This window comes from Corvus hawaiiensis, chromosome 2, assembly GCF_020740725.1.
Source record: "Corvus hawaiiensis isolate bCorHaw1 chromosome 2, bCorHaw1.pri.cur, whole genome shotgun sequence".
NCBI classification, from domain to species: Eukaryota; Metazoa; Chordata; class Aves; order Passeriformes; family Corvidae; genus Corvus; species Corvus hawaiiensis.
This window is the reverse complement of record NC_063214.1, coordinates 56,196,717-56,268,805: the sequence shown is the minus strand read 5'-3', so window position 1 is coordinate 56,268,805 and position 72,089 is coordinate 56,196,717.

Here is a 72,089-nt window from a genome sequence, read left to right as displayed (position 1 = left end):
AAACTAATCATCTGTCCAGGCATTCTCTTGAGGCTGGCTATAGGTTTTAGCCGACATTCAACACTTAGGAAGAGGAGCGTGCTTCCCACAGATGATGGGGCCTTCACATTAAATTAAGGTCTAACCCAAGCTCTGCTCAACTAAGATCCTACAAATTTGTCCTCCGCACTGCGAGGATAGATAGAAACAAAGATGACTTAGAGAAGTTTGTTTAGTCTGTGAAGAGAAGACTATAGGAACCATTTTCAAATATATAACAGGCTATCACCAAAAATAAAGGAGTAAATAATGTTTCCTATCCAATGGGAGAACAGCAAATGGGCCTATATTGCAGCTGTGGAGAAATAGATATAAAGGGGAAAAAATCAAAATGCTATCACAATATTGGAAGCACAAAAATAGATTACCAAAGGAGGGAGTTCCTATCATGGCTTTAAAAGTACAGTAGATAAATTTATGTCAGAAATGACACAGGCATGTTCCTTGGGGCTGGGACTGCAACACATTTCAGCATGTCTTCCAAATCAGCTTTCTACAAGTCTACAAATAACTAAAAATAAGCAATAAATAGTCTGGAAAATAAGCTCCCTTACCACATTTCACACCTGAATCACGCAAAGACAATGGAACATTTTTAAAGACAGTGAAAAATTTTTCTTAGTGAGGTGTGCATAGAGAGTTCCCACAGCACCTAATTCAGTCGTATGTCCAACGTGTAAACAATGTTACTGTGAATTTAAAATTAGAAAGTAAACTTGTGGACCAAATCCTCTGCTTGTACAAATTGGCCTGGTTCCAGTTACACTCATGGACTCATATTGGGTTTTATTTACTGTACCAGGGTCTGGCTGTTTGACTCAGAGTCTCCCCTTGACTTCCCTGGACTTTGCATCAAGTCCTTGAGCAAGACTGACTCTTAACTCATAACATGCCGGATCCACACAGGCAAGTCAAAGTGCTTCAAGATGGCTTGAACTGTGGGAGCATTCATGGCTGTGTCTAATTAAGCAAATACAGGGAGCAAAAAAAAATGGGCAAGAGCAGTTAAATCCAGGAAGAGGTCAACCCCATTGGTAATTAGCAGGACAATGGATCAAAGAACTCTACTTAGCACAGGAAATATTGAGCACCTTGTCTTTATAGCTGAATCTGATAAAACTTGGGTTATACATTTTCTACTAAATGAACCAGAGGCAGCTACAAACAGGAGGCTATTGTTTAACCTCTGTGGGAATTTCAGTTGGGTTATTGCATGCTTGATGGGCTACAGAAGAGCAGCCCTTATGCCACATACTGATGTAGGTCTAATGATCTCTTATCTTCACATCCATGGTGGTTACTCCAAAAGCAAAGAAAATGAAAGTCTTTCAAATAGCTTTTCCTCTAAAAACTTCTGCCTCTGTTTTTTTTGTGTGTTTAGTGGATTTTTTTGTGTTGTCTTTCTCTTCATCTTACAAATAAATATACCCAGTGCTTTATTTTAACAGGTTTCTTGTTCCAAAGGAGTAATTCACTGGTTTTATATTACATCCTTCAAAAACTTAATCAGAAAACTCTGTTAGACAGAAAAGGTCAGAAGTAAAAGTGAAAAGAGGAAAGATCTTCAGAACCATTGTTACATTAATCCCTAAAAATTACCTTTTAGCAAATACTGCACTACTCCAGACCTGTCCCTACACTGCAATTTCAGTTCTTTCCAACAGCTTAATTAAAGGAATAACACACATGTTGTACCTGCTGGAGTCACTCTGAACTATGTTACCCTTTGAATTTATGCATTGAAGTAATAAAGAGAGAACAAAATGACAACCAAACACCTAGTGCTCAAAAAAGAAAAAATCCTTTTTCTTTGCAGATAGCTACAACATTATGTATTCCTCACTGCTGACTGCAGATGAAAAAGTCTGCTTTTTGATTTCTCTTTGGAGATGCTGCTAGATTAATCTTTACTGGTGGCTGAAACATAAACTCTCCACACTTGTTTCAGAGTCAAAGGACAGGGATAGTTCTTTCCTGGGTAAGTGCAAATACCTGGCATTATGCTCCTCCTCTGACCTTTTCTGAGATGAGATTATCTCTGTCCTGAGAATATAAAGGATAATGTTTTCTTTTTCTTTGTAGACATAAACAGCCTTTCATTATTGTCACCAATGTGTTTCTGGGATCAGAAGCCATCTGAAGGGGATCAGTCACATTCAGAACAGAAATTGCCTCCATAATTATCAAATTCACTATAGAAGATCTGATTTTCCCTTGCTGCTCCCACCTTCTTACAGGACATGTACCACCACTGAAAGCTGCCTTCCTGGGTTTATGGTATACTGTGTTCTGGACACTTAAAAAAGGTATAGAGATCCAATCTCATTCTCTGATTACTTCATAGAGTGTTTCCATTGCCTCAAAAGAAGTTGGACCTGCCTTAGCAGAGTCAGAGCAAAGGTAGTGCTGCAGCAGTGCTCTAACCATAGGTGACGTATTCACAAGCCCTTGGACTGCCCTTAAGTTCTGATTTTTTACTGTGAAATAACAATTTCCTTTATTTCATGGGCATTAAAGTGGAGTGCTGCATAGTTTCTAATCAACAATTACAAAAAAGGGAAGGGAGAAAAGGAAGGATCAGAAAAGTCAATTACCAGCAAAAGCCTCCATGGCAACTAAACTTACTATGTCTTTTCTTTTTAAGCCTCCTTGTACATGCCATAAGCACAAAGCTTCCAGGCCTCCCTTCAGTTCATTGGTACCAAGTGGATTAGGCTGGCAGAGGCTGTGCTGGTTTAATCCCCTTTAATGCCTTGCACCTTCAGTCTGATGAGCAGCCAGACCCTTTTGCTCCAGCTCCATACTGAGCTCATCAGCAATAATGGCTTATCATTACCATCTGCAATAGGAAACTGCTTTTCCCTGTGCTCCAAGGACTTCAAGCCCCTTAAAACAGCTGAATAAAAATACAAGCTTTTGCTGAAGTTTTCTTCCTTCTTACAGCTGCAAGTTGCCTAGTGAAGGGTAGTAGCATTTATGCACATTGCCCCTGAAAAGTGTAAATGAAAACTTGGCAGTAAAAGGCCAATTCCCATCAAGCCCGTGAAGAATACTTTTCACACCACAGAGAGATGGCATTCATTCACATCTGAAGTGTATCCGACCGGAATACAACACCAAGTAGTATTTCACAAGCTTTTCTATACTCAGGGTAGAATGGGCTAGATCATACTTGTGTTCTTGGAAGTAGCAGGAGAGAAAGGGTGTATTCAGGCTAGGAAGGGTGGGGGCCCTTGGGCTCACCCACAGAACGTGACCTGGCCATACATCGCGAAAGATGTCATGGGACTTTTTATTCCTATTACTGAGACAGAAGCAGAAATGGGAAATCACAGGAAGGGCAGAAGAAATACTGGTAAATCTGGACACCCATCCTCTGCCCAGAGAGGCAGAGAGTGTGGAAGTGTAACACTAAGCCTGTTCTGGGGAAAGGGACAAACTCAGTTTACTAGACAGCTGGACTCCTGCAAACCACCATTTCTAAAGCAGTTCAGTGTATAATCTGTCTGTTCTTCTGTGTGCCTTGGTATGTATTGGTGTGTTGGAGGGCAACATTCACTGCAATGTGTGGTAACCATCCTCACTCCTGCCAACCACCCAGTCTTCCATGTTCAGCTAACTCTGTGTTTTGGTATAGGGACTGATGCCCCAAGAGAACATTTCATACTCCATAGATGGCAGCAACTGTAAAATAATTTCCACATATAAAGCAGCAGGACCCCCTTTTGCCAAGCCTATGGTTGTTCTCCTACTATTATTATCAGCTGTGGTGGGAAAGGCATGAAAGCAAAAGTGCAAAACAGACAGAGGTATCCAAGTGAAACCTGGCTGTATAGAATAGGAATGTGATGATTTTGGCTTCTTGGTTTAAGTTGTCCTATTATTAATGTTTAGCGAAGCTGTCTCTAACAAGATCCATACAAAAGAACTATGGATAACTTAAATCCTGTGGATGGCTCAGAAGACAAAAAGAAATATTTGTACATTTCATGAAAAGGACTGACTTAAACAGATGAACCCTTCCTCAAGTAATTTTAAGACATTCGAATGTCTTAATTCCTTTGTCGTTATTTTTCATTGTCACTTGTGTAACATCAGCCTTTTCACAGGCAGCTATGAAAAGAAAGTTTACTAAGGTCCCATTATGCTATGAAAGTATATTTCCTTGAGGTTTTTTGTCAGAAATCATATATATATTATATCATATTTTATATTAGTCATAAAAGGAAATCAATAGATTTTTGTATTAACATAAGAGAGACTGAGAACCTCTCCAATATGCGTAAAATTTAGCAAGCCAAAGTCGTGTTTGCTTTTGCAACATTAGCTTCACCACTCTGATGGAGAGAGTTAGAGCACCATGTTTTTAGCAGCGTTGGCATGAGAGGGATATCGAGCAGATGAATATAAGGACTGGCTTTTGTACTTGCTTTAAAAGTCACTTGCTGTTTTTAAAAATCCTCAAGAAGACCTTGAGAGCAAGCATAACACTCATGCCTAAGATTCACCTGCTGGATATTTCTGTACTGCTGGCAGTGAGTTACATCCAGGTAATTCTTTGCTATCAGAAATATTACCATGTGGTTTATATGTCCCATAAACTCTTTGTTACATTATTTATTGATGAAGTCAAATATAACCCAAAAGATATTTCTTGCCTTTATTTCTTGTAGATCACATCTCCAAAACTGGTATGAAGTGGCAGAAATATCATAGCATAACAATGTAGTGAATCAGTTGTATTATTTTACAGTATGCAGCAGAGGAGAAGAAAGCTCCACTATTATAGAACATGGATTTTTTTTTCTGTTTTACATGATAAAGAGTCCAGATAAATACCAGAGATAAATCAGTGACAAAAAATGTGTGCCAGTAACTGGTTTTCTGGATGCCCAAGGGCTGCCAGCTTTTCCTGGGTGATCCCTGCTTGTGTGTGCTGTACTTGGCTAACAGCACTAATCTCAGCTGCTTCTGAAAGCTGTGTGGAAGAAGAAGCCTGGCAGGGTACAAGAGGGAGGCAGTGGACACGAGGCTCTTTCGAAGTGAGAAAATATTAGAAGTGCCATGCTGGGCTTTGGGTGGGTCAATTCAGCAGCTGTCCTGCATAACAGCTGGGTTCATGCCAGAGCATTTTGTATGGCCCTGTGCCTTCACTGACTGTAGGGGACAGAGCCATAGTAAACTTGGCTTCACATGAGCTGACAAGGTGACAGCTGACAGTGGAAATTATGCTGGTAACAGAACAGCCCCATTGAGTTACTGGGCTGTTGTCATTAAGACATCATTTTCTTAGTTCTACATGCTTCTCAGCATGTAGTTTAAGTAGTTCCACAAATATTTGGGGTTAGGAGTCAGTTCAACCAACTGTTGCTTTTAAGAAATCAGTTGTCTAGGCTAAAGCATGCTTGTGTTTCCTTTTAAATCACTAGTTTTACTGATTATAAGTACAGTGTATAGAGTACACCTGGTTTGGTTTGGTTTAGTTTGGTTTTTAAATGACCTGCTATTAAGAAAAAAATGAATTAATCTCAAGAGGAACTTACCTATTTACTAGATGAAAAGCCAAGGAGAACATATAAATTCACCCTGGAGTAGTGACTGCTCAGCTGAATCTCTGTCCAGGCTGTACTGATGATAACCACTATGTCTCCTGTACCTATAAGAGGAGTGTGGAAACATTAACCTCTGCAGACACTTAACATATCCTATTCCAGATTCCTCCTCCATATCCTATGACAGAGGCTGTCACTTTCAGATGGTCAAAGTCATCCACGTGAATCCCATCTCAGACACTTGTATGGCACTAATAAAAACATATGAAGAAAAGCACCAAGTCTCTATCTCCTCATGCGAGTTCATTGACTTGGGTGAGGCTACTCTGATTCACTCGAGTGGAACCCATGAATTTTTAAGTTGTGCTGTCACTGTGTGTTTGGGAGTGAGGGACGCTTGTCTGGTCACCGGATGGTGTCCTTACTTCTCAGAATGAGAAATGGCAAGGCCAGTCAAGTTCCCCCAGCCTCTAATAAATTTCCCTCATGGCGACTCAGTGTCTTCTATAACACGGCCTAAGTAAACATCCAGCAGAAAAGAAATCCTATTAGCTTCAAACAACTGTGGATGAGATTCCCAGTTTGTGTGTGTGACCTATGGCAAACCAAAGTGTTTGTTGCCTCAGCAACTCAGATAAGTTTCTAAGAGAGGGCCAAAGGAGTATGTCTGTCTGAAGGACAAATTATCTTGCATCAGCTTTACTTTTCCGGATGAAAAATTCCTGACCTACAGGACCTTTGGCCATAAAACAACAAGAAGGACATTAAACATGAAATGGATTTCTTTCGGTCTTTATTGAAATGTGATGGCTTTGTTAATAAATCTCTTCTTTGAATGGGAGCTAAAACAAGGTGTGTGGTCTGTAATTATCATGATTAGCCAGTTTCCAATCTTCCACAAAGCTCAGGGTTTATCTGTGTGGGCATTTTTGTGAATAGTTTGAAGGAAAAACTCAGCAGTGTAGGGTATGGCTGTAACTACATTATTTTCAGCTCTGTCTTTGGGCATTTGACTCTCAGCCTGTGTAGCATAATTCCCAACACTTTCCTCAGCTCAGAGTGGAAATAAAATTGTGTTATGTCTTCTTTGCAAATCACACACTTCTCTGCTTCCTGGTTTGTTTCCCAAGAAAAACTCTACTAGCGCAGGAGAAGATATGTTCTTATTGGGAAAAAAGTTATCATTTGAAGTCAATGTAAACTCCCTAAAATTGCTAAGAGCTAAAATAAATGTGTATTTTATGTCTCTAAACTGGTTTAGGATGTTTGGCAGAATTGGATTTTCTTTAGGATTGTATTGATTGTATTAATGTGTTTCCATACATTTATGGGTTCCCGAAGATCTGAGCAGTCAGATCATGTGAATGAGACACAGAGCTCCTTCTTCCTGAGGAGTAGGCAAGCACGGTTGTGGGTCAGAAAACACAGGGCACATTTCTTCATTTGAATAGATATAGCAGCAAATAAAGATAAAATAGGTCAGTTGGAGAGTTGCTGTGAAACAAGATGTGACCAGAGGAAGACACAGATCTCTCACAAAGGCCTTCCAGTCAGACTCATTCTGCACACGTGGTCGCCCTTGGGGGCTGTGGCTGGGTGCTGTTTTGAGAAGCAGGAGGCCCTTAACTGGTGGGATCCTTTGGACACGGGGCTAAGCAATGCCTCAGAGCTGCTGGCTCCAGGACAGCACGGAACAGCCGTTCCCCTTCTCCGTACGCACCCTGTCAGGCAGGGCTGTGGGTAAGCCAGGTGACTTGCCACAGAGCCGCTGCTGCAGCCTGGGGCACCAGGCAGTGTGGGGGCTTTCAGCTAATGCACAAACAGAAGGGATGGCCAGGCTGTGGGGGAGGTGGAAACGGGAATTAATTGTGAATCTCGAGCTCAGTGTGCATGCATGAATGCTCAGACCTGAATGACTTCCACAACTGCACTTCAGAACTTGTCAAGTGAGAAAGAGGAGACTTTTCCTCCCCGTTTTTCAATATACTTTAATGTTTTTATTATCATCTGACAACTCAGTTACAGTTTGCCATTGAAAAGCTTTGCATTGCATTCATTACAGAGAGCTGGCACGTAAATGTAATAATTATCCTTATTCAGTAAAATACCTACATTCCACAGAATCACAGACAAGTCACAAACAAAACCTATCAGTAGTTTTAATCACATAATTCATGTAGCTGGGCTTTACAGATAAATCTCCTGAAAAAATTCTTCTGCAAGGAAAGAGCATGTTTAAAGTGGAGAGAATAAATGAGAAGACATGTGTTGAAGCAGGCTTTCTCATTAATTACTTTATTGCTACATTTTTTACATGATTTTTCCTCAAATAAAATATTTCAGAAAGTGTTTCATAAAAGGAAGTGTTTCAGGGAAAAAGGACAGTTAAGAAATGTTACTTTTCCAGCGCCCACAGAGAAAGCAAGAAAAATCTCCCTGGCTCCAGAAAACCATTTGCACAACTTTTCCTTTGTCCAACCAAGTGCTACTTTTGGTAAAATTTTATATTTGTTTATGACTTCACACAGAAACAGAGGTGAGGAAGGTGACAATCACTCTTGATTAGGTCTATTTCAGACACTTCATGTAAAGATTAAATTTTAGAGAAATGGGTTTTCTGCTCCCCAAACTTCTATTTATTAGGATATGTTTTGAACAGAGCTCTCTGAACTGTGTTAAATACTATTTGAAAAAAAAAGAAAAGAAGCTCCTAACTACATAGGATGTGCACTGAGCTATGGGATGTGGAATGGCATATGGGACCATGCTTGTAGAGACAGCAGTAAGGAACTCTATATATAAGGTGTTAACTACGTGTCTTACATACTGGCTGGTCATTACTGGTGGAACTTGAGGAAACTAAATGTAATACTTTTACATAAAGGTAAAAACCTCCCAGAAAACCACTGTATTTTCACACAGGTCCTGCCCGCATCCTCTTCTACCTCCCTCAAGCAGACACAGTAGAAAACAGAAATTGAGACAGAGAAAAAAATACAGATTCCTGGGAATTTATGGAAAACCTGTTGGCTTAAGGCAATTGTAGGTTTATGGACCTTGGCTTAAAGCCTCATTGATGATGGGGTGTGAAGAGAGAGAGAACATTTCATTTGTATGCCAGACTTCCTAGGCAGGATTTGAGGGTAGGACAAAGGCACTGCTTTCTCTCAAAGCTGACAATTGGGTCAGTGTGGCTGTATTCTTTAGCTATTCAACATTTGTTCTCCCTTCCCTTTTCTTCCCTTTCACCTTTCCATTTGAGACATGACCAAGAGTGTCCATGCTTTAAGGCTAAAAATATTATCAGTTTCCATGTGCTGATACTCCCCAAGGTCTGTTCCCTAATGCCATGGTTTTCAGCAGAGCATAGAACCCAGGGCTCAGCCTCCTATGTACATGGGAGTTCTAGAAACCAAAGCGCAACAATGCCTTAGGTTGCCTAAATTATCTATGAATCAGACACAGAGAGACAAATTCATAAGGTTGATGATATGTGGATACTTGGATATGATGATAGTGGAACTTGTGCCAATCCAGACACTTTTGCAACACCAAACTAGATTCTGACCTCCACCATTTTGTAGTGGCTGTGCAATTAATTAGCAGGCTGAGCGTAACCCTACCCTGTACTGGCAACTCTGAGCAGTAAAAAAGGCTTCAAGGAGACCCTCAAATGAAAAGTAAAGGTAATACTCAACAGCTTTTTATTAAAACATTTAAAATTTGTATTATCTTTTTACTGTTTATGAGGCCTTTAGGGTATTCTCTCTCACACTGTTGAAATTTATCACCTTTTTTTTTTTTTACTTGGCTGTTGGATTGTAAAATGAAAGGTTCTAAAACAATAAAATCACTGGCTTGTGTTATATAATTGGAGAAATTCAGAGAAGCAGGAACCAATCTGTATGAATGCATGTAAAATATTCCTAGTTGACACACAAGCCTTGCCTCCATTCATCAGCTAATTCAGCTTTCCTTTTTCTGTTCTTCTAGTTAATTTAAACCTGTCACAGTTTTAGAGCACGGAGAGCAAAGGGAAGGCAAACTGGTGGCACATTTGTCAGATCTGGTATACATGCCAGAAGAGGACATTTCATGCGACATGAAAGGTTCTGCCACCTTTGGTTTAAAGACTCATCCAAGCCTTCTGGTGCCACTCAGTGACAACTACCACCTTGTAATAGTGGAAGCTAAAGCAAAAATTAATGGAACATGAAGGTACAACAGGATTATTCTTTCAAACTAAGAACCATGTTCTGAGCTAATTACAGTTAACACACAGTGGAAAGGAGAAAACCAGAATTATATAGAATTTCCTTCCTGATATACTCCATTTTGTCTACACTCAATCTGCAGTTTTTAATTCTGGTAGAGTAACAGAATAAGGTAACAGAATAAAATTCACATGGTCTCTTTCATCAGGTACCAAAAGTTCATTCTTGTAAGAAAGCATAGGCCCAAGTGTATCCATATTGCTCTCCCTTTTTCCCATGCATACAGTTAGGAAGGAACTGTGTCTCCTCTGTCTCAGTGTCTCAAACAGCCAAGCAATAGAGAACTCCATTGCCCTGTGGCAAAGCCTGTGGCCACTAAAAAGATGGGTGACAGACGAGCTTCGTAGGCAGAGATTTTTATGCCATAGCATAAATGTAAATAATGCATGTAAAACACAGCATCAGCTAACATTTTCTGGGATGTCTGAAGAAGGAAGCTGCTGAGAAGGAATTAAAATTATTAGTGTGCAACAAAATGTGCATTTATTACACCAATGTACCAGTTCAAAACTTCATATAATTGATTTTATTTTCCAGTCAAAAATTGTTCAATTTACACTTTAATAATAATTTCTGGAATTTAATGTTATCATAATTTTGTAATTTTTTTTATACCTTGGCAACTTTTTAGGGGAAACTAGATTTAACTCATGGTGGTTTAGGATTTTTCCAGATCGTTTACAATTTTTCTCCATTTTGTAAACACTACAGAAAAAATTATTTTTAGATACTAGAACTGACTATGTAAATTCTGTAAGGCTTTTGTTTTTATTTATTTGTTTGACCGTGTAACTCAGTCAAATAAAGATATGAGTAAATCTATGCATAAACACAAAACCCAGAAGAAATCCTAACAAAACTGGGCCAATGACAATGTGTTTTGTCCAGGTCTCTGATCTAGACCAGGACTGTGATAATGCACAGCTGAACTCTCTTCAGCTCACACACAAATGAAGACACCACAAAGGTTTGCCATGCTTCTTTCAAATCCCAAAACACCCCTGGGATGCGATCAGGCAAAAGGATGCCACAGCTTCCAAAGAATCATTTTCTTCAACCTTGTATATGAAAAAATAGGAGACTTATGTAGCCTCTGATAAGGCTGTAAAATCTTTTACAAACACTTAGAAATGTTTGTTGGTTTTTTGCTTACTTAACTCAAAAAAATGATGGGTTTCAATCACAAAGTTAATCTCTGGAGCCAAGAGGTGTCAAATGGGATACCTCCTTTCTTTTGGTCAGGGGAAAATATCCCATGGAACCTGCTTACATTTTGACCTTACCTGAACTCCAGATAAGCAATCTCAGAGTGTGCAAGTATGTGCAGTTTCCTGTAACGTGAACTTAAAGGAATTACTGAATGTTTGCTAACCAAAGTATTGAGTCACTAAGGTGATATGTGAACGACATTATTTAACCAAAATAATGCTTGTCGTGGTAGATTGCCAGAGGGGAAAAATCATACCAACTTAAATCTTTCTAACAACTATAACGTCCTGTTTAAAAGCATCTTTCCTAAAATCGTCAGTGCTATAATTTGTCTGGGCTCTGTACTCTGTACTCTGTAGTAATGTCCTGCATGTTTGCCAGGTGACTGGCACATGGATGACTCTGATCAATCCTGCTTTCATGAAAGGCAGATGAAGGCAGAATTGTAATATTTGTTGTAGTATTAAATTGTTCAGGATAATGGCCATAATCACACCAAATTCCAGTGAATTTGTCAACCCAGTGCAAAGGTTAATTGGATGTTACTCTAGATTTTGGGACTTTATTTAAAGGACTTTCCAAAAATAAGGGATTATTTCGTACATCTCAGCAGGGAAAGTTGCTGACATAACAGCCCTAAAACTGCCAGATGGTATCAGCCATTCATCACTGCTCAGTCAGACAGAATTAGACAACAACATTTATATACAACCCAGGAAAATACCAACATGCTTTGCAGATGCAAAGAAGGTTCATCTCAGCATCCCTGAAATCTCTGAAAACATAAGAATGTCTTTTTCCCTCAGACTGCTCAAATTTGAGGGAGAGGAATTCCAAGGCCTTGGGGAAAAAAGCAAGTGGATGTGTGTTAATAGCTTTGTTATAATCAATTATTTGCACATCAGGCAAATCAGATTCTTTCACCCCTAGTAATTAATGTGCTGTATGATCCATGTTTCAAACTTTCTCATCTGTCCATGGTTCTTGTCTCAGTTCTTCTTGTAATGGGGTGCCATCACTTTACTTTGTAGAGGTAATGATCACATCAACAAACAACAGACAGAAATGAACCATCTAAAAGGTTCCTGTATTGTCTGAAGTGGTTGTTTCAAAGCATAACCACTGAAAACAAAAGGTGGGTATATTTCTGCATCTGATATACAATGGTTTATAACATGTCATACTCAGAAGGCAACATTCATTTTTTAGTCATCTTCTTGTCTTTCTTTCTTTCTTGCCCTGATGATTTTCCCTTCCTTTCCTTATTTCCTATAGCTCTCTGTTTGTTTGCATTGATCTCAGATTTTTGTTGCACAGGTCCCAGCAGTACAAATTGCTAGTACACAACCGTACTTCCTACTTGTTTTAATAATACTAATGAAGTTAATCTACTTAAATGGGTTAATCAAGCCCAAAAAGGTAATTCTACCTGTCTGAAAAATTATGTAAGTGGTCCCGTTATTCCCTTGTCAATAATTTGAGAGCCACTGTCTTTGCTCTCTTTCTGTTCTTTATGCTAGAAATAAGAACATTTCCTACCTGTATTCCATTAAAAATAAAAATATTCAAATATGTACAGGTGGTATTCAAATGACTTAAGTTTGTTTGTCTAGAGGTCAAGTTCTTAGTCTAAAATGATTTTCCAAAAGCCAACAGAGAGATAGACCAGCTGAAAAGAGTTGTCCTACTGATCTACGATGTCTACCTTGAGAGAGGATAAACGGCTCTATAGATATTTAAGTCTCTAACTGCAGAGGTTAACTTACCAAGCAGTTTAGACTAGATGGCTATTTCAGTTGATGAAGTTAAGAGAAATAACAGAATATCTACCTCTGTGTCTCTTTGTCTCCTGCCTCTCGCACACTTGATGGCTTTACTCAAATCCATTATGGCATTTTCAGAGAAAAAGTTCTAGAGACTGTATTGGGTTTACATGGCAAGGTTTTGGCAGTGGGAAGGGGTGCTGAAGGCATGGCTGCAGTAAGAAGATACCAGCAGCTCCCCCATGTCAGACAGAGCCAGCTCCAACCAGCTCCAGGACAGACCCACCACTGGCCAAGGCCCAGCCCATCAGTGACAGGGGCAGTGCTTCCATGAAGGGAAAAGAACTGCTGCAAAACAGCAGCAGTAGAGAGGAGTGAGAAAATGGGAGAGGAACAACCCTGCAGACACCAAGGTCAGTGAGAAAGAGGAGAAGGAGGTGTGCCCAGTGCTGGAGCAGCCTGTGGTACAGACCATGGTGAGGCAGCTGTGCCCCTGCAGCCCACAGGAGTCCATGGTGGAGCAGAGATCCACCTGCAGCCCATGGAGGACCCCACTCCGAGCAGGTGGATGCCCCAAAGGAGGCTGTAACCCAGTGGGAAGGCTGTGCTGGAGCAGGATCCTGGAAGAACCTGTGGTTCTGTGGAGAGTGGAGCCTGTGCTGGAGCACATTTGCTGGCAGGACTTGTGACCCCATGGAGAGCCCATGCTGGAACAGCCTGTTCCCGAAGGACTCTTCCACTCTGTGGAAGGGACCCATACTGGAACAGATTGGGAAGAACTGTAGCCCATGGGAGGGACACACACTGGAGTTAATGAAGGACTATTTCCAGTCTGTGGGACTGCCTGCTGGAACAGGGAACAGTGTGAGGAGGAAGGAGCACCAGAGACAAGTGATGAACTGACTGCAGCTCCCATTCCCTGTCCCTCTGTACTGCTGTGGTGGAGAGGTAGACAAGTTGGGAGTGAAACTGAGCCTGGAAGAAGGGAGGGGGGGGGGAAAGGTGTGTTTTAAGTTTGTTCATATTTCTCACTATCAACTTGTCATTAATTGTCATTAAACAGTTATTTTCCCTGAATTGAGTCTGTTTTGCCTGTGACAGTAATTGCTCTCTAATCTTCCTGTACTTATCTCAGCCTACAAGTTTTTAATCTTATTTTCTATTCCATTCTATTGATGGAGAGGAACTGATAGAGCACCTTGGTGGGCGCCTGGCAGCCAGCCAAGGTCAACACTCCACATTAACTCAGTTGATATTTTTCCTGTGATAGTAGCCATCATAAGTGAACCAGCATTTAAGCCAGCATTAATCTCTGGTAGTCACACACACTGGTATCTGCTCTCACAGATGTATGCAGAGAATAAATATTCTTTCAGATATTCTAGTTTAGTTCTGAAGATGAGGGAAATTATTTTCTTTTGCTGATGCTGCTCCTATGCTTTTAGTAGGCCATCTCTTAGTGAAATCTAAGGAGAATTCAAAAAGTGTCCAGTAAGGTCAGTGGGTTGCATTTTTGCTGTCAAGTCATTTCAGAAAACTACAGTACAGTTGGAGAAAGTTGTTAACCCAAAGAAGACCTGTTATACAAGAGCTGAACTGGCTGAACTGAATGTTTGTTTAGATCATGTCACCAAACTCAGACTTTTAGGACTAAAATTGGCAATACCAGTCCTTCACTTTTTCTTGAAAAGTTTCCAGGTAATTACTTCATAACCAATATTATGTTTCACTACCTCATCATTTCATGCTTGTTCTGAAATAATTGCAAAAAGCACACTTTACCATATAGATTATCTGATGATATACTTAATAACTGACATGCAAGTGCAGTGCCTAATGCAGGGTAAGCAGGTACTTGCCCGAATGAGATTTCTCTGTGTGCTTGCTGAAGAATGGAATGTAGATGGTTCTTTGCTTCCTCCTCGACAGTCTGCAGCTCTCTAATCCTTACATTTCAGCTCTTTACATGGATTCACACAAGACAGAGCAGGCAAAGTACACTGCCCTAAGTAACTATGCAGTTAATACCATGAAATTCTAGAATTGGGAGGCTCAATTTCTAAACACCACATTGCTGGAAAGATATTGAGCCGCGGAACGTGGGTCAGAAGAGTAATATAAAAATTATGAAAAGAGAGAATCAGTTTATGGTGGAACACCAGGAGAAATTTGAATAGTTTGGCTAAGGAATCACTAGGAGTAAGACATGATAAGTGAAGTGACTCAAAATATCTAAATGTTACTAATATTATAGGTAGAAGGATTAGTATAGTGTTAATAGAGGATAACTGAAAGTAAAAGGATGAATTTATGTAAAGAAGCATGTGGGCAGCCAGCTTCAGAACTCTTGTCAATAAGTTTTTATCTGGCTTTCCTCAGTCTTCAAAAGCCACAAAAATAGAGGGAAAAGCACAGTTTAGAAATTTTATTTAGTTTATAAATTCTTTAGTTACTAAAATTTCCTAAAAAGAAAAATAAAATTAATTTGGAAATTGTAAAAAAATATGTGTCATACACCTTATACCCCACACAGCTTTCTAAGTTTATGAAGTGATGTAAGTAAAATTTGAAAAATTAGAGATAGCAAATGAGGCAGCAGATGAACATAGCATGGAGATATGAGACTGAATGTAGGGCAGAATCAAAAATTTGATTTTCAGAGAAGGTATAATGTGATGAATGGTGCTTCAGGATTATCATAGATGAATTAGGTTGTCAACCCATTCAGTTTACTTCTAGTGAAGCCTGTCATGATTAGGCTTAGTTTGACTAGGTACTACTACAGAGAAGGCACTTTGCCCTTCTGGTCTGTTCAGGAGTCAGAGAGAGAAGAAAGTCCAAGTGAGGAGGGATAAAACCTAGATTAGGTGACTGATAGCCAAGATGGACAGCACCAGTTAAACCATGCACATAGATAATGTATATGTTGTTGTATTTGTCAAGATGACTAACTAAAGTCTTATGGATAATAAATGCATTTATTGATATTAGGACAGTATTATATATTTACTAATCGCAGACAAATTGATTTATTCATAATGATTCTTAAAAAATCATTTATCTGGGCTGAGGGAGTAATAATACTTTAGATGCTATCTGCAGAGATTACCAGAAATCTGCCTACCCCAAGTTCCTAAGACTAATAAAGGGAAAGTGACTCCCCAAGCTTACATTATTTTAATAACTGTTAGCAAAAATAAAGGTTTTCTATCATGTGTTTTCAGGCCTTTGTTGCCACCTTCTGGTTTTAGTAAATATGTATAGCTCCACAACAGCTGAGCCAGCTACTGTAGCTCTCAGGTCGACATCTTACCAAATCTTATCAAATCTCCATGTTTGTCATACATACAATGCAGCAGTAGGTTTTGCTTTAATCATCCCTTGTCCCCAGGATAGAAAGTGTCCTTTTCACAAAGCAAACACAGACAACCAGAGAGAAAAAATCCATTACTTAAAATCTTATCTGTCAACTCAAAACAGAATATATGAAGAGTTTAAACTTTAATAACTAAGCTCTGAAATGCACCTGTGTGACAAAAATCTGTGGTTGTTCTTCCAGACAAGCATTTACATGTACTAGAAGCAAATAATGATGCTATTTTTGCATGTCTGTATGTAAAGAAGATTTTCTTAATATGGAGTTTATTTTGAAGACAATATTTAAGGAGATAAGCTAAAAACATTGTATTTAACCAAATGTAACTGCCAGAAGCAATCACCTCTTCCTGTTGTATGAAGGCTCTGATCTGAGCAGCAGTACATACCCAAAGCACTTGAACACTGGACTCCCGATCCTGATGCTCTACCTTATGCTGTGCATCTGGAGGACTGGAAGCAGAGTGCCACTTCCTGCCCTGCTCCATGTGGACGTGGAGTTATGCCAAATCTATCAGTTGCTAACCTGTTTTTCTACTGAAGAGAAAACTTAGTACAGTCATGATTCAGCTCCCCACACAGCCCAAGCTTGATTCACCCAATGGTGCATTGCTGTTGATTATTACTCTTCTGCCAGCTACTCACTAGAGTGCTTACACAGTCTGGACAAGAGTTACTATAGAATTCACCATTCAGGTAACAAAGTTGCTCCTCTTGTCCACCTGGGCCTTCTCCAAGAAATGCAGCTAATATTTTCAATTTTTAGAAGTGATGTGGAGTCTTCAGTTTGTTTAATTTTTAATTTAAAAAAAAAAATGGTTTAATTTTTTCTGGTTTTAGGGGATTACCTCTTATGCACAGTAAATGAATTCTCCATGTCTCAATAAGTATGAACGAAAAGAAATGATTTCTTAGAGATAAGAGTGTGGGATTCAAGGAACACAGTACAAAGCACAGAACTATAAACAAAGGTAGATAAGAGTTTAAAAATTATTGTACTTTGTTAGAGTTTGTGTACACTTAGAAAGGAGTTTATCTCATCTAACCCCAAACATCTTTAAGTTAGGTATCTGGTCAAAGTTGAATACCTCTTCTTTAGTTCTTTGTGGCTGAACTAAAGATCTCCAGAGGGCAGTTTACTTCATCCTAAAAGATATGTCTAGAGAACAACATATCCCACCTGTTTATGTCAACAATATAGTGCAAAAGCCTGTACAGCAAACCTTCAATAGGCACCTAGATTTCATATGGATAGAGGAAGAGGATATCGGACTTATACTGACAATTATTGAATTTTTCATTTAAGGACTGATGTTACTTTAAAAATAAAGATTGCTTTGGGCCCTTAAACTGTACAAAGACTTGGTTTGTTTCTTTTTTTTTAATGGAGAATGCATGTCACATTCTATGTCAGGGTTCTATGTAACATTGTGACTACAGGTTAGTGTAATTTTTTGCACTTTAAGTTTCCTTGTATGTGGTAGGAGAATGTATGTGTGTAGATTCAGAATAAAGCCATAGTCCTAAGACCCATCAGATGTTTGTCTTCCTCTGCTTTGGCCTTGGTGCTTTCACTGAGCTGTGCCTTAGTCTCTTTGTACAGAGACTTCCATGTGAAGGTAGACAGCTTCCTTCCTAATACCATGAGAATTAGATCAGACATTTTATACTGTTCTGTTTCCATATAGAAATTTGCATTCATAGTTGAGAAATGAAAATTAAGGGCATTCATTTCCTCTATTACTTTCATTTTAGAAGCTGTGCTCAGATACAGCTCATCAGTCACAAGTATGGAGAGAGGCAGTCACAGAAAATGTAAGAACACATCCACAGCTTCACTGCCAAGAAGTATTACTATAAAGTAGTATGGGGAACTCTCCTTTTTTTACTCCAGGCCTATAGGAGGGTTTTATTCCCTTCCTTCATTACTGATATTCCCATATTTCTATCCAATATCCCCCATCTCCCAAATGTCACTGTGCTTTCCTATGGCCTGTACAAGCAGCACCTGCAATGTTGATGTTGTTGGGATGTGTTAAGTTACATTTGCCAGGCTATTGGTTGAAGGATCTTCATAACACCCTTGGGTTTATCTCAGCTGATTCTCACTGTGGGCAGAGCGTTCCTGTGTTGCTTCCAGAAAGTTTAGCTCCCACTGCACAATCCTAATGGAGCTGACGTGAGTGTGAATGGCAGATGTGTCCAGAACCTCAAGCTGACTGACTGAGCAATTTGACCTGAAATGACAGGAGGGTTAAGAAAATGTCCTGAAATACCGTCTAAATGGGGGAGAAAAAGTGCCACTGGAGAAGCCATGTGCTGAGTCCTAAAAATACCACTTGATTTGTAGTATTCATTAGAATGCAGGACTAGACAGAAGAATGAAAGAGTTATAAAATACTACTGCTGAAGATGATGTGTAAGTTGCTTTTACTCTATGGCTTTCTAAAACTTAAATGTTGGTAAGCTGTAGTTAATTTGATTCACTCTCTGCAGCTAAGGAGATATTTCAGTTTCAGCAAAAAAAGCACTTTGTAACTTTCCAAAACTCTCAGGGAAATACGTAAAGCAAATGTGTTTAAATTGCCCGTCCTTATGTTGAGTCATGTCATGTTAAGAGTACCTCTTATGTTACAAAGAAGCTTTGGGTAACATAGGCCTCCTTGTGTTTGTTTCTGCATACTTCTTCCAGAACTGTCAAACTGAGTTTCCCTTTTTTTGTACACCACAGCCTAACCCTTGAGAGGAGAGGGCTTTGAGAGCTGTCTAGGGCTTACGCTGACCTTTCTCTATTACAGCCTGCTTTTTTTCCTAAAAACATGGGTCAAAAAACAGCCCCACAGAGCCATCTTGCAGTATAATACATTATGTATGTGCTATTGTTAGATGACTGAGGTTACGAACGATGATGCCGATACCCTCATGAGAAACAAGAGATGAAAATCCAGACAGCAGCGTCTCAGGAAATTCTTGTCTGGGAACTTAATGTCTGAACACACTGAGCTGGAAGGAATTCGTTGTGAGTGGCCATGAATGCCCATATGAGCCTCTCTACCTACAGGGAGAGTGTATAAAAAACTAGTTCTGGGGTCAAGACACGAATGAGGAAAGAAAAGCAGGTCAGAAATAGGCTTGGTAGGTAGGAGAAAGATGGCTCATTATTTCACTAGCCATATCCACTATTCAGTCATGTTCTTGGGACACAAGTGAAACCCACCAAGAGTAAATTCCAGCTGGAGAATTTCCACAGCTGGAGCAGTTTCATTAATACAGACAGAGGCTGAAAATCTGGTTTGGTTGCAGAACAGTGTCTCTACCACATATTGTTTAACTTCTCCTTTGGGGGCCAGATAAGCCTCCATGTCAGTCTTTTGGACAGAGGGAGGTAAGTGAAGATGCTTACGGTTGAAGGAAAGGAAGGGTGCATTGAGCTTTTGCAATCTTGCCACACCAGCAGTGGAATGTGGCCTAAAAACATTGAAATTATTTGCTAATATTAAAATTTTGTTTGCAAGGCATGCATATAACCATTATTTGAGGATTATAAAGTTGAAGTGAAAGCTGTAAAAACATTTCCCTATTTGAAAAGAAAACTTTTAACCATAACTTTGGCTCCAACTTTATAATCAAGTAATTACCCCAATTTAAACTAATTGCTTATCCATCCCTCCATGACATCACTAAATGCATCACTTTCTAACTTGTTCAAAAGGAACAAAGCAATGCCACATGCTTTTTGGAAAATATATATCCTTAAAGGTATAATTCTAGTGGGTTTTTCACCTTGTGAAGCCATCCCTGCAGAGTGAGTATAAAAGGCTACTCAGATTCAAATAGTCTTTTAGAAAAAAAATAGAAGAACTGGGTGGCCAGAGAAGAGACTTCTGGAAAGATTTTCCTAAAAACCAGACACACAGAGTGCACTTCTTTGCACAAAATGAAATGTGCAAAGCATTTAGTGTTATATATCATACGGAAGTGTGCAGACTAATAGGAAATGTTGTTTTCCTGTGAGGCTTTTTCTGCTTTTGAATCCTGTGACATTGCACAAAGGTGCCTGAGAAAATATTTTCTGGCATTCGTGAGCATCGGACACAGAAGCGGAATGAACTGTAAGAAAGATAAACTGTTGGTCCGAAGTCCTTCTTCAGAAACACCTGCTTAATAACAAAGTATGAAAGAAGTTGTGGTGTTGTGGGAGTCACCAGTTACACATCAAATTGCCAAATGTTTCACTTAGTGGCTCTCAGTTCCTTTGATTTCCCCAGGCATGCTGTGGGAGTACTTCCAGGAGGCTGAATTCTTGGCTGAATGTGGCTGAAGAGAGATCAGACTGGTATAACAGAAATGTAATTTGTTAGTATTAGTATGAGTTTTTCATTGCTTTTCACCAACAAAGTTTTAGGGATTTAAAATCTAGAGATAAAAGATAGTATACTTTTATTCAGCCAAATTAATTTGAGATTAAAAAATCTAACAGTTAACAGAGGGAGTTAACATATTACTTCAAAAAAACATTAACTCATGAAAAAAAGTTATTATATTTTATCTCACAGCAATGTCATTAGCTGAAATGTATTGTTTATATTTTTTTCTGATTTTTTAAATCAGGGATACCATGAAATGTATACCTTCCTTCAGTGAAACTGCTGCAAAAGGTGTCTGTCTTTAAATTGATTTATTTCATATCGCTTTACTTTAAAAACACCTTCACTACCTCTACCAACTTCCTTTAGGATTTAGTGGGAGAGATGATAATGTGACAAAAATCTATGAGCCAAAATTTGAACAATTTCTGTGTTGTTGAAGGGTCAGAAATAACCCTGGAACTAAAAGAGTTGGGCCAACTTAGACCAGCAATAACTGGGCACCTTTCCTCTAGTCAGGCAGGGCAATATGTTAGGTTTGTTAAAGAAGCAGCAATGCCAAAAGAGGGAATATGCTGCTGCCAGCACTGGTTTATTTGTCTGCTGTAGCTACCTCTGCTCTGCTGCAGAATCATGTCTCAGCACAGGGCTTGTACCAGATTATGGCAAAAACACAGCTTGAGCATGGTCTAATTGCTCTCCTGTCACTGTAGCACATAAACTGCAGTTTGCCTTGTGTTTGTGAAGTATCCAAGCAAAGCATGGTAAGCAAGCCATTTGAGACAATGGACTGTAATGCTTTTGCCATCTTTACAGACTAATCTGAATTGTCAGAGCCCTGGGGATTGGGGCTGGATGCTGCTAAGAGTGTAAGCTATAGCGTGTCACACAGGTGACTTGGTACATGTGCAACAGATACTGTTCAGTGAGGAATGGTATCTCTCAGCTACTGCTGTTACCACATTTTTTACCCTTCCAGGAAGCAGAAAACTCAACTTTCTCTAGTCTATCTTGCATCTTTCTGAAAGTCCTCTTTCCTCTTTTCCATAATTCTTCCTTTCCATTGATGGCCCCAGCCTTTTATACTTGAGGAAGCAAAATTTGATTTTCCCCCTCCTACTGGAAGCTTTGAGATGGCCTCAGCTGTTCTCAGCCAGTGAACCTCATAGAGCTGCTGAGATTAATAGTGCAGGCTCAGTGATGAACGAACATGATGTACAGCTTTCAGGAGCTGCGTTTTATTCAGTCAGCTGAGAGCGTGGGCAGAACGGGCTTCTGTCTCTGCTCAGCTTTGTAGACAACTCCAAATTCTACCCCTCTGATGGAAAGAGATACTCAAATGAAGGGTAAGGTGGAGGTAGAAGGGAAGAAAAAAAGGTGAAGGAGTGCGATGAGGCCAGATGAGGAATTATTTTGGAAGAGATAAAAGAAGAAATAAGACATAGGAGAAATCAGGAGATATCTTTTCAGAGATTTAAAGACAAAATCGGATCTCAAAGATAATAGACATTTGAAATTTGAGTTGCATCTGAGGCAGGCACTGTTGAAGAAGGAACAAGGGAATAGAAGAAAGAGGACATACAAGAAGACTGGGAGAAAAATCTCTTGTGGAAAGAGAACTGGGAGAGTGTTGCTTCTCATATAGCCTAGAAAAAGGGTCATATTTCAGTGTACCATGATCAATTTAGAATTTTTTTAACCTAATTATCTAACATATTTAGGCTTTATACACCTGAATTCCCATGAGTTCAATTTAGGTACCTAAATATCTCTGCCTCTGATCTTATGCGTTTAATGTGCTATTTTGCTATAATCCAAGGTTTGCAAGCTGATTTAACACATCTCTAGATATTATGGCTTTGCAAATGAATGAGAGCATGCCTTGAAACCCATGAAAAAATGTTAATTATACTTATGGACTAGTGAGGAAAAAACACCTAAGGGTGGATATTGGTAGCATAGGGTAGGGCAGCATCTCAAGAGCAATTGTTAGTTATACAAGTCAGATGGAACAGGTCACTTCCATCACAAAAGCCTAAACCCAGCCTCAGATCCCAATCTAAAGTGCTCTCACATTTCCAAAACATAAACACCAAGTGGAAGGTAACAACGAATGAAACAAGTCTTGATCCAGAGGAACAAACCTTTCAAAGCTGGGTTTAACCAGGGATCAAACTGGCTTTACATTGCACTCGAATATGGCATTAGGAGAGAAACAATGAGTCATGCTGAGGCCTGTTTCAGTCTGCAAATCCCATGGTCATAAAGGAAATACGCCTTTCCCTATTCCTCTGCATCCAATAAATCTGAGGAACACAGGATGATGTTGCATAAATTATAGCCTTCTTTTGAAGGAAGCAATAAGTAAAAAAAATGGTATGTGCTTTGACAGAAAAAGGAATTTAAACATATGGAAAATTGATTATAAAAAACTGGGAAAACTTGCAACTAGCATCCTTCTCTCCTAGTAGGTTTTGACCAAAAATAGAATGGGTTACATGAAAGGTTATGGCAGTGCTAGATAACTACAGCAGTGACACGGGATCTCACCTATTTTCTGTCAAATAATGAACATTCTTGTCAATTTAATGTGGTGACTGAATAATTCCACTAGAAACATCAATAATCAAAAAGTAACTCATTTTGACAATACCTCTAAAACAATAAATAACTTGGACACTACTGTGTATGTAAAGTATGAATAATTACTCCAAAGTCACATATCTAGTGTAATATGACACATATCTTGAAATATATGTAGGCTGAAACCAAAATACAAACTTGGCACCTCGGCAAGACATTAATATAAGTGAGACATAAAGTTCTGCAAAGCATTTATTTTACAGTTTAGTTCATTTTACAATGAAATCTTTGCCATGCCTATATTTATAAAATTCTACCTTTAAAAAAAAAGTGAATTTAGATTAAAGGAAAAGCATTAAATTCTGAAAGTGGCTTTTTGTAGCAATTCAATACATGTTATTATGCTGAACAGATTCAAGGTCTCACCTCAACACTTTCAGAGAAGCTGGTATTGCCATCCTTATTTAAACAAGGTGCTTTTGAAAAAGACCATGGTTTGCTACACGTCCTGAAGGCAAATGAGTATCGGGAGCATACACATGATTAAGGAGCGTTGTTGCACCCAGGTATTCAGCAATAACTTGATAATCTTGGTGATAAAATTGTGACCTTACTTCTAACCCCATGTCACATTTGGATTACTGGGTGTCTTAGTGTTGCTTTCCTCTCCAGGTCTTTTTTAACCAGATCAGTGATGCGGTCCAGTTCACTGCACGGCAGCAGCATCATTAATTTTAACAGAAAGGAGTCAACAGGGTTGTGTGGTCTGGGGCAGGACACCTTCTTGCAGCAACTGCATGGTTTCCACCTTCAGACATAAAAAGGAACTGATGCAGTCTGACATTTTCAAACTTGGGAGGGCTTTATTCTTAAGGTCTAGGATTAGAAAAGAACAGGGGAAACGGGTAGCAATGAATATGTGCGTACAAAAGAGAGGAGTGTTGCATGTCAGAGAAATGGCATAAACTCCAATTTAGTATGAACTTCCTCCACACTGCTGGCTCTCAATGCCTGTCACTGACACAAGTGTTCCGGGGTAACTGAGACAGAAAAATACTGTATCTGCTTCCAATGGCCTAGCCAAACCATATGATTTCATCTCCAGTACACTGTTTGCAAAGGTAGAACTAAATAGAGGTCTGCAAAAGCCTTTGTCCCCTTCTGATGCAAGTGTAGATGAAAGGAAGTTACATGGAGACACCTTGTAACAAAAGCAAAGCGCTGAGTTTATCTTTTGTTTCATAGATGAGCAATTATTTACAGCACAGATACACACAGTTGAAAACTTCTGGATTACTGAATGAAAGTCTAGAAAGATTTCAAGGCTTATGTACCTGGACTTATTCCCAGACCTTGGAAGACCTCTGAAATATGGCTTCTCGCACTCTCCTGTTAAACTTTTTCTGCCCAGAATGTGTAAGATGCAGAAAACACCAAGCCATCCCACCTTGCAGCAGTACATAACTACTGCAGTGGGGAGGGTGACACAGTGCTTTCCCCTGGTGATACTGGTGCCATATTCGGCTTCCAGGACCTGATTAGGCTGCTGTGGCAATCTGTGTCCTGGGTAACACAGTGCCTAGGGCTGCAGACCAACTAAGCCTCCTATTTCTTCCTGCACACAAATGACTCACTTCTCCCCCAGAAGGGCAGCTTCACTACTTCCAATTCAAACTGAAATGCAACTTTGGGACAATATGCTTCTCCAAACTAGCTCACTGAAAGACAAGTATGACTCTCAGGAACAGTAATAGCACTTAAAATAGAGATGAACAATCTTTTGGGGATATATTTAATCATAGAGTTTGTGAGCAAGGAAATTTTTAAAGAAGAATTCAAGAGAAAATAATACTGTGTTTGATACTGTGTCTTCAGAATCAATAATCTTTTTCCAAGAAAAAAATTTGCTTCAGGTGAAAGCTGTTTCTTTTGTGTTCTGATAAGGGCACTTGTATGAAGTTAGGCTTCCTGGTGGTCGCACACACCAGCTACATTCTGTCACATGGCTTCTCAAGAAGAAAATTTCTGACATTTCACCACTGTAGCAGCCAGTTTCAGACTTATGGCTTCATGTTTGGCATGGATTGAAAAAACCCAAAAGCTATGGTCCACACTCTGTATTTTGCTTTACTGAAAATACTCCAGAAAAGAGAGTATGTTGAGTAGAGTCTCAAATATGAATGGAAGATTTGCATCTGCCATTAGAGCTTTAGGCAAGTTTAAAAATAAAATTTTTCAATTGCAAAATATTTTTTTTTGTTTCAAATATTGGAGAAATCTGCTCTATATTGCTATAGGAATTTGGTAGGGAAAAATAATCAAAGTACCCAGAGGTGATGGCTCTCTCTTCCTAGGAGGGAGATTTCTTTAGGGCAAGAACACCTGCAGGCTCTTCCAAGTCTCTGGTAAGATAATTAAAATAATTGTCTGTGACAAAGGTTATGCTGTGCAGGAACACAGCAGGGAGAGATCATTTTGTGTAATGTTCTGGTTTGCACTGGCAGTAAAATTTTGGATCATGACTCTACAGAGGCAAATAAGTATCAGTGACCCTTGCTGCAAATTATTCCTAACTATTAAATGGTCTGTGTTTTCCTGTGTTATCCTGAATTGTGGCTGTTTAATGTATTCCTCTTATGCAGATACACACACTAATTTTGCCACATCCTGTAGGTCTGGTCTGTTTATGCCACCTTAGGTGTAGCTTTGTGAAAAGGGTTTGTTTAAATCACAAACAGAAGAGCTGAGTTACTCCAAGGTAGATACTCTGATTTCTGTCTGAAACACAAATAGGACCATTTTGGAAGCTCTTCTCTATTAATCTCCTATCTATGGATCTCATCTTCTCTGATGGTCCTTTTCCCTGCGACATGACCTCCTTTGAGACCTAGTAAAAGTCTCCATAAATAGAACTGCAGCAAAACATTTGAAATTTATGGAATCCAGCTCTTCAGATGGAAAAGCACACATTCAATCAAAAGAAATGGAACAGTGAGATCTAGCTGTTGATAAGCCATCAAAACCCAGTTTTCAGACACAGTCTGTGTAAATACCCTTCATCCACAGAAAAGAGACAGTGTTAGTGATAGCAATATGCGCCTGAAATCCAACACTGTCAAGGTTTTTTCCTCCTTGTTTCTCCCAGCACTGATAAGTTGGTGTGCATTCCTGTACAATCTACTTGGAAGATTCAAATTACACAGTGTTTGCTAAACCTGACACTTGGCCAAAGAAGTACTTAACAGAACTAATACAGGGACCAGTGATCAAATGACAGAGTCTTTAAAAAGTGTCATTATCTATTTGATGAGTGACAATTTAAGCCTCAGTTTGCCGCTGCTCTCTTTTGAAGAGCTGAGGCTCCAAAAACATAATTCATAACTTGACCATATCCTAAGAGCTGTTAATTAATTGTTCATATAGGCATGGGATTTTAAAATACCACACCCCCCCCTTTCAAGTTAAAAGTCTCCATTGCTTTGATGCAAGGAAGTGTGTCACTAATACACTAATAGAGAAAGATAGTGTTGCTCTTACATGGCAATAAGAAAAGATCACCAGTGCAGAATCCATATAATGTGTAGGAATTCTTACAAAAAATAAACATTTTGATCTTGAATAAAAGGTAGACTATGGGTAGCAAATGTGGCAGTATATTATTGCCCTTTTTTTTCCCCCAAGACCAGAAAAAGGATTCATTTATGACCAGTCAAACTGCAGGAAGAATCTGTAATTCTCTGCCATTCACTCACAGTGTTTAGGAACTGCTTTGGGCAGCTGATTTCCAATCATAGGATATTGCTGTATGTGTGGAAACAAGTATTCCTCTGTAAACTCCAGCCATTCAACTTTTTTTCTAGTCTAAAATCACATACAATGCTGGAACTAAGCCAGAGAAAGCATAGTTCAACCTTCACAGCAGGTTTCCTGCTAAGCTGCAGCTGAAACAAAACTTGACTGTCCAATAAGCAGTACTTTCCCTTCTGAGTTCCTATTAAATCTAAATGAGGAGAGGTTTTTCGTGGATTTTTTGGTGTGTTTGCTGTTGGTTTTTTTTTTTTTTTTTAAATGTTGGGTAATTTTTTGGGGGGGGGGGGCTAGGAGAAGAGGTAGAAAAAAATCTTCAATTGAAACCAACATACCTCTTTCTTAAGGCCCTACAAATGCTGGCCTGACAAACGTGCAGTGTGATGTGCTCCTCGTATCTGCAGTACTACTTCAATGCCCTCCTTTATCTCAGTTGCTGAAATTTGTCATTTCTCTGATCCTCCTGGAAATGTGGAGAGCAGGCTGAGGGATTGCCTCTCTCACCTCCTGTCATCAGCACTGATTTGTAGATCCCCATCAAGGAGCTGTCTCCCTCTTATACCCAAGACAGAAAGCTGTCTTGGGCAACAAGCCAGATGCATTTTAGTTTTGTTTCTCATCCTCTCATGCAGCTCTTTAGGTTAGCTGCTTAAAACATGGTGTAACCATCAGATTTATTATTTGACTTTATAATCTCAAAACATGATGTAGCCATCATATTTATTATTCAACCTATAATCTTTTTTTTTTTTCCCCTCTATAAAGTGTTTTCATTGTGCTATTTTGTGACATTTTGAATATGGCACATGTGAACCTCAAATAATATAGCTGATGTCTTGTCTCTATAGTGCCCCGTTGCAGAGCATGGGGAAACACTATGGAAGCTCTTTCAGCTTGTTTTCTTATAATAATTTCACTTCAGTGGTGCAATACCTCTTTTCATCAGCTCAAGGGCTACTCCTGCTCCGGATGTCAGCTCAAGGGTATCAGCTCAGGCTGCCCCTACTCAGTCAGGAGTTCAAAATACAGAGAGATGCTTCCCTCTGCTGGGCATGTTTATACACTGGTGCAGAATAAAAAAAAATAAACAAGTGGTCTCCTTCTGTGTTTGACCCTGCAAGGTCCAGATAAATAATCTCAGCGTTTAGCTTTGTGCACATGCCTCTAGAGGCACCTGCCTTTCTCCATTGGCTGGATAAGGAATCAAGCTCACTAACATAATCTACTCTAGTTGGACGCCTCATGTAGGTAGCAAGCACCATCCTATTGCTCCCAAATACTTCAGCTGGAGGTCAGCATCATCAGAAATTCCAAGCCCATACAAAAATCACTGAAAAATTTTACTGGTTTACATGATTATTTGCAAAACCAGGGTGGACACTGAGTTTGTCTCAGAAACATAGAGTTCTGTGCTCAAGGTTACTATATTGAGGGGAACACTGGAAAGCTGGGCCATGGTTTGTAGGACATGTCACAGGCTGTGAGAAAGAAGTGTTACAAGGCTGGATTTTGGACTATTTACAAATCACTGTTGGGAAACTCTAGCAAACTGTTCTCTCTGGACCTCCAGTTTATTTAGTAGGCAATTGATTCATATGTATATTAGGATGGGGTAGTTCAGAATATTAGTCAGATGTTAGGTATGGATATTTTCTGGAATGGCAGTTATTCTTGTGCTGAAGAAAAACAGTTAAGAGAGTCAAAAAGTGTTTGCAAGCAAACAACTGGTTAAAGACTGAAAGGTTTTTCAGACCACTGTATAATTTTGGCATGTTTTTTCAGTAGAATAATTCACATTGCTGTTCATGTAAGAAGAGTTTAGATGACGGAGCTGTTAAGCAGCTGGGATTCACTGCATTTCTCCATACGCGATGAAATTTTTTTTTTTTCATGTTTTCAGTTTATTCTGTAAAGGTCATATTTTCCAGACTGACTAGGGATTTTGATATAGTAAAAGGATTTACATTTTTATGAGTGCTCAAGAAATTTTATTGCTGAACATTTTGTAGAGAAGTTGAGTATGCTTCAGCAATTTATATTATGGTCCACAGATTGAAGAAATATGCAGGCAATAGAAATGAATCTGACTCTTCATTTTATGTTGATTGTTCAGCTAGTCCTATGTTCCAACAACATTCTGCAATCCAGATTGATTAATTTATGATCATTGCTTCACAAATTAAAGCAATACCCTAAAATAGCATAAATTTTTACCACCTCTATTCATTTTGCCTTTATTGCAATATCATCTGACAAGGAAAAGAGTTCTTCTGTTTTATTGAGCTGCACTTGCAGTTCAGGCTTTGTTTCATTATGCTATACCCAGAAAAAACATTACCCCCACTGGTTTCAGGAAGCTATTTGTCATTTCAGTATCACCCACAAGTTCTCATTTTCCTAAAAATATTGAACTGCAGTTCTTCTGTATTGTTGTTGGTTTCCTTCCCCACAGATTGCTTCAGTCCACAAGCCACAATTATTTAATGTAATCACATCAAAAATCAGGTTCCCTCTTTATCTTAGACGCTAATACATGGATCTGGTCCTTTTGTGTCTGTTTATTGACAGCTGTAGTATTTCCCATCTTTGACTTTCTATAATCACAGTGAAATTGAGACAAATTTATAAATTTATCTCAATTTATAGACAATTAGGAATTTTTATTTACTCATGTAATTGTATGATAACATCAGATAGCAACTAGAAATGCCACTTAAGCAGAGTGAGTAATGATGTACACAGTCAGGTTGGCTTGCCCAGTAGCTCTTGTGTGGTCTTGACATAAGCTCTGTGAATATCAGAAGAGTTAGGATCTATGTCACCTTAACTATTGGAGACAAGGGTATCTGTGGAGCACATGATTGTACAGAACAGGAGACTGATTCTCACAAAATATTTTCACAGCAAGTGAAAGGTGCTCATGGGGTAATTTTAGCTTTAGAAGAAAAAGTGCTGCAGATAAGGAATTTTAAGTACAAGTTGCTATTAATTCTCTCTCACTTTGTAACCAACCAATCTCTTAGGAATCCCCACTCCTCCAGCTAAGAATTTTGTTCCTGTCATCTCTGTCATGGGGTACCTGGCTGCAAGACTACAGCACTATATACAAATGAACACCAGAGTAAAATAAGCTCCACCTGCTAATGCTTGACTTGTTATTTTCAATACTCTAACACATCCTTTGACTTTTATTAGCAAGAAACATTGGATTTTGCATTAATTATAAACAGTTTGCCTTGTGCTTTTAAGGTACTTTCACTTAGTTTCAGTCTTCCACTTTTCAGCTTTCACTGTTCTCAAGTGAGTCCCAGTGGGGGCATTTGATTCTGAATACACTCTTCTCAGCATTCTGGAAACAAACACAGGAAAGCATCTCTTTTAAATCCTCCTCTTCTTCCCAATATCCTTGAACTTAATAGAATCTCATCATAAACTTTTTAAAGATATTCTCTCTTAGTGTGCTGAATTGAGACTGAGCAGCCTATAAAAGATAAAAAAACGAAGCATGAAGCATTACTGAAAGGTACCCCAAAGTATTGTACTTTTCATTTCAGCAGTAGTTCCAAACTGCAGCAAATACAGATCAGAAATTACCTACCATCACACACTGCAAAAGAGGCAGATTCCCTCTCTTGCCAAATAGCAATAATTTCTCTCTGCTCTGACAAGTTTAGCAAATTAGATAAACTGCATACCTTCAATTTCTAAACTATTTAAAAGCACAATTATTTAGGTAAAGTACAACTTAAGTACCCAGGAATAAATACAAAGCAGTGAAAAGAATTACCTGAGTTAGTCTTGAGAGTTCAGGTATATTCTATGTCATTCTATAGAGAACATATCAAGACCTTAATAGAGAAAAGATAAGTTGAAAATATTTTACACAAATAATGAATTAAATCAATGCTTTAGAACTCTGTAAAAAAAATTCCAAGGCTTGTAGAAAGTCATACCTGTGAATTTTTTCAGATTAATTTATTGGTAGCATGATAAAATTCCTGTGTTTTATTTCACTGATTAACTCCTTCTGTGTCTGGCAGATCTTTCCTAGGAAAGCAAAGTTTTGGTTGCATTCCTTGAGTATGTAATTACACAAGATTAGATTAGAATTTAGATGCCAGCACCCTACCTTGCAATGTGGAGAGCTGCATTAAGCAGATTTCAGTTCCTTCACAGGGTTTTCTTGTATGTCTCATGCCAACATACAATGTACATGCTGGTCCTCTCCAAAGGTACAAACTAGCTTCACAGTGGTAAACATGTTAAACAGGAGCAGGGACTTTAAAAAAATCACATCATAAATTCCATCTGAATTAATTAGCCAGAAAGGCACTGAAACAGTACTTGAAATAATCTTGAAATAATATATTTAAAAGAGGCATGTATGCAGTTAAAAATACATGGTTGCAATGCAGATAGGGAGGCTTGTTCAGATTTGTTGCTTGTTCAGCAACATTAGCTCAGCTCAGCCAGACTAATTTTTACTGTCTAATGAATAACAGCACTAGACTATTTAAACAAACCTGTCAGTATTTAAGAAAAGGAAAGTTATTTTTAATATAAATAAAGATATAAATGAGAGATTTCCAAGTAATGAAGTCCCAGATGGGAAAAAGTAGGAAAAATTGTTGGTTTAAACACCTTAATACCCAATGAAATTTTGTTTCCTGATGAAAAGCCCTAGCTCTGAACTTGAAGATTGTTGACCCAGTCTACACAGGCTCAGGATAGCACCAAAGAGCTGACCTAACCCACTGCACGCAGCCAAACCCTGCCTATCACACCTTGATGTGATTAGACCATTTTGCAAACATGACAGCAAACATGGAGAACTTTCCACACTTTCCTGTTCAACCTCCTGTTACTGTTGACAGCAGTCTGCAGGATTTGGGAGAGACTGCAGATCCCCTGCAAACCACAAGTGCATCCACACAGACACATACTCCTCCTCGTGCCAGGCGTACCGAAGATGGACCATCAGGTGTCATCGTCACTTCAATGCTGAGTTCTCTGCTTTGTGGTGTGCTCTGGAGGGACTTTTAAGTCTCAAAATACTTTAGAGCTCTTTTAAAAGGCTGAGATTTATGGAACTGTGTGATGTGGAGTCATCTTATTGACTGATGTAGAAACCCAAGAACATAAACCTAAAGGAAGTCCTGTGGTGTCACAACTGAAATTATTGCAACTCTGTCAGTATTAACTGTGGAGATTTGGACATTTACCAGTGTAGTTGCCAGATTCAGCAAGCTTGTGGCTAAATGATCTTGATTCTTTCCTATTACTACTGAGTCAATCATTCTGAGGTATTTTGTTGTGCTGAAGAAACTTCCAACTCTGACACAGGAAAAGAAAAATATCTTTGCCTGAAAACAAATGAAATACTCCAGCAGACAGATATCTATTGATTGCTTTTACACACTGAATAATTGTTCAATTTTTAAAAATAATACTTGATTCCACCTGAGAAGACTGATTTGCTCTCAGTAGAAGTGTTTGTCAGCAGAATGCATATGGAAGTAATTCACTACCTGCTATTAAAGGTTATGTCAATTCCTAACACACATAAAATTTTAGTGTTGAGGTTCAGGTTCCTTCTTTACATGTTGTTTGTAATCTTTTGGGTAAGGGTCCAAGTCTTAAATTTGCTAGAATGTACCTTTACTTGTATTTCTTTTGAAAACACAGTATGGAGATTTGTAGATTCATATTTTAAAAAAATATACTAAAATTTAAGTTTCAGGATCTTTTTTGGTTAATGAAAACAAAAAGGCATCACAGAACAAGTCAAGGCAGTATTCAAATAAAGGTTGTACATGACAAGAACAACTCTGGAAACTGAATTTGCAAGGTAATTAGCACATTCTATGACACTTCACTAAAGCATATCAAGACCACTCTCTGCCTGTGTTCTTTTTATGTCTTGGGAAGAATATAAAAAGAAAGTGGAGATCAGATTTAATTATCATCTCTTCATGTTAGAACTGATTAGCATTTGCACATTTCCACATGGATTCTCTTTTGTAACAGAAATATTTGAGCTATGAAAATATCTTAGAGGTCGAAGTAGAGGTTTAAACTAGTCCAAATAAAAACCAAATCTTACTTGTCTTTCTTCTGGTTTAAGCTCTTGACAGTAATTGAATGGGTATTGAATATATAAATTATTAAAGCACGTCTATATTAACTTGGAATTTAACTCTTCTTAAATACTACTGAGTAATATTTGTGGGTGAACGACGACAGCTTTTAAACAATTTTATTTCCCCTATGATCAGCTCTCCTGAGAAAAGAGTAAAATATAGAATATAAGGGCAATAAATTTGCCTGTGGTGGCTGAATTGTATGTGACTTGGCACCAGCGCAGGCAGAAGATGTTCAGCATCAAAGGCTGGGGGAGAGGTGTCTGCATTCATCTGTAGCTGCTCTATCAGAAGTAGGTGTTGCAATGCTGGATTTGTGGATTCACCTTCCAGTGTATGGGTTCATAGAAAATTAGTATGAAATTGTAATAGCATTTGGAGGGTAATCTCTATCTTCCACTGATTTAATATCATTTGATTTCAGGAAATATCTTCCTGTTGAGTATCAACATAATTTTTCAAACATTAATAAAGGCAAGCATGAATCCCTAAACCTTTGTTATCTATAGGCAGTATCTTTCAGAATTGAAATGTTTGATCTTCTGAGGCTTCATTCTGTTTGCAGACCCTGCTAATTGTATCTGGGCATAGATATTCCCCATGCAGTGGCAATTTCACAGCTTTACTGGTTGAGCCCGTGTGCTCCCATGGCCTATAAACGAGCAATAATGCTTTGGGCAATGATAGCAGCCATGTTTTCATTCTAGTAGCATCTTTTCTCATATTAAAATTTGTGCTTGAAGTTCAATATTTTGTTATTTGCAGATGCAGAATCCTAATCTGTGGATATAGGCTGAGTGATGACATTTTGTCATAGTAAGGTATGGGAACAGTTTCATTAAGGAAATAAGTATAAGGGCCAAGATTTTTGTGCATGAACCATAGTTTTATGGTCTACTTTTTAGATGCTTTATAGAAGGTTTATACAAAGGGCCTTGATTTTCAAAGGGGAACAAGGAAGACTGACTAAGTCCTCTTGAAAGAAGTCTCTGAAGAAAGACTTGTAACCATGAGAAGTAAAAGGAAAGATGTTAAATCTTCACACAGAAGCCTATCAGCAGTCAATACCTTCATTCATCCTTACAACTGCTTCTCCTGGCACAGTAAATTTAAAACAGAATCACACGAAAATGAGTCTAAATATTAACAGAGTAATGTGTTTACTATTAGATGTATATTGCTGTATGCACATGTTTTAAAAACAGCTTTCTACAAATAATAATAAAAAAATTCATTTTCATTTAAACATAGTTTGAGAAATCCTGAAAGGTAAAAGCATGAAAAGGGACCATCACCAAATCTGTGTACTTTCCAGATTAACAATATACCTTTAAACACTAGTCCCACAGAGTTCAGGATTTTCAGCATTATTGACTGCTGCACATATTTTCTCACATTATCTTTTGTGGGTCCCAGCTGTGCTTTCTATTTCTATCAGTTTCATTAATACTCAGGCATACTCAGCCTCTTCTGCAACCCAGTTTTACTCTGACTTTTAAAATGTCTCCCAGAATCATTCTGTTTATTCTTCTACTCAAGACCTATATTATTGTTTGCTCTCTGCATATATCCCTACAGCCCTTTCCCTACAAGGCTTAAATCTTCTCATCCACAAAATACTGAAACTCTGGATTGTGCTACAGCTGAATATTAGACCTTTTTTTAGAACACTGCTGTAAGTTATGTCACCTTTCAACCATCTCTTTCTGTACCATGTCTTTGTTTGATGGTCTTTTACCATCTTACTCCAGATCACCAGAACAAGTTGATGTCTTAGATTAATTTTATTTTACTTCAGCATTAAATAATTTTTACAAAGCTTAAAGTGAGAATCCTGCCACTGAAGAGAAATTAATGCCCTTTAAACTCTGTAAGGCTCTCTAATCGTTTTACCAATTTGATGTCTTTTCATGGAGATATACAACAGTGTAAGTCAATATGCAAATAAGAAATCACTATGTATATATGAGGCTGCATAATTTCTGAGAAATGCAAGTTTAGTAGGCTTTTTCTTATTGTGTTTCAATAAAAACACAATTTTTAGTCTTGAAAGATTGAATGAATGAATACAGAAAACTCAAAAATTGCTTATAAATGAGAGGTAGTTATGAGCTGCTCATTTCACCTCTTAGCTTCGAAGTGCCCAGGTACAAGACTGGTTTGGATCAGGCTATAGTTTTTTGAGCTACTCTTATTGAGTAATGACTAATGAGATAAGGAAGGGGAACATTTATCAGTTTTGAATTTAATGATCAGACACGCTTTGAAACAGATGAAAATAAGGTTTGCTTCACCTGTGGTGGATAAAACAGAGCCATGACCTTCAGGCACTGTAAGAAAGGCTCAGGTTAGGCCATCAAAAAGAACACCATAGTGAAGCACTTTGTGAACTTCCTGGGGAGATTAGAGAACATCAATCACCACAGGTATGCAGAGCAGGCTGTGTTTTCTCCCCAGAACTGCTTATTTTCAGGAAAAACAATTTGATTTATAGATTAAGACTTGTCCATGGCAGGAGACAGAGATCAGCACACGCCATCTTTTTGAGTTTGACTCAACACCACAGGGAGCCAAACTCCGCAAACATTTAAAAATGGAGGGAGCCTATTACAAAACTTGACCAGCCTGTCTGTGTAACAAGAGTCTCAATCTCAGAAAAAGCAGGGAGAATCGAATGCAAGACTAATTTCCCACTTGTAAAAATCCCTGTTTGTAGAAATGGGATAGTTAGTCTCTGTCAAGGCACAGCTATAGTTCACAGAGACAGCTTTAGTCTCTCTGTCTGAGGGAGAGGATTGTAAAAGGGTTGGGGCTTCATATGTGACAGACGATAAGCTAGTTTTAAATTACATTTTGTACTGGTGTCAAACATGTAAGAAGCCTTATGCTCTTAAATGTGCTGTGGTGACCATAGTAATGATCCCATTAAACATCTTACACAAAAGGAGTAAGAACCTCTAGACTAAACCAAAATAAATGTTACTGAGCACTGGTTCCTCTGGTTTATCTTCAATTGTTCTCCAACCCAGAAGTGTGTAACACTCCAATCAGTCATCATATTGCACTGTTTGCCCCACCTTTTTATGTTTCTTGTTTTAAACAGTTTTGAAGCTACAAGCTGTCTTCTGCAAAGGCAGTCGTGCCTAAACCTTGGGGAGAAAAGGGAGAGTTCCCCTGCTATGTGCCACCTCTGCTGAGAAGTATGTTGACCTCAATATCTATGGCATTAAAAGATAAAAATGCCCCTTTGAGAGTTTGGTTTCTGTACTTCCCCTCAGGAGTCGGAGCTGAGGTTTTTGCCTTTCCTGGAAAACAAAGAGGTTTGGATGCCTGAAGGGGGCCTGGCTCCTCCCTAGCGCCCTGACCTGAGCACAAGTATGCACTCGCCTGAGATGCCGGGTCTCACGCCATCCCTCATTACGGGTCAAATCTCACAGCGCGCTTTGTCTTTGTGTACTCCATTAACTGTTTATCCTCTGTAGGCTGGACAAGGTCAGGGTACTTGAAGCTGGTGAAACCCTTCCTTTATGATAGGGAGTAGACCAGCCAACTGCATGAAATAAAATATTATTTAAGAGTTCAAATTGAACAGAAGGGAATAAACAAAGTTTGAAAAGAACTGCCAGTAAACATTTATTCTTACCAGATGTAACAAGATCAGGAAGTAGCTGGGTGATACTCAGGTCCTGTCTGGCCCACACAGACTGGATGTGATTCTCGCACTCCAGGTCCACAAAAATATATAAGCTAAGCACTAATACAGAGAATATTTATGAATTATCACAGCAGAGATCCAAATGAGCATAGCTGTATCTCAGCAAGGTTATGCTGGGTTACATTGGTTACAGTCCTGGCTGTGACAGTAGTATATCATATGCAATGGAGCATTCAAGTTTGAGGGGATAAATTGGATTTGACTTTAAATTGATTAAGTAGTCTTAAATATTTAATGATAAATATTAAATATTTAATGATAAAAAAAATTAAAACTGTGGGTCTCTCACTTTTTTCTGACTTCATTACTGGGGCTAAAGTGCTTAAGAAAAATGCATGTTAGCAATCTTTCCCAAACTGGGTTACACTTGATTCAAGTAATCATAGTGATCATCAAAGACACTGCAATTAGAGCATGCAAAGCACATTCAAACTACATGTATTGGAATAACAATGTCTAATTGAGTACAGTTCTGCCATTTCACTATCTCAAGGCCCCGAAAGCATGTAAGCTCACGACGAACATTAACCTTATCATAATCAGCAAAACCTCTGCCTGTGCAGTGTTCTCTAACTGAGAGGGGCAGTTCTCTGATGCCTGAATGGTTCCCCAGAAGTAATTTTGAATTTCATTCAAAGGAATGGACCCACATCCTTGCCCATGGCATGGGGTTTGGAACCAGATGATCTTTAAAGCCCCTTCCAACTCAAGCCTTTTTATGATTCTATGATTTGTGTAAAACCTGATAGCTGGGCATGATCTCACTGGCACCACATATAACTTTAGCAGGACAATTTCATAATCTGCCTTTTTGTATCTGAATATTCCCTGTTTCCAGTTCCCTCTGTTGGGGGAGATACAGAAGGGACTAGGATGAATTAGATCAGTTTAGAGCATCTGTTTGTGAAAACCTTTGTCATTATATAGAAACTAATAGAGAATATGAAATGAAACAACTCATCCATGCTCCATTTTTTGGTTTTGTTGGTTTTTTTTTTTTTTAAATTTATGACAATATGACTTTGGACTAGACTTGAAAATGTTCCTTTCTTATTTATTTGCTACAAATAATCAACATATAATCTCTGCATTTAATATTTTAGGGATTTGGATTCAGAAACTTTTGGTTGGAATATATTTAATTTGAGTATTAGACTGGTATGAAGAAAACTACTTTATTCTTTTTGTGAACAGAAGTTTCAAGTCTTTCAAACAAAATGACCATTTCCTCTTCACAGTCATTATCAGAGCAATCCAACAGAGTGTGCTCACGTACTGTGAGAGCTGAAGCTGCTTATAGTTAAAAGATGGTTTTTCTATCTCCTGTTCTTCCTCCTTAAAAAAAATTAACTGTAAAAGCTGCATTCCCTGTCAAGTTTTTCAATGACATATAACATCTCCAGAAGAAACAAGCATCGTCTTACATAATTAAATGGAGGAAGAGAGGGAATTCTAGATGAGAACAGTGGGAGTAACGCTTTTTTACAGAAAGTCAGTATTTAACAGCAATAGAACAGGGTAAAGTATTGAGCTGTGCCCTGGTGATTAATCCCATGGCCAGACTGAGCACGGCAGTGCACTTTCAGAGAGATGATCTGCCGTGAGGCTGGAGGAACTGGGAGTGGAGTCTTGGGGAATGGCAGAGTTGAAATGGGTTCTTCTGCTGGGGGATGCTTGCAGAAGGTTCTGCTGGATAAATGTTGTGATGTTAAGATATGCAGAAGTTGTTGCAGCTCAAATAATGTTTTACCAATAAAAACTCTATTTGTGTAGGATGGATCCCCAAAGACCACAGCTAGTATTCAGCATTGGAGACAGCACAAGAACTAGGTGCAAATGCATAACCTTCCTCATAATCAATCTTCTGACAAAGTTGGAGTTCTTTCCCAATCTGTTTATAGAAACACTTCAAACACTTGATACTGAAATCTGTTCTCTGAATAAAAATAATAAAATCAAGATCTGCTCAATATGGGAAGGAGTAGGGTATGTTTCATGCAATCCAGCACACATCTGGATCCACGAGGGCTGAATATTTTGAAAAAGGCAGACATGGCCATTTGAAAGGCAGTGCTACACAGCAGGGAAGAGGATGCTGTACTGTTGAAGTCACAAAATTTGGACTTCGTTTGCTACCTCAATTGTCAATTATCAGCTGTGAAATACCTCAGACCAACAAACAGGTTACCACTGGATGGGAAGTTAATGTACATTTTCATAGTCTGATGCCTTAGCCCACAGCAAATTCAAGAGGCTTAGAGAAATCTGAAGTGCATGAAACAGCTGAGAGAGCTGATTTCGTGAAGGGCTGCTGCACAGTTACTCCCTCAGGGAAGTAATTTATTCTGTGCCTCAAAACCCAGACTCAAATAAGAATACTGTTGTTGCTCTGAAGGTCATCAAAAGATAAAGTTCATTACTGATTAAAATTAGCAGTCATTTCATTGCCATCATTAATGTTGTAACGATACCTAGTTATATAGATTATTGCTATCTCCTTCATAGTGCCACAGCACTACTGTTTAATAAAATTGCATTTTAGAGAAAGTGGATAACGTGATCTGAAAAGGTAATCCCAAAATCTCCACAGCTGCAGCTGCATGATTCCACATAACACATAGACAGACACACTCTGTTTCACTTGAGGAATTCCCAGACACCTAAGTCTATGTGTTCTTGCAGAAGCATTCTGTGTGCCAAGCTCCCACTGATATTCCCTTGCAACATAATTACACTGGGACACCTCCCTACAGGTGAGGTCCTTTTCTTTGGAAAAATGCTTGCAGCGTTCTGGGACCTCTCTCATCCACATACCGTGTAAAACTCAACTCTGAGGATTAGCCTGCCTTGCCTTTCTCTTCTTTTCCACAGTCAGAGTCTTTCTTCCTTGCTCTAGGCTTTAGGCCACTTTGCTGCATTTCAATTTGGTAAAACAGAGAGCTTGATACTCAAGAGTTTAGAAAGGCCTTCTAGTGCAAGAACTAGAGACTTGGTAATATCTTACTACCTGACGTGGTTAATTTTTGAATCCATCAGCATTAAGAACATATTCCTGCTAAAAATGTTGCCACTATGCATCAATTATAATCATATACTTTTAGAAATTCCTTGCTATAAATCAGAGAAGACATGTCTGGTACAGTACTGGTATCAGTATATTTGAAAAAAGCCAACCCCGAAGTCTGTGAACAATGGAAAGATTTCATCAAGCTTTATTTGAAAATCCCCCATCATTTCCATTAGTATGATTATAAGAATGTAGTGGATAAGATACATTACTGAGTTTATTAGTCTTCAATTCTTTTTCAGCACAGCTTCCAATTCAGCTTATATTCTTAAAATGAACAGTGATTTTATATGTCTTGGTTTTTGCCTAGTTTAAGATGTTTTCAAAAAGCAGGCTACCTAGAAACTGCCTATTGCCTCCCATAGGAAAAACACCTCAAAAAATGAAAATACATTGCAAGAGGCCCATGATGTGTGAGGATGTAGTTTTTTTCAGTGTTGAATTTCATTTGAGTCTCATTCTCTGTGATAAGGAAATTCATATTTTGAACTAAGGTTTCAAAAGTGTATGGGAGTTGATTTGATAGCAGAATTACCAGTCTCCTGTACCTACGCACATATTTAGGGATGAAACAAAAAGAAGCAAATCCCATGAAGCACAAATTTCTTGGGTTCACATAATTAGCCAATATTGCTGTCTGGCTTCCCTAAAAACAGGAGCCAGCAAAATGTCACATTCATGCAGTCTGGTGTTTCATTTCCCCAGTTGTCCTTTTTCTCCTTTATGACTTCTGCATTTAAGCTTGTGCAGATTGAACAAACAGGAAAAACGACTGTGTAACAGTAACAATCAGTGAGTCATAAGCTCTTTGTACATGGAAGCATCTTTACTTCTATAACCAGACAGCGAGAGAGTTGAGGTGTTAGCATTACTGTCACTGGTACCAAATAATAGCTGAACAGTTTCTGCTGCAACAGGTTATGTCTTAAGGATCAATTTGTAATGCAGACTGCAAACCTGCCTGATTTATGAAGCAGCTGCTATCTTCAGGAGAAGATCCTGTCAGACACATTAGTCTGGCCACACTGTGAGAAAAAAAGTAGATTATGCCCTTTAGACCCACAGTGAATTATGAAACTCTCCAGCTTCTCACCAGAAATGATAATGATGTGAGGAAAAGAGAGATAATTTGCTTTCATTGGTCTCACAAATGACAGCTCATATTTAGACATCTGGGGCAATTGTTTCCAAAATTAAGAGACTCAAAATAGCACTTGTTTGTCTAAAATCAGCTCATTCTTCAATATTTAATTCAATACTGGCAGTATTTCTGATATTCTTAGTTTAAATTGTGAGAAAATTCGATTTCATTACAATGTTCCAAAATTATTACTGCCAAAAAGAATTTTAGAATTCATTTTCAGGCAAACCTAAAGAAATATATGACATGAAGCTGAAAATTATTACAAGACATTGGAGCTAAAAGGAATGGGTTTTTCAAAGACACAGGATATAGAAAAATGCCAGAGGGACTTATACTCTCACTGAACATCAAATAAAACTGAACAGAACTAAGAGAAATGAGGTCTGCAGAGAGATTGGCAACTTTGTGCCTGTAATATGATGCAAAATATATCACAGGGCAACAGTGACTCCCTGAGAGGGATGGACAGTCTGAACTTGTAATTATTGATTAAGAATATCAGTCTTACTAATCAGTAAGACTTTGGAAAACATAAAACAGTATCTTCTTTTATCTAATTATGCTAAAAAATATTAGATGCCATTGCGTGAGCACTGCGAAAGTGTTCTCAATTGGCACAAGTTGCACAGATAATTTCTACTTAAAATGGCATAAACTGAAAACGTTTTTAATTTCAATTTCCTCTTGCAAAGGCTGGTTGCCAAAAAGCTCTTCTCACCATTGCTCAGTCGTTGGTGGGCAATTTGTTCCAGACTCTTTCACCTTCTATGGAAAGGATCTTTGTGCCAGCTGTTTCCTCATCTAGTTTTAAATCTTTCCTATTTCTGTGGGAGGCAGGGTGGGGAAAGTTAATTCTCTAAGGTGCAGAAGATCCCACATGTTCAGAATGGGTAAACACCTTAGAAGAGCATATGTATGACAGTCTTTCCCAGTGTAGTTGCTCATATTTTCCCCGTGACTGAATTATGCACATGTAGGCCCATATAAATAGAAGAGAGACGAAGTAGAAAAATAGCCTCTTATTTCACACTTTTTCAATATCTAGGGCTCAGAATTCATAAATACCACAAGCTGCTGCTACTGTCCTCATTAGTATCTCTGACTGTAAAGTTAAGTATTTGAGGAGGTAGCTAAGAACCAGTCTTGCCAGAGTCCTGGACCAAACTTTCTGTCAGAGTTGGGAGATCCAGCAGGGTTACTCAGACATGTATTTATTTGTGATGATACATACAAAAATGTATGTATCATCACTGCCCACACCAGATATGGATTCTTTCTTCATAGCCAGACCTTGAAAAATATTAACATTAGAGCCTTGGATAGATGCCAGCCTTTCAGTCACAGTCATATGGCTCTGCTGTACCTTGGGTAAGACCTTGTCTCCCACCCTTGGCTGGTAAGGGCCTCTGAATGCTATGGAAAAGTATAAAACCCCACTGAGACCTATGAACCTGTCAGTACAGCCAGCAGGTCCCTCTGAAGACCATAAGCAAAAACAGCCTGGCCAACAGCATAGCAACAATTTCAACAGTATAAATATATTTTAGCAGCAGGAAAACAACCAAGAAGTCCTGTGAGATAACACAACCTAGATACCCCTGGATTCTGAGTGCCCTGCCCCAGTCTGATATATGTTCCATGGTCCCGTTGGCCATGATGCCTGGTTTGGTCCAGAGTAAGAAGTGACTGAGTGTCTTTGCCTCCCAAACACATGTGGATAAGCCACATCAGACACCCTGAGATCCTTGTCTCTGGCCCCTGTAAGTGTTTGACAAGAGGAAGTAAACTTGCAGGTGCTCTTTCATCTCCAGGGCCTGCAAGAGCCTCCCTCCCTGCAGCAGGAGGAAACATGTGAGATGGATATACAAGGCCCAAGCTGCACTATGCCAGACAAGGAAAAATAGAACAATTCAGATTTAAGTATTTCTTAGGAGCTGTGCCCTGTGTTTGGTAGACAGGCACAATTCTTCAGCTGGTCACTAATGAGATCTGCCTGAGCAGTGCACAAGCAACAGTCCAAAACAGCTGTGTTGTTTGTTCTGCCTTTATCTGGTTCTGCAGCCCAGGTCCTGGTATCTATTTTCTACCCTCCCAGGTGCTAATGGTTTCTGACCTCTGAACCAGTGTTTGCTGGGGCAGAGCAAATGCCTCTGGTTTTGTGTTCAGGCTCAATGCCAACCACAAGCCTCTAATCACATTAAATCCTGCTGCTCTCTGAAAAGAAACTCTGCACATCAACACTGCATTCAAGGCTTTCCTTTTGTTTAGCAGCAATGCTCTGCCCACAGTCTCATCAATAACAACATCAAAGACCATTTATATGCACAGCTGGACACTCTGGAAAACTGATGGGTCTAACAGGCAGCAGATGAGCACTCCAACCATTTAACACTATTAGATAATAGAGCCCACTGGTTTTTTCAATCCATAAAAAGGCCTTTACTGTGCTCAAACCTTATGTCTTTAAAGAATATACATTTTACACTAACACTATGCTTTCATGAGAAAAAAAGAGAGCCTTTTTTTCCTTAAGTAGGCAGAGAGTCCTTTTTCCTGAGACTGTGAATCATTACTGACACAGAGGACAGATGAAATATAGGTGGTCAAGACCAAGGCTGGTTCATGTTGTAAAGCATTTAGAATAACATAACACAAGACCAGAGAAACCAATTAACTTATGGGAGGAACATGTTCCTATATGCATGGTATATTGGGTGAGTATTTTGGTGGTGAATATCAAAATAAATGGGGTAATATAAGCCTAATTTAAAACCAATTATTTCAGAGAAATGAGGGAAAAAAAGTAATTATATTAAAAATTCAATAAGGAACTAACCAAACAACCAACCAATTACATTAAAAAAATAGTAAAACTGCACTTTGTGCAACATTGTCTTGGTGTTATTCTGACTCCTGAAGTTCTCACTCAGAATCAGGCTCTTTGCCATCCTACAGAAGGATGCACAATGTGGGAGTCTTAAATTCAGTGATTTTTGAGGAATTAGAATACACCAGTCCCTCAGGGTCCATATTGGGACCAGTATTGTTTAATGTCTTAGACAATAACATAGTGGAATCAAGTGCACCCTCACACATTTGCAGGTGACACCAAGCTGACTGGTAAAGCTGACACACTGAAGGACAGGATGCCATCCAGAGGGATCTGGACAAGCTCAAAAAGTGGCCCCATGGGAACCTCATGATGTTCAACAAGGCCAAGTGCAAGATGCTGCACCTGGGTTGGGGCAACCTCCAGCATCTACACAGGCTGGGGGATGAATGGACTGAGAGCAGCCTTGCTGAGATGGACTTGGGGGTACTGGTGGATGAAAAGCTCAGTGTGAGCCAGCAGGGTTCTCTCACATGTCAGAAAGCCAATCATGTCCTGGGCTGCATCAAAAGTTTGGCCAGAAGGTCAAGGGAGTTGATTCTGCTATGGTGGGACCATGAAAATGATCAGAGGGATGGAACACCTCTCCTGTGATGAAAAACTGAGAGAGCTGGGGCTGTGCTGCCTGGAGAAGAGAAGGGTCTGGGCAGAGGTTATTGTGGCCTTTCAGTACTTAACGGGGACTTCTAAGAAAGATAGAGAAAAAAATTTCAGTAGGGTCTGTTGCAAACTAACAGAGGTTTGATTTAGACTAGATTTAATGAAGACATGTTTCACAATGAGGTGATGAAACATGGACAGATTGCCCAGAGCAGTGGCAGATGCCCCATCCTTGGAAATACTCCAGGTCAGGCTGGACGGGGCTCTGAGCAACATGATCTAGTTGAAGATGTCCCTGTGTATTGCAGGGGTGGTTGTAGTAGATGACCTTTCCTGCCCAAGCTCTTCTGGGATGCAGGGATTCTATGGGTACACGGCAGTCTGCCAGGACTGCATTCTCTGCAGATGAAAATCTCCAAGAACATTTATGTTTAACTAACAGGAATTGTAATGAAGAACCAGAATGGGTTGCACTGGAGTGCTACAATAGACAGGAAAAAGAAACAAATTTCTGACATGTTTTGGAAACCTTAGAGTTTTCACTGTAATGTTTGTAGGAAGAATATATAAATATTTTATATAATGAGGTGACAGTTACGTATCTTTGCCATGAACAAATTCTTAGCAGTTAGACAGATACAAGGACAGATAGATAACATGGAGTGATGCAAGTGTGAACTGTAGTCAGCAACTGATTTTCAGATATAATCTGTTACCATCCATTCAGAACATGAATACGGTAAAGACATTTTTCTAAATGCTTCCAGCCATGGTTACATAAAAAATGCAGTTAAAAAAAAGTATTTTCAGAGACCCAGGAAATGTAATGCTGAACCAGTCTGTTTAAAGATTCTTGATGGCATTAGGAAACAATACCTGCTAGAAGGCAGCTGTTCGTAGGTATGCCAGCTTCATCACTGTCTAGTAACACAGGCTGTCTCTTACCTACATGTAAACCATTCACTCCAATGTGAGGAACTGGAAATAATGATCTCAATTTTAATATTTTACAGCCACTTCAAACACATATAAATCAGTATTCAAGCTGCAAGGTAAAAAGGAACAGGCCGAAATTCTGTTTTATAAATAAAATATCTCAAGTGTCAGATTGACTGTTACATTCCTGTAACTTCACTGTAGCCATGGGGCCTTTTTATATCTTTTAAAGTAGAAATTGTCTCCATATGTGTGATAGATGGTACATCTATAAGAAGGTGTCTGGCAGAAATAATGTATTTACTTTTGGTATCATCATAACAGCTTGCAATATTATCACTTGCTGTATACAATAATTTAACAGACTATATATACTGAATGTATAAATATTAGATTGTATTTCATATCTTTAGATGTTACAGATTTTCAGCATGTTGCCAGAAAAGGAGTCTAGCAATTTAAAGAGGATAATAAAAATTTAATCCATGTGTGGAACCTATAAAATATGCTCCAGTAGTTTTTACACATTAGAAGTACTTTTCTTTGCCTCAATTTGGTTCAATTTTCTTTCTCTTGTCTTCCCCATACCACATTTCTTCTTTCTCTCAGAAGTTCCATAGAGTTATAAGAGAGATTAAATTTACCATTTATTTTAAAGTCAGATTTGACCTTTATATTCTAACATAATTAAAGAGAAATTTACAGTGCTTAAATTTAGTAAAACATTGTTAAACTTTGATGGCTAAGCCCCTTCCTCTCACAGACTTAAATAATGAAACATTCCCATGGTGATTTTCACTGGAATCATACGTAATGTCTAATTTCAGAATGAAATGTCTGATCAGAAGATATTAAATATTTGCCAAGAGAGACTGGGTAACTGATTTTCTAAATGTGCAGTATTTTGTAAATAAAATAGTACAATCCTACTGTAGTTGCTATTCAATAGTATAATCCTACAGTTTTAAATTAAACAAGACATCATTTTATTAAAACAAAAACCACAAAACATATTGTAATTATCTGCAATTAGAAAAAGGATCAGGAGGCCCAGCAGACCAGGCATGACTTAACATGTAATATAATCACAAATTATAGATATTTCCAAATATTTTGTCAGTTAACATTTTGAATTTCCGTATAAGGTTTCACTTTGAAAAATTCCCTATTCCTCAATGTAATTTTAAGTGAAAATTGGCAGATTTTGCCCCTAATTTATCACATCCCTATTAGGATGTGATTTTGATCTTTTGTGAAAACGGAGGCCTTATGATTCACCAGCATAAAAAAGCAGTTTCCCTGCAATCAAGGTTAATTAATGTCAGCTGATGTTCTGCACAGCTTTTTCGTTCTTAGCATTGACAAGGTACTGGGATTTCAGACAGTGAAGGGGAAAATGAAGTACCAGGTACAGGTAGCTAGGATAAACAGTAACTACAGGATAAATATTTGAAGTGCAGTCATGGAAAGGAAGTATCTTCTTCACACAGTGCTGGAACAAAGAGCAAAAAGAAAAAGTCAGAAAATACAGTTAAAAAAAAAAGTAGGGAAAATAACCTGCCAGATCTTGAAGAATATGGAACACAGTCAATACCTATCTTTTCACCTCATGGTTTTGAATATAATTTGATAAACAGTGATATTAGAAAGTGTATTTTAAGAAAGTATTGGGACTATAAGGCACATTTTTTGACTTTAGAGATTCTTTGTCCTTCCTGAGTGTGTGAAGGACGTTCCATCTCCTTTGACGTCAAGAGCAAACCACCTCCCAAGGACAAGAATGCACCCCATATCCGTAGTGTTTAAAACACTCACCTGCAGAGCTGTTAGAAAGAAAACCTGCTTCTGAAACCTTTTAGCATGATATAGACAAATGTCTAAATCCCTTTGTATCCATGAAAACTGTCCTGATTGAAACCTCATGTTTTATTTTAATGTCCTTTTACATGTAAACACATACACATGCTTGTAACACCTTTTTTTACGAAAGGTTCATTAGTGTAGTTTAGCAGATGTATTTCTAGGTGATTCAGCCTATATGGGCCAATACTTCGGACTTACCTTAAAACAGATTTCAACTAAATGTGATTGGCTTTATCAAATGCATATAGATACATATTGCATATATGGTTTCTTTGGCTCTCCACATATATGGAGGAGAAACTGAAAAAACCCACTAGGTTTATGGATAGTACTGGCATAACACTGTGATAAAGCTCAGACTATTTCTTGAATTCCAGAGTATTTTGCTTTTGTGTCAAGCTGTCTCAGTGTCAGGCAGCCACCTGGTGATGGGGTTGTGGTTGTGCTGGGATGCAACCACCTCAGCACTGTAAACGGTGAGAGAAAGGTCAGTGGGGTTTCCCCAAGGTATGGGTGACAGAAGATGGATAGACATTACCTCGTATCTTTCTTGCATGCTAGGGAAGGTTCTGAGAATAGGCATCTTTTCCCAGCATTATCCTTGAGCCTATGGGCTCTTATCTTCTCCCCAAAAAGATAAAGCCCCAAATTTTAGTTTCTGCTTTCATGGACTCTATGCCATAGTAAATTTTGCTGGTTTTCCTCAGAAGACGGAGCAGGTTAGGGTAGGTTTATTTGCTGTAGTCCTCCCAGCTAAACAGAACAGCAGAGAAAACACTGAATATTTATGTTGCTCACGGAGACCAGGAGTCTGTGAAGCACACCCTAATTTATTCCTTTGTTTGATTTGTCCTGGGAGGAAGGAAGGAAGGAAGGAAGGAAGGAAGGAAGGAAGGAAGGAAGGAAGGAAGGAAGGAAGGAGCCAAGATACAGACAAATTTGCCTATGCAGGATGGAAGGATAGTGTAATACTTTTGCTTCCGAAATGAAAAAGCAAGCATCAGACTTGACACTGACTGCATGAGGCAACGGCAGGTAAGGCTTTGCCTTTCTTGAATTTATCTGGCCATGGTCCTTTAGCTGACAAAGCACTTTTCTGATTACTACCCAGCCAGTCTCCAATCTGGCACCAGAGGAGTACAGCTGCAAAATCTGTGAAGAGCTCATTCACAGCAAATACCACCCAGATAGGCCAAAACCAATTATGGCTAGCAGTTATTAAAGCACTTTAGCATGAAAGAAATTTCATTGGTGTAAGATTATGTAATGCATAATATATGCCCAAACATATGTCCACAGACCAGTCATGATGTATTTCAGTTTGGGCAAAAGCCTATAGTTGTTTGACTTAAGTAATAAAAAGGTTTTTAAACCTTTATGGAAACCACAGAGAATGCCAAACAGATGGAACTGAAAGTCCTCCTTTGTTCACAGCCCATCCGGGATAAATTCTATCTGTATTGCAGCATTCACCCACCTTTTTACTGTTATCTGAGGTGATACTGCTGACCTGAGTATCTCATCCATCTTCTGCTCTGTGGCATAAGAAGTGTGCCTCACATGCTTTCCAAGAGCACTGCTATACCACCAGCACAAGGTATCAACCTATTATTAAAAGAAGTACTACTAATAAATGTCAAAAAAAAAAAAAAAAAAAAAATTGAGGTTGTTAAGATGAAGACAATTGCAAATCACTCCCAGTAGAACTTAGTAAGAGCAACAGAAAATCTGATTACTAGAAGTTCACCTAACTCGGAAGGGTATTAAAATCTGTTACTACGATCGTAGATGCTACAATGTAAAAATGCTATTCAGTGCAAATGTAACAACTAGCCAACTTTTCAGAAAATAGAGTTTCTTCTTATGGTTATAGTGTGTCCCATTACTCTCCTGAAGGGCCAAAGAGTAGGCTTCTTAGCAGTACAGGCAAAAACTAAAAGTAAAGACCTTGTGTGCTGATAAAACCAGAACTTTTGAGGTAATTTTGCAGTTATGCTGTGCTGATAAAAGAACACAGGCAAACACAGTTTGCACAGGTGACAGATAAGATACTCAAAATAGACAAGGGGAGCAATAATACCCCTTATTTCAGCTTTGTGCAAAATAGGAAGGGTCCTGTATTATTTACTAGCATTTTATTGGCTCTAGGACAGAAGGGGAAAAAAATCAGATTTGCAGAAAAATAATTAGTTTGGAATTACATAATATTCCCTCATCAGAAGAAATGTATAAGTATGAATTATTTAAAACTTGATGGCATGATGAAGAGTGAGGGAATCCTCTGTGGTTTCCATAGGAATGTTACCTGACTTGCCAGGGAAATTGGCACTCCATTGTCCAGTCCTCTAGAAACACAAGCAGTGATATACAGGGGAGTACCTTGGGGGGTATGACTTCCAACAATAGTGGCTAAGGGCTTACCTAAAGCTACTTTGATCAGTGGGAGTATTACTGGGTCAAGGCCCAAAAAGGAACATAGCCCTGGTTCTCTCTTGGGGCACAGAAACATGAGATGGCAAAGGTTCACCTCATCTTAGAGAAGGCCAGGCACAGGCACCTTCCTCAGCAGTGATGACATGTGTCTCCTCCTTGATCAGCAGAAAACTGCAGTTTCTCTGGCAGTCTAGTTCAGAACTCATCTAACATTTTCCTTCCTCTCTCTTTTAATTGGGAAAGGTTAGACAGGTTTTCACAGATTTTTTTAATCCAATTAATGCTTATGTCCCCTGAACAATGGCAAATGGGAACCTTAGTCCAGTAATGCCATGGTACAAAGCTACACAGATCTCTTTGTGCTTTGGAGAGTTATGATGTTCACTAAAGGGGCATTTTTGTTGGGATAACAATGAATGCTGTTTGATAGTTGGTTTTCCACCCCAAAGATAAGTTAGGAAGTGCTAGTGCAGTCATTGAAACCCCGGCATGAATTACAGGAATAGTTGCAAATGTCACCCTTTCATCAAGGTTCAAAAGTATGATCCACCTCACTCGTGATGAGCCTTTGCTGCTGGTTCTGGGCTGAGTTTTGTATCCCTACAGTAATTTAAACAGTAACAAGGTACAGAGCAGCAGAAATGTCTGTCTTCTGAGCTCTAGTCCTGTGATCTGACAGATCTTTCAATTTGTTGATTTCACAGCCCTAAGGATTGTTTCAGTGCCAATATCGTATTATCTCCTACCAAAAGTCTCTACAGATCTTCCCCCAGATAAATGTGACCACCTAAATGAGTGGAACCAAAAAGATTTTATAAAATCTACTTTACATTTAAAAGTAAATAAACCTTATTAAAAGATATTATACTACTACAAGAGGATGATGTGTCCTTCTCTTTAAATACAAGACTTTAAACTGAGAGAAGAGAGAAAGTAATGATGCTGTTCTTGAGGTGTAGCAAAAAAAGCATCTTCGAATTTTAAGCCAGCTCCTCTGCTAATACAAAGCAGAGTTATTCCAGTGAAGGCAGTGGAGTTCTGCAGATTTATGTTGCTAGGGGTCTGTCTGACAATGGCAAGTGACAGAAGAGACAGCCATCTTTCAGGAAAAAGAAAATGCGAGGATCAAAAAACCTCTAATATGTATTCAGCAGTGATTGCTCCTGAGAGAAAGGGCAACAATAAATGCCCTATAGTGGAAAGAGGAAAGGATGATGCAAGCATGACAGAGAAAGAAGAAAAAAATTGCAGTGAATCAGAAGCTGCAGAGAAAAGATGATAAGGGCAGCAAAATATCAAGTTGGGCTAAAGCCAGATGAGCAATACAACAAGAACAAGAATCTAACCTGCTATAAAGCAGGGGAAAATTACAATACTGAGAATAAAAGAATTTACTGAAGCCTCTTGTGTGAGGCTCTGAACACTTTATTTGCAAATTTGAGACTTGTTTCATCCTCAGCCAAAGCTGCTTTGAAGGACTCCTCTGTCAGAGACAATTTTTTTACTACATTTGATTGACATCTGTAGTTAGTCAGAAGTACTGAACTTGATATAAATGTACAAATTTTCCTTCTTTTTGTAATGTTTACTCTGTATAGTTTTAAAATTTAAAAACATTGAAAAAATACTTTATGGAGTTCATAGTTTTCTGAGTTTTTTTCAGTGAGAACTCTGAAATATTCTACATTTTATACCATGCCTAATCCAGTAGGTACCAATGAGTATAAAATCCAAGTGAAGAGAGAAAGAAAAAAAGATTTTATATTATCCAAGAAATGAGAAAAGACACATTCTTTTTTCAGAATCATCCCTTAACAGGGAGAACAGAGCTCAGGACAAGTAGATATTAGAACTATTACATGTATTGTAGAAATTATTCTTGTGATATACTAGTTTTGTTTAAATCACCAGCACTAATCATATGGGCAGAAAAAGTGAATTACTCAGATGAGCTCACAGCCTGAACTGTAGGTAAATACCAGATACAGGACTGGAGCTAAAATGTCTCAGCATAAATGGAATAGATGTCCATAGAGAAGTCTTGAGCCAAAGTGACATAATTTCTCTCACCTTTGAAAAGGAGCCTGCAAAGTTCCCTATGTCGGACCTTTGCTGACATCACATAAAATGCAAGACTTTGCAAAAGTAATACTTGCATCTATTACTGTTTTCTCAAGGATAAGAGGGTTTACACTACAGCCTCTGTATTGCAGACCAGATGTAGTTTGTGAGTGCTGAGATACAGTGACCTCTAATATGGCCCTCCTTTTCCCCTTCCAGGTTTATAAAGGGATTTGTTTTCTTTTTCCAGCTCAGTATTTGTCTTTCATATTTTGAAAAGTAGAGTGGAATCTCCCTTTGATTCCTGTTTTTCCCTCTTTGAAACACCGGTTACAAACTCAGCCTTAGTGTGACTCCTTAGCAGAGTGTGGCCCACATGTTAGAAAGCAGTGCTCTAACCAGCAGCACATCAAAAGTATTTCTTATCTCTATTTGAAGTGCAAGAAAATTTCAAAACTGTCTGGGGTGATGTCTGGAGGAAGATGAGAGGACTGAACTCCATTTAATTCTGGGTTCATTTTAATTGACAGTGAAATGCAGATCTGACACATCTGATTCCAGACAATCCATGGCATCAATCTCTGAAGAACCAAAGCCTCCACATCTTCAACAGGCTTTTTCATAAAATTTCTACCATGTATTTTTTAAAAGGGTGTCAGGACAGGTATTCACTTTTGCTAACCCAAAACATAGTACTACTATTAATCACACACACACAAAGGCAAAAATAAAAGGTTATTACAAGTCTGGAAGCCAAGAAAATTCAGAATTTTTTCATGCTTCCGACTTGAAAGCTGAATGGATCCTGGTCCTAATTAATCTATTCAGACAAGAATTGGTGAAATTAAGGAACCGAAGGCTTTAAATATGGGAAAACAAGTTCTCACATGATGTAAAAGAATATTGTCTGGTCATATCCAGAATGTTACAACAGCTTACATTCAACCTAGGTAGATCTTTCCCCACAACAATAGCAATTAAATAGTGTGTCAGTGGAAACACTCACAAAGTTCAAGGTGGGAAGGTAAGATCATATGAGAACCACCTGTTTGGCTCTCCTCTGATGCTAAATCTCTGAACTAAAAGTTCTTACATATATTTGTTAAAGGGAAAGCTACAAAAGGAAAACAAAGCACCTGGAAATCATTGCGAGGTGTAAATGCCCCTTGCCCAGATAATTTTAAAGATTTTGAATGGGCAGGTCGGAACTCTGCTATCAGTATAAGAAGAATATGTAATAATATTTACAATATTACATATTGTATGTAATATTTATGCTATGTAAATATTGTAAATGTAATTGTAATTACATTTACAATATTTACATAATATAAATGGAAAACTCTATGAGACCTTATCAAGTTTACTTTTACTCAGTATCTAAGAATATATTGGCCATTAAAAGTCTGGCCGGCTGATCCAGGCATCACACCAAAGTAATCTGCATTTAAAAACTTCCCCATTTTTTAGTGCTGCTTGTGATGCCTGAAGTGGCCACCTAGAAACAGAGACTACACAGGAGAAAGGGAATAAAGGTAGATATTTATTTGAAAGGCCTTCAAAGGTACCCCCTGGGGAGCCAGAGGCTACTGCCAAGAGGGACCCCAAGATGGACGACAGGTCACAAGTTCTTCACACTTTTATAGGTTTGGTTCATTTGCATAGCAGGGTTAATTCTCCAATTGAAGCTTCAGTTTAACGATGTAATTCCCCTCAGCCTGCCCCCCTCTCAGAGGCTTTTGGTTTATATTTTTGGGCCTAGGATGGTCTGAGTGTCCTTGGAGAGCAGGCCTGGAGAGGCTCTGTTATGTCTACCCAGCACAAGAGAGCAGAAGTAAACAGCTACAAGAAACTTCAGAGTTACACACTAAACAGTACAGGATTTGAAATATACGAAAGTTAAAACCTTGGAGGAAGGGAAGAATTACACTGTATTTAGGAATAAAGAGTGTTTTTTTCTCTCTAGTGAAAAAGTCACATTTAGCAGGAAAAGAAAAAGCACTTCAAATACAAATAAAGAAAACTATGTTTAAAAAAAAAATCTGATATTGAGGGAAAGACATTTTTTAGAGTCTTTTAAGGTTCCTTCCTATTATTTCTTAAAGGTAGTAGTGGAGACAAATTCCCATTCAGCTTAATTATGTGTATGATATAATTCCTGCAGGGAAAGTGTCTGAAAGTGGTACAGAATCTTGCTTCCCTTTAGTCTAGCTGAAGAGTTGGCTGATTTCACTTCCTGCACAATGCTCTGCTGGTCTTAGGAAGAAATGAAATGCTGCTGGCATTGAGAAGACTCATAGGAACATTCAGTAATCACTGTGAATAATCACGCTGTTCATGCAGTCTTGAGCATTTCAAGTCTCTTGCTCACCAATATTTTATTTTCTCCTTCAGTATATCATTCATCATAATTTTCTGCCCTTCAGACAAGGTTTTATTTTACTCCTTAGTGCAGTACATTACTTTCTGTGGATTTTATGTTCTTGCCTCACTGTCACCACACTATTCTGCTTTATTTATTAAATTTAGCTTTTCTGTTATTGTACTTATAAGTCATCTTGGGCTATTTTTGTGTGTTTGTTACTTTCCATCTCATGCTTGTTTAATTATCATAACAGCAAGGGTATCTTTTAAATATTTTTAGTAGACACATAGCACACTTGGCTTAAATTGGATGGCTGTTTATCAATTATTATGGGAACGGCACCTTGAGAAACATTCTCCTCATAGTACATTTATTTGTTTTTGTTTTCAGTTTAGAGTAAAAGGAAATTTTTTAGGTTGGGTGTTGCTTGCCCATCTTTGCACAGAATTTTGCTGAAATGAAGGAGAGCCAGTGGCAGGTCTGGGACCCACTGATGCTGGTGGAAAATGCCTGAAGTGGAACATGGTTACTACATGGATCTGTGCATATCTCTCCCCATTGATAAGCCGAGGTATGCCTTTTAGCAGCAACTGTGAAATCCTTACCCAGACAAACCAGGAAGTGAAAAGTGAACAGAGCTCAAAGGTCTCTTTAGCACTGTCTTTCAGTCAAAAGAGGGTTTTATTTATTATTTTTCTACTCTAAAGTAGAACTGTCTTTGTTTTCCTTAACTACCATGGACCACCATGGACACGTACACCTCTAGCAAGAAGGAAATCTGTGCACAAATGAGGCATGAGTGAGCAAAACAATAAAGCAAATAAACCTTGGAGAACCTTTTGAAGTCTCTGTGTTTCACTCTAGCTGCAGCTTTGCTTTCTGTAATGCCTTCCAGTGAGTGCAAGAATCTCATTCTTTGTCATTTTGTTATGATTTTGAAATAATTCCCTGGTTTTGAAGTAAAATGCCCATTTTTTTTGCAGGTAGCTGTTGCAATATGTTGAGTGTCTGGGCAAGCCACTTGTTATTAATTCCTATATTGTACAGAGGCTCTTGTTCCATAGAGTTGGTCAGCTCTAAATGAACTTTGTAGGCCTTTATCAGATAATAGACAGATATCTAGACAGGTCTTCATAGTCCTTTCCAGCATGTCTATGTTCCTTAGAACTGTCTGTGCTCATGTAAACTGACATTGGCTTCTGAGTTTGTCTGATCTTGCTCTTATCTTCCTCCATTACCTATTAAGATCTGAATTGTGAATTTAATATCAGTATTAATGTGCACTTCATTTTTTGACAAGAAGGATGCTCAGGCTGTCCCTAAAGGCCTGAAATGCAGGCCACAGGGAAGATTAGGGTCTGGCCATTTACCCTGCCCCATGAGCAGGCTGAACTTACTGCAAGCCTAAACCCCATCAACTGAGACATCAATTAACAGTGAGGAGCTGTTAGGCAGCACTCTGCTCCCATAATCACGGCTGTTAATTCTCCAGAACACTTTTTTAGCCCAGAGGGTCTAGACAGAGGCTCCTTGCCCAGCAGCAGGGTGTAGCATGTAGCCCACGGCGATGAGACGCCCCTTTCCCTGTGTATTGGGGCACAATCAGCACTGGAGGTTTCCTTGCAGTTTCCCCAGCGTCAGCCCTAAAGCTGTTGCTACCTACAGCCAGAAATAAAATAAAACAGAAAATTCATCCCTGGTCCCTGGACAGGGCCACTCCATGATAGCATTGTAGGCAAAATCAGTGAATCTGGTTTTGCTACCCCTGAGGTGCAGCAGCTGTCTGAAATGATCCTTCCATGGCCTGACCCTTTCTTACTGGGCACCTCCAAAATGCATGGTCTGTTTTTAATGAGATGTTATTATTGCCACTCTAATTCTGCACTGAATTTCAGTTTTCATTCTGTGAAACAGACCCACTACTTTTGTTCAAAACCAGTTCTAACCTTTGTCACTCCAAATGAAGTCTTGTTTAAAAGAACAATAGGTGAATTTTTCCACAGGCCACCATTGTACATTTTTAAAAAGTCAGAGAAGAAGCTTAAAAAATTCAGCCTTGGATTGAGTTGTTAATTCTGAATGCAGGAGGTTGTTTTAGAAAGAAGAGGTTTCCTAATGCAAACAAGCATGAAAGACCAGCATGAATACCCTGTGAGCAGCAGAAAACTCAAAGTAATTGAAGGCGATAATCAGGGTTGGTGCAGTTATTTATATATTGGAGACCAATTTAGATTCAATGACAGATGCAGATTTAGAGAGGCAGAGAATTCCAAAGTTGTCATTTATAACTGAGATTAAATGACAGAGAAATTGTATGTGCGTGACAAAGCTACATGTGGGCTTAATTTGTGCCAATGTGGATGCACATCAGTAATTGTTTGCATGCAGCCAGGAACATCTAAGCTGTTATGGCAGTGCTAAGTATTGCTATTTTGAAAACGTATGAGGATCTGGACAAGAAACTGAAATAGAATTCTGAAAAACAAACTGGAAAATTCACCATTTTCAAAAGATTTAGAAACACATACATTACGGGTTTTTTCCTATGAATTTCAGCAAAACAGATGTTTGGCAACAAGTTCTTAAAGCTTGCTATATAGACCCATCGTTCCAACTCAATCTCACAGGCTAATAATGACCTTTTCCCTCTTATCAATATCCATCTCTTCAGGTCAATACAGAGTAAAGCACAGTGTAAAATGCAGAAGTTGCCTTATATGCCCACGAAGGATGGGGAGCACCATTCCTGCTAAACATGTTCTACCTTCAAATTTGTCAGTCAAACACATATTCCCTGTTTAGGGACTGGAATTAGACTGTATCTGTGCTATTTTAACAAACACGTTCCCTTCCACTCCCAAACCCCCTTTCTTTTTTACTGCTAAAACATTTTACTGGTTTCTAAATTGAGCCTAGATATCCTGTAACTTGGGATGGATTCTGCCTTTGCTGTCACTAAATGCTGATTCAGCAATAGAAGTCAAGATCTTGCTTCTGCAGAATATTTAAGTGTTTGGTTAGCAATGGAATACCATTAAATTTTACTGTAACAAGAGGACTTGGGACATGTCAGTAAGTGGAGGGATTTAGGTTTATGAAAATTCACAAACAAAACCATAGACTTAGTGTTCCTCTTAGCCTTTCCAGTCATGGATCCGTAGTATAGTCACACTTGGTGTGATGAGGAGCCATGAACTTCCCAAAGCTCAGCTGAATTATAGGTCATTAATACCCCCAGAAAAAATGCCAGAATGAAGGCCTGAGGTTCTCAGATGCCTCCTGTTTAGCAGCTTGATATAAATCCCTATTGACTAAGCATTTTAACAAGTATGATACACATTAATAAAAAAGAATGCAAATGAGCCCTAAACCAGGTTGAAAAAAATCTCCATTTCATCTGCTTCTGCATTCAAATCTTTTCCATAACAAGCTGGAGAACCACATCTTTAAACAAACCCCTCCAATCAGCAGGAAGAAACAGATTTTGGGGAACATAGTCAAGGAAGGGCCTGCATGCCTGAGAGCTTGTCTTTTCTTCCTTTTGCGTTAAGTTTTAAAAAGAGATTGCAGCTCCTGCTACACCTTACCCAGGGCAAATATTAGCTAAGGCAAGGAATGGGAAAGGAAAGGATGGTGCAACAACGCTTTGCAAGGATGCTTACAGATTACAGGTGTTCATTTCTTATATGTGTACTCAATGTCCTTGCTTCTGCTAGTAGTTTTCCGAATATGTTTTACTCAAAACAGGATATTTTTCTTATTCAGAAGAGGATACACCATATCAAGTAGAAACTACAAGTGCATTTTGTCTCTGCTTCTCTTCTCTCTCTGGACTGCTGCATAGCCTGTCGCCCAGCAGGCAATGTCTTGACAAACCCCAATACAGAGGACTATCTCCCACTTTCTTTTAGCTCTGATTCTTCTACACAGCCCTAGGAAATCTCAGTGGCTGTGATATTTAGAAGAGTAGTGGAGTTCTAATTTCTTCAGTACATAATGAGGAGCGTAATCTGGGGAATGATCAAGTGATTTTTTCTTTTTTAGCAATTTGTTCCCCTAACTTCTGTAACCTGTAGTCCAAAATGCTGAGAGGAAGACGATGTTTTGTTAAACATGTGCTGAGTGTTTTTACTAAAACTGCTGGATGGAGTGCAAGTGTCTGAAATTCCAAGGTGGGGATTAAAGCAGCCTCCTTGAAAAGTGTCAGGGAGGTTTCAACCCTGAGTTTTCATTTCCCTGAAGCCATTAGTGTTGTAAATATGTAGTTTAGACAGGAGCTGGCAGAAGAGTATAAGAACATTAGGCATCTCGAAGATAGCTGGCAGAGTGCGCATAAACAATGCTTTGGCTCTGGTGCAATGCACAGCAGCATGGCATAAACCTGAAAAGATGATGAAGCAATCACTTTTTTATTCAGGAAACCTAAACCCTCCAGAAGCAAACCTATCAGGGCCTGTAAAATGCACAGAGAGTATTTCCATGGCACATTTTAAAAGAATGCCTCTATAATGATTTATTTATTAAGCAGTAAATTCTAATGTGACTTAAAATGAAAGGCTTTTTTGCTACCTACTTGCAAATTAGGTTGTGTCAATATGTAGAAGTACAGTTGTTATCTGTTTAAGAACATTTGAGGCCAGTGATGCCTGGGGGTCCCAATGGTGCCAAATTATGCCCTAAATGGGCCCAATGGGATCCTCGTGAGGTTTCCACACATGTGGGAACCCAAGTATATGTTGCCAAGTATAAGGTCCTGCACCTGGGTTGGGGCAAGCCCTAGTATCAGCACAGAGTGGGGAATAACAGGATTGAGAGCAGCCCTGCCAAGAAGGACTTGGGGTTGCTGATGGATGAAGAGCTTAACATGACCCTGCAATGTGTGCTCACAGCCCAGAAAGCCAACCATATCCTGGGCTGCATCCCAAGCAGCGTGGGCAGCAGGGTGAGGGATGGGATTCTGCTCCTCCTCTCCACTCTGAGATCCCACCTGCAGTGCTGCATCCAACTCTGGAGGCCCCAGCATAAGAAAGAGAAAGACCTGATAAAGCAAGTTCAGAGGAGGAACACAAAGGTGGTCAGAGGGCTGGAGCACCTCTGCTGTGAAGACAGGCTGAGAGAGTTGGGGTTTTACAGCACGGAGAAGAGAAAGCTCCAAGGAGATCTCATTGTGACCTTAGAGAACCTTAAGTGGTATCAAAATAAAAACTTCCAATTGATTTCTAGGCCACAGCCAAGTACTGATCTCTTTAATCATTGTACAGTATTGATTACCTGGTCCATGAATTTTAGTGGTCATTAGATCTTGCCCTAAAATTGTGTGAAAGTTACTGAATCTAAATGAAAACAAATGGTGAGGCACTGACACCGTGCTGAGCAATGGTTACCCTTGGGAAGTATTTGCATTTGTTATTTATTCTTTTCTTTAGATACCACAACGTGCTGGGTGATTTCATAATTTCCTCTATCAGTTGCATTTATGATTCTGTTGTTTCTGTGAGCCAAAATAAGCAGCTAAGAATATTCTTGTTACTATTATTGTAACAACAATACAAAAATTAGGGCATTTTTCAAAACAAAGTCCATTGGAAATAATCCATTTTTGCAAGCAGAAAAAGGTAACAGGATCAGGCTGGCTGCAACCATGAAAACAATTCACAGTCCTTAGACTGCTCCAAGAGTATGCAGCAGTTATCAATTGACTTCTTTCACAGAAGTCAATCTTCTTTTAGGGTATGGCTAATAAACAGAGTGGACTGATTAAAAAACTTTAACAACTAGAACCCTTGGTATACCTACCATTGCCAGTAAACAGATGCATGTCACCCAAGGAAGTTCTGTGTTTAGGAAATTGCACAGTATTTTGTCTTGACTGAAACACAATTTTATGAAAATTGAATGAAAATTTCTGACTACGAGGGCATCTACAGACACAGGCATCCATGAAATTTTACAAAATCTTTCAGATACTTGTGCATGTATTTTGAATATTTTGCCCCAAGGTTTGGGGTTTTTTGAGAATTTTTTTTCAATATGGAAATTCTTATCTACAGAAACAGTCTGTAATGAGATAAATCAGAATCATTTACCCTAGACCTTCTTTGCACTTTATTAAGTACTGGTTTATCATTATGTTGTTTACAAGAGCTTTTAACAAAGAAAGGTAAAGGGAAAAAAAGGAGGAGCTTGAATGTGCATTTAAAGTGACTCCAGAAGCTAATCTACCTATAATTCTTCAAAAGTGAAGAAACAGAGAAGAGATAAGAGGGAAAGAGGCTTGCCAGAACACAGGTCAGAAACTGAGTTGAAATACCGTTGTTAAGATTTACCCTCTGGAGTAAGAACACCCTACTGCAGTAATCATAGGAGGAATTTAGGGAAATTAGCTCAGGTCTCTCAATCAGTTACACACAAATTTAAACCCCAAAGAGGGAAGACACAAGCTTAAACACATTTTTGCTTAGCTTGGACAATTCACACCAATATCACTTAACAGCAATAAATCATACGAACACCTTTGAACATTGTCACCTAACAGACACTGACACGCTGCTCAGTACTTATGAGCAACCTTGTGCCTGTCCTACATCCATTGAACTGTGGGTAGAATTAGTCATGCTGGTTGACAAGAGTTAATTGAAATTCAGTCTTTTTCTCTTTCAGTGAGTTACTGATTGACTTTGCTCTGACAAGTCTAAATTATTCATGACAGAATGTATGAAAAAGAACTCCAGCCTCTTGGTTATAGAATGAGGGCTTCAGTGGATTGATGCTGTGTTTTTTCCACAGGGTCCCTCGTGGAGATGCTCAGGCAGCACTCTGCCAGCACCCACACGTGCACACAATCTCACCTCGCAGGTAGCCGTGAGTAGCCACTCACACACACAGCCTAAGCACGAACCGGAGACGAAGAGGCGAGAGGGGCTCTCTGCGTGCAGTTCTGAGGTGCTTAATGGAACCAACACACCTGAAGGGAAACAGAGGCAAAAGAACCAAGAACAAAAGCCCACGCCTGTTTTATCCTGAAAACTCCCAAAGCTGGGCAGATCATCCAAAACCAATAGTCTGAGGGCTGGGGGGCAGAGGCAAGGTTGAGTGACATAACAGGGGCCAATGGGAGAAGGGATGGGAGGGGGGAGAGGGCCAGTGACCAGCAGAATCTAGACAAAGGGAGAACTTTCTAGCACAGTGTTGTAGGGAGAGAGCACTTTTAGGGCAACTTGAGGGGTGTAAAGTGGACTTAGCCACCACAACACTTGATCATTTATGAAATGTCCCCTCTGACAGGGCACAGCTCGTGATTACTTGCTGAAATACCTTTTGTTACTTCTTGAAATGACCACTGAGAACTTTTCAAGCAGGGGGCTAATGCCAAATAACCTACATTTCAAACTGTATTTTTGAAGTTTAGTCTATGGGAGGGAAGAAATAATTTGATTTTCACTGACACGATGCCTTGCATCTGTATGTACACCAAAAAATCCCCGCATTTCCCGTGGAGATACATGTACACAGCTTGAGCTTATTGAGCAGATCTAACGTGAGACCTGTTGAAAATTTGACTCACTGTGGACTGAGAAGCCAGAAGAATTTATAAAGTGATATAAAAATAATGAAGGATGAGTATGCTTAACACAGAAAGCAGGACAAAAATATTCATCTCTAATTAAGAACCAGTTTTAAGCTCAGATCAGTTGCTGATTAAAATAGAAAAGAAAAATAATCTTTGAGTTCAGACAAGTGGGCTGTTATCACATGGCCCAAGTTAGGCTGTGACAAAAGCTTACCTTAATCCATGCAGTCTGTCTTGCTCATTTTAAAAGAATTAGTCACATGCTTGACAAGCATTTCTGGATGAGAATTGAAGCCAGTTTAAAAATTTATTAACCTATGCATACCAGATATTTTTTTTCTTGAACATGTTAGAGCTTACTAAATTTAGGCTGCTTTGTGAGAGGCACCCTGACAGAGGGTAAAAAAATTGATGCTGACATGCAGCCCTTGAGCTGTGTGTATACATAAACGAATTTAAACCCTAAGCATGCTTGCATCCTCTTGTTTGAGACAGTTGAATCTTACCTTCCAGTGGCACCATACACTTACCAATATGGGCAAATGCAGTGTTCATAGTTTCCCCTGTACTGGGTTTACAGATTTTCTGCTGTGATATTGCAGGGCATAAACAGCTGGAAAGTACCCAGGATGTACCAAGAGTATGCAGATATCCTAGCAAGGATTAATTGCAAGTACTTTGTAGCCTCAGCTGTTTTTCAGCAGATGGCACTGTAAGAGCATTTCAGCTGAATTCCCAAATATATTTCATGTACTGTAGACATAAATTCGTCCTTAACATTTAAATTTGACATTTCAAGATAAATATCTCTTTTTGAATGATTTTTTGAATTAGTGGGGGAGAAGATAGCAACTAAGAAATAAAGTAATATGTCACTGGTTTGGGATACTTCATTTTTGAGTACTCCATACATATCCAATAAAAACATGGTCATTTTAAATTAAACTACAGTGCAATACAGCTTTTTTATGTGTCTATAGCTTCTATACTTTAGAGTATTTTGTCCTGGTGCTTAAGTGTATGTTATGTACTTCATAGGAAGAGATAATGTCAAAATAGGTATTACATTTTCTCTCTGGATACATGATCAGTCTTGTGCAAAAGTGAGAACAGAATTGAGCCAGCCTATATATCATTCTCTATTAAGGATTTCTTGGAAGTCTGTTGATGTAGTGTCTAAAGCCTTTACACATTGGTGAACACGGTGGATATGGACATTTGACTTTGGATTAATATTTGGATTTGCAGCTGAATAAAAAGGTGTGTGACTCCAGCCTCCAAGTCCCAGCTCAGCTGCCAGCTCAACTGCTTCCTTGTCTTATCCCCTTTCCAAATTATTCCTCATGGCTCTTACTCCTTTCTCAACATCAGTTCTCCAATTGTTTTAAATTAGGTGCTTCTTCTGTTGTTAATTCCCATAGAGCCCCTAATTTACACTTCCATCACCTGTTACTTTGCTGTTTGCTCTGTACAAGGTACAGGGGAACTACAGCCCTGGGCATGGTCATGGGCCCCACCAACACTGCTCAAGAAACCAAAGATGCAGAGTGAAAAGCAGACATGTCAGAGCTAAAGGTGAACTGAAAGAAGCATCATGGGCAATATGACAGTCACAGATCAATGGAGTATGGGTTGTTTGAAGGAAATACAAGTTCTGAGAAAGGCTGAGAAGATGCATGGTTATTCTGAATCTTTAGCTGATGGAATTGTTAGGATTTATTAGTACGTAGAGGATTAGTGAATTTTCTGTTCTAGATAAAAAATCTTTTTGACAAATCAAAATTTCAAACCACTTATTTTCCAGGGGAAAAAAAATCAAATGTACAGAATAATTTTTTTTTTTCAAACCTCAGAAGTACTCTTAATCTTTCAAAGTCATGTCTCTCTCCATGGCATTCTTGTTTCCAGGAAAAGAGCAAGAGAAACTTGAAATATCTCAGAAAACAATACCAGAATTAGGGTTACTGTTTCATATAGCATATGGGAAACAGCTATTGAGAAAGAGGGCAGGTTGTGGCTACTGCTTTGAGTTAGGTTTTCCTGATACTTTCCCTAGCTCCAGCTGATAGAATAGTGAACTTAAAATAGGACAGCAGGCAAATAGTGAGAAGAAAGAGTGGACTGACAAAGACGTACATGCCTTGGGCAATATGTGAATTAAATACTTTGTTATAAAGCATTTAAGTTTTCATTTAGTTGAATCACAATCTGTGGCTCTGATTCAGCACTGCACTTGGCTATTGTGTGCTTTCACTGAGACCAAAAAAGCAACAAATGTGCTTGATGATCGTGAGTGCCCTCAGCAATGCTGAATTGCCTTTTGTTCTGCAGACGCCCACCACACCTCAGAGTTCAGTGTCTAAATGAAGTCTGGGCCTGAATCTGATGAAGTATGAGTCTGTGACCTACGCATTTGTGACAAAAGAAGAAAGACAGTTGAACGTCTTCCAAGTTGAGGGACAAATGACGCAATCAGATGAATGGATCATACTTTGGGGGATGAAGATGGGAGAGCTAATAGTGGACTTTGTGTAGTGCCCAAAGAGTTAGGGCTGGTAACACTTATGGAAACCTAATTTCCTGGTAGGTAGATGATATGACAGGGACAGGCCAGTCAACTGTCCAGCATAGGCCATAGCTGAGTACAGAATGTTGAATGGGGGATATGTGAAAATGCTTAAGAGCTGTATGAATAACAAAAACAAACAGACAAACAAACAAAAATAGGGAACATGGGCTCCTTACAGAGAAGTCATATTTTGAGGATCACTTGCAAAAAATCATCTTTATAATACAAAGGAACAAACTACCTTTAAGCTCATATTTGTGGAACTTCCATGATTTGTCTATGCAATGCCAGGAACATGATGCCATACTTTTCCCTTTAAGAGAAAATTATCATTTTTTATTAAAATCTATCCACTTATTTCATACACATGCATTCAGCTTTATGTTATGAACACCAGAAGTATAGTAACAGATCAGTCCATAATTCCATTTTAGGTCAGGTATCCATACCTACTTCTGAGAAAAAGTACCCTTAAATGTAAGGAAATCAGATATGATTTTGTGTTGAGGTGAAACAGAATGGATCATATAGGAACTATAAAGGCCATATTTCATTTCTTTTCCAGAAGTTATCAAAAAGTATAAAAGAATAACTGTGCTGCAGCTCTTATGAAAAGATCTCTGTTCCTGAGCAGGGCTGCAGTGAGATTATGTGGCAGAAGGAATCTCTAGAGACAGTGACTGACTCACACCAGCAATGGCTGAAGAGACTGCATATTTCCCTCTAAACATAAGAATTTAATTCAGATTAATAAGATGAGCAAATGCTTGCTTTTTTTTCCTTGAGAAAACTTCTATGCAAGCAGAGATACTGCCTCAACACAGCTGTCAAATTTTTGAATTTTTTATCTGTGCAGCATTTTACTGACAACAGAAATCTCCCTAAACCAGTTCTTTTCCTCTCTGTTACTCCTGCATCCAGAATATACTTTGAAGGTGCTGCCCATTCTTCTTCCTCTGCCTTTGATGTCGTATCCTTATGTGGGAACACAAAACCTTCTTCAGATAATTTAAATTGCTTGTTGTGAAAATAGAATCACCCTCAAAACCACTGCCCAAACTAGTAGCTGTAACTCCAGTAGCAGCAACCTAAATAATTTTATTATTTTCCAATGCATTTTAGACCCTGTTTGGTCAGTTCTTATGTATAGCTTGCTTTGCAGATATTCCCACATTCAATAGGGGCGTTAACAAAGTGCATCATGATCCTGAAAATGTATTAAATGATTCCAACATTTATGTGAGGAAAGTTGTCCCTTTTCTAGAGTAGGTCTTTTTGGATGTTTTAAAATATTATCGTAAAGGAAAGTAATTTCAGTTCTATGTTCTTACCTGTTTTGTTCAGCCATTCATCTCTTCCTCTAGAAGTGAAATCAAATAACTGAACTTTAAAAGAAGGAAATAAATGGAAAAAACACACAGATATCAAAACAAGTTAGAGTAGAGGCCTTGCAATATGAGCCACATTTTGACATGTAGAAAAGGGCCACTGTGGAGGGGGGCCAATGTAGCTTCTAAGTCACATCCTATTAAACCTCAGCTGCTAAATGTCCCAAGGCAGTCTTTGACCCTCAATCCTGCTTCTTTCTCATTCTGTTTAGCTAGTGGTAGTGTCCTGTATAGATCCATCCACACCAATTCTACATTAATCAATTAAGCTTCACATTTTTCTACTAGCATCCAGACATTTTTACTCTGAATAAGTCCCCTTCCAAGTGCAGGAAGATTTTTTGGTATTAGCAGTTCTCTGCCCTCTTCTATCTGTCAGCAGATCTCTTCTGCAGAAGCGGAGGGTTTAAATACAAAGAAATAAACATTGTGAGGAGACAAAGAGGGGTTAATTTTGTGCAAATACATATCACACACTGTAAGAACACAGAATCACAGAAAGGGAAAAATCCCAGACATTAAATAGCCTGTAATGTTCTGGCTGAGCAGTGATTCACCACTGTGAAGCTGTGCTATTTGCAGGAATTCTCATCCAGCACAAGCATGGCAGGAAGCTCAGGAGGACCTGGGGAGAGGAGTGCAACTGCTAGGCACTGGCTGCTTGGCTTTGTCCGAAGCTCTGCACTGAGAAACGTGGGATAAAGGAAGTGGGAAAACCAGCTCCAGTCCTGACTATTGGTGAAAAGCCAGGCTAAGAGCAACACTGCATGGAGCTAATTCTACTGCTGCAGTGATTGCTGCCTAGAGGCTGGAAGTCAAACATTTCAATGGATCTATAGGCCAGCTAGAGACCTTTGCCTGTGAGGATATGAAATTTTAAGGAAGAATGTGAAGTCTGACAGATGGTCAGACAACCTGTATTTATGTAATCTAGAATGATAGCAGTTTCCTTCATGCATGACCTGGGATCTTCTCTCCAAAATTCCTCTCTTCCTCATCCAGTCTATGTCTCCAGGACTCTTTGTAAGCCACTTATGATTATGAGAGGTTTTAAGGGTTCTCTTACCGGTGTTTCCTATAATGTCTATCAATCCTTGTCCCCAGCTAAATAGACACCACTTCTTTAATCCTTTTATACACAAATAGTGAAAGGATCGACTTTACCCTACTTAAAATAGGGAATAGAAACCTCATCCAAGATCCACAAAGCTCTGCAGTTTCTATGCACAGGATAGATTTAGAAGAAAACTTCCTTATATTTCCAACTGTATGGATATGTATACAGGAATCTTACAACCTTCAAAATTTCAAAGTAAAACTCAGCATCATGTACAACTCTTTCAAACCCATTTAAAACCCCTGTTTAAATCTCCACCTTGTACTTCTTTAAAAAGAGAGTATTCTGAAAAAATAAACAAGATTTTGGCATAAAAAAAGACTTTATACATGTGCTTAACTATGCACACAGCATTTAATCTCAGTTTCAGTGGAATGCACAGTGGTGGTGTAAAGATACACATAAATCTGCATTCTTGAGGCTTGTTTAAATTTCAGCTTTGTGAGAAGACTGTAAAACAGATAATTGCTATGAGTTACAAATTTTTTGAAGCTCTTTTTAGATGAAGGGATAGTTTTGTGTGACTATATGGAGGAGAAGCTGTAAAGGACAGGTAGAAGTATTACTACCACTATGGATGTAGAGTCAGGTTCAATTATCTTTGGGATATACAGGGGTTTTATTTCCCTTACCTCGCTAACAACACGTACTGCAGGGTTTGGTCATGTAACGGAAGAGCAGCTGGATCGTTACAGATCTGTCACATGCTTTTCATAGCTTGCTGACCTGGTAAACCAGGGTGGGTTATTGCAAATAATTTGTTTCTTGACCCAGAATGATATGGAAGTGCAGCTTTTCATATGGCGTTCATTTGAGAGAAATGCCCAAAAGCTATTTTTATTGGTTGAAGACAAATTTGGTCTGAATGTGAGTTGGAATGTCAACTGTGTGGACCTTTCGATTTTTGTGAGGATCTGGATTTGATGCCATTTGGGTCATTGACATGAGACAAATTTGTCAAAGGATTTTAAGGTGGTAAGCTTAAAAATACTTAAAACTGTTTTTAAATTAAACAGGGACTGTTCAGCAAGTTCATCCTATCTTTAATAAAAGCAGGATACTGAATTCTTAGGGGCAACCTCTCTCAGCATACAATCAGTAATAGCTTGCTCCCTCAAGACTCCCTTTGTTCACTCCGTCTCTGTTTCTTGGCCTATTCCCAAATGCCTGGACCTCTGCCTTTCAGGCTCCACTATCAAATATCTCAGATTACTGCCAGAAGCTTGTGGCTCACTTATATTTTAATAAAGTAATTTTATTTTGCAGTCACTCATGGGGGTTTTTTGACCTTTTCTTCTTTCCTCAGTATGGATTAACACGTTGTTATTCAAAAAGAGGAGTAAATGGAAGATGGATACAAATAACTGTGAAGTGCGAAATGCGTCACATGGTTTGTTCAGCATGGTACATTTTCAAAATTAATTATACCTAACAAAAAACTAAGACTGATGGGGTTCATGTGTGGGACTGCAGCTAATAGATATAAAAGCAATCGTTTCTCAATGACCTGAAATTTTAGTACCATGACTTATCTAAGAGTAAAATCTAAAGCTCCCCACAAGCAACAAAGTTGAATGCCACTAATTTGAAAAATTATGCCTTTGGCTGTTTTTTCTGGAACATGTTATCAGAGTGCGATTATATCACTATTTTCTGTCATAAATGGGCCTGGAAATATAGGATTTTTATTTCGTATTTGTGTGGGTTTTATATGGAGGGATTCAATATGAACTGTGATTGGCATAATTAAGCCCCTGTTGTATCCAGGATACCAGTGCATCCTGAATTGTACTTCAGAATACTTTCTGATTGAAAGTACTCACTCTCCTGAACAAAATTCAGTTAATAATTTGTGTGGGTATACACACTGATTCCCGGTAGCTACACTGGACTCTTCTAAAGCCAGCCTACAAGTGTGATGTTTTACATGACATGTATGAAGGATTGGCCAAAACCATCACTACCACACATGCAAAATAATGTGTTCGTTCAGAGCTGCAAGCAGTTCTAACAGAGCCAGTAAGATTTAAAGATGTACCTATCTTGCTAATGTGTGCTGTTTGCTAAAGATCACTGTAAAGCAGTGAAGAGAAATACTTTTTAAAGCAGGCAGCCTAAATTACTACACTGCTGGACGTAGACAGCTGTACCTTCCTTTGTAAACTATAGTGACTTAGACTAGATGAGACAAACTAACATGAATTATGTTAACACAAAGTTAGTGAAGGCAACAGAGTCAGCAGAGTTGCTTGAAGATCTCTTGAAGAATGCTTTGTCTCCAGCTGACTTGATCTATAGCTGGCAAGCCTGGGAAATTTTACCCACCTGCAACACTGCAAATTCTTGGCACTGAATAGAGGAAAATAAACAAAAACCAGATGGGCAGAGAACACTTGGAGATGAATTTAAATACTCAGGCCCAACTAATACCTTATCTATATCTTAAATATTTGTCACAGTTGAATGCTAGAGGCATCCATGCTCTGCTTTAATGTGCCTGTGAGGCTGCAAGTGTGTTCTGAACTGTCTTATCTTAGCAACTCAGGCCTAGCTCACCTTCAAAGCAAATCCTCTTTGGTTTTGTAATGTCTCATCCACCAGATGCCTTCCAAAGACATTTTTGTATGAATGGGCAGAATCAAGAGAAGTTTTCTACAGAGAAAATGACAATGGACTCTCGTTTCTGTTAAGACTGAGGGAAGATACAAACCTCATCATTTACACGACAGCCCCGACCCAGGCACTGGGAGACATGAGTTGAAATCATAACTTGGTTAATAAATTCAAAACTGTCCTTTTGAACTTCAAAATAAATGAAAGGTAGCTTGAGTTGCATCCTAATGGTTTGAACATTCACCTGGGAGAGAAAAGCACTGAAATTTATTTTAATAATCACATTATACATTACAAGTTGTAGCATAACCACATTATTAAAACAGAGAATGAGTCATAAATTCCACGCTCACAAGTTTGTACATGTGCTTGAACTAAGAGAAGAAAGAAAATAAAAACCAATCAAATAAAAAAAACTAATACAACCAGCAGGGTTCTTGAACTTCCATCAGGCGAGGCCTGTGAGATCGGAACCAAATTCCCCCAAAGAACTGCTCACCTATTTGGACAATAAAGAGGAGGTGATCCAGTCTGCATGGGTGCTCAAGTAAGGACTCCTTCTTCTCTCTTGTCTCTTACTAAAACTGTGTCCTAAGAGGACATAAAATTCCAGCATGTCATCACAGGAAAACAGAGGCTTCATGCTAAGTAGAGCCTATTGTCTTAGCAGCTGAAACTGCAGAACAAAAAACCCCCAACCCCCACTTCAAAAGAACAAAATTAGAATCACAAAGCCGAGTGTTCAAAAGCAGGGAAGTGTCAGAATGAAGACAGCCAGAACTGCCTTTTTAGCAATTTTGTCTGCAAGTGTATGACTGCATATAATTGAAAGGTCACCATCCTTTGTTTCTTGTACAACAGTGAATAGTTACTATTTTCAAAATGATGAGTAGTTACACTTATTTTCTTCTTATTGTTGTATAGATAGCTCCATGCCCTAATACAATACATTTTGAAACTTCAGAGCAGTAGGAGGTGATATTAACCTCAGTTTTATGGCTCTGGAACTAAGACGAGATGCAGTGTTTTCACTGATTTTGAATGACAATTGGGAAATAGAAGCTCATTTTTCCAGAGCTCATGAGCTTGTGCAACACATTTTATATGTGACATGACTTCATTTGTAATTGTCATTGGCTTAATCTATCTGAGAATCAGATCTTACTATCTCACATTAGAATACAGAGAAAATGAGAAACACAGTTTTTAGTTTTCCATGAAAAGTTTAGTGAAATGATTTGCCCAGAACTTCTCATGCACATTGTGGAAAAGCCAAGGATGATACCACATTTCAAGGGTAACATCAGGAAGATCTGGTTAATGCTGGGAGTGATTAGGCTGGAGGATGAATACCTTGGGGATTTAACTACTAAAATCAGTTTATCTTGGTCACATGTGAACAGCATTTTTCATAATAAAACCTAAAGCATATCCTTTCCATAAAAATCCCCCAGAACATCCCATCTGCCCTTGCTGCTGAACTTGTGGTGGCTGGAGAAGTTCTCACCATATTGTTAATGGGCATCCTTCAGCTTTGTCCCTCAACGTTGCTGAAAGATCTTGTTTTAAATACATAGCTTGAGTCAAACAGTGAGCCAGGAAAAAATAATTTTTATGAATGATATATATTGAAGTTTCTGGTAACTTTTTCATTCTTAGGTTTAGTGTGTGAATTTCTGCTAATTATACAAAGAGAAATCTGCATCCAGCAGAAAAGATTGCCTGAATCTTTTTTTTCTTAAAAGAGAGGTGTCTCTTTTCCCATTAAATTTCTAATATTCAAAGTAACCTTTAAAATAATGCTGTCTGTTACACAAAGCAAAAATAGGTTGAGGGGTTTTTTTTCAAGTAACGAATGACTATGTTTCATTTACTAATTTCTTCATGGCAGAGCACATGTAAGAGAGATATAGAAAGCAAGTTTGTATTGAGCTGGACACTTCTGGCCTCTTTATGTTGTTCCCATTTTACACTGTTGCACCTATTTCATGTTGACATATATGAAATTAAAAGGAGAACTGGGATCCTCCTCCGTGGTTTCATTCTGTGTTGCCAGAAAATAATGGATGCCAACATCAGAAGCACATTAACTGTAAAAGTCATTTTACTGAAAAATATTCAATAATTTAAAAATCATGAGGTTTTTTGTTGCAACAAAACAGCTATTAGTGTAGTCAGATCATTCATGCAGACCTGAGAGAGTGCATGTGCTGTCTGGTAATGGTAAGCACGTTATTAATGTATACAACTTGCCTGAGTACACAATAGCTGTTACCTTATATCCAGTATGTGTCATTGGTAGACAAAAACACACACTGCTTTTGAAATAGCTAATTTGGGTCAGCCATCACAATGGAAAACTGTACTCGAGGCAAAAGAAAATCTAATTTACCTCCATGTCAATAAATATAGTAAAGCTCAGTCTCTTCCCAGCCATGTTCCCACAGCTCCTTCGCCAGCTAGTGACGCAGAACTACCCGGTGTGCAGGTTTCATCTGCAGACTGATGGCAATTCAAGAGCACCTGCTATATATCACAGCTAATAGAAGAAATGACCTTTTGGATTGACAGGAAAGCACCTTGGTCCTGAAACAACAACAGGAAATTGTGCACAGGTTGACTGAATTGCTGACAGACCACATCTCTTCC